The 72,089-nt window shown below is 38.7% G+C and overlaps 1 protein-coding gene across 2 annotated transcripts; it reads right to left on the bottom strand.

The window, feature by feature from the left end:
• Positions 1-2,224: 2,224 nt before the first annotated feature.
• On the bottom strand, positions 2,225-57,736 carry LOC149168760 (TCP-1/cpn60 chaperonin family protein). 2 transcript variants are annotated; one of them, XM_089428416.1, is made up of 11 exons: positions 57,456-57,736; positions 57,243-57,299; positions 56,941-57,006; positions 56,583-56,694; positions 56,282-56,482; positions 55,770-55,841; positions 55,402-55,517; positions 54,962-55,038; positions 30,598-31,083; positions 2,900-3,215; positions 2,225-2,753 (listed from the first exon to the last, which is right to left on the bottom strand). In XM_089428416.1, exons 1-11 carry the CDS (start codon positions 57,459-57,461, stop codon positions 2,607-2,609), a joined length of 1,656 nt encoding a protein of 551 aa, XP_089284542.1. In that variant the 5' UTR covers positions 57,462-57,736; the 3' UTR covers positions 2,225-2,606. The 2 variants fall into 2 exon arrangements, with proteins under 2 accessions (XP_089284542.1, XP_089284543.1); XM_089428417.1 differs by having other exon boundaries at positions 56,354-56,482; positions 57,456-57,735.
• Between the last annotated feature and the right edge of the window lie 14,353 nt (positions 57,737-72,089).

Below are 72,089 nucleotides of genomic sequence, written 5' to 3' on the forward strand. Positions count from 1 at the left end.
CATTGGATTTTCACCTCTTGGACCATGGAATGTGATATTCACCTATGCTCCAAAGGTTTTTTCATAGTTAGATTTGCATCCAGGGAAGTTAGAGACACAATCATCAGTTCTGGGCCTTGGTTCTGGGGAACGTCGGGGCTGTTCATGACTCCATGGTTTCCAGATTTCGATCCAAACAAAATGACGGTATCCAAAGTACTGGTCTGGGTTCGTCTATATAACCTTCCCCTTCACTTCTGGAGTGAACGAGTCTTGGAAGGAATTGGGAACAACATAGGGAAATACATCAAAACAGATCTGGAAAGGATTGACGAAAGAGTTTTTACTTTTGCACGCATTTGTGTGGAAGTAGATCTAAGTAAAGGGCTGCCAGACAACATAAGGCTGATCTACAAGCAACAAAACTGGTTGCAAGCACTAGACTATGAAAACACTGCTTTCAGATGCAGGCTCTGCAGACAGACAGGACACTTGCAAAGCACATGTCCAGAAGCCAAGAAAGCAAACAGTAAAAGAAGGCAAAAAGGGAAGCAGAGGAAAGGATGGCAATTTCCCCCTCCTAACTCAGAGGATGAAGAATCAGAAGCAGAAGAGGAAGATACCCCCATAGAGAATGCCGAGGTATCTCAAGGAACGGGGACCCAGAAGGAAACCACATCAGACAACAGGACCTCACAGCTCTCCCCCAACCAGGCAGAGAAGACAAACGAGGATCAGAGCATGGGCGGGATAAAAAGGCACCACCAATTAGAGACTTCAAATTCAGACAAGGAAATAGGCATGCAGAAAGCAGAAACACAGTTAGTCATATCTTCGATCGAGCCCACCCAAGGAGAGTGGCGCAAGGTTGAAAAGAAAAAGGGAAGAAAAACTTGAAGTGCTATTGAACTTTAGTTTTTCTTGCCTCCTACCTCCTTCTCTCTTTCTCTTTCTTTTTCCTCATTCTGCACGTTAGTTTTGTAACGTTGCGTGGGGTGCGATAGCACCCGGGCCCAATGGGCAGCTTATGGAAATGCTTAATGCATTTGCAATGTGTAACTTTTCATTTTTTAAATAAAAGGTTACCGCTTTTTCTTCGAAAAAAAAAATATGAATATATTATGATAAACTATAAATTAAATGCTGAATTCTAAATAATATAAACTTAATGTATATAAAATATTGAATAAAACAGAGGCATAGTTAAGCAATGGGCATAAACGTTGTTGGATATTTAGCCACGTCTAATCTACATTGACAAATTACTAACAATACCATCAAAGCATTTCCTCAAACTCCAGAGGAAAAAAATTGAAGAAAAACATATAGGTTTATTCAAATCCTTGAAAATGAAACATTAAGATTTCATGAGATATTCAGTATTTTGTGTCGAAAGATAATAATATTCACAGCTTAGGGATGAAAAAATGGGATTCTCAAGAGTTGAATTTTCTTATCATGAACACATTCATTATCAAATACGGAATGCACATTTTTTGAAAGCATGATATATGTCAAATGTTTAAAGACATAATATTCAAAGATTTAAAGGTGTAAAAACTTCTCTCAATGTTCTCCTACAATTCTACCAATAATATGGATAGAATTTTGGATAAGGACCCATAATGAATAGAAATTTTCATCTTCAATGCCCACATTTTAATTAGGCAAGGAATGACATCACCCACTGTCATGAGCCACCGAGTCCCTGCATAAATGATAAAACATGCAAAATGATTACAAATACAGCTTTATATATATGTATCAACCAGCCTCTACCGTAACATCGTTGGGGTTTTTAAACGTGTAGGTTCTAACAGCCAGCTAGATTTGCAATTTGTACTTGTGCTCTTGGGAACAGCTAGAGTTTAAAATAGATATTAGAGTTTATAATACAAATATTAGTGTCATTTTTGTCCACCCTGAATTTATGTCGATTCTGTCTGAAAAAAAATAAACTTTAAATTGCTGGTTCCATTAACATCAATTCAAAATCGTATACTTTCATCGATCTTCACAACGCCCAGGGAAGATAATGAACTTGGTACCCTGGCCCAACATGAAGACCATAGTTTGCAATTTGGTTAAGCAATTTGTAAGCATGCCAGGCATTAAACATTAACAATAGCTATGCAATCAAGCAGGGCAGATCAAGAAAATGCTAACAGCTATCACAAATCTCTTAAAAATACAGGGATTATAGCAGTATATTTGGGGGATTAAATTTTTAGAAATTATACCTAAGTAAACTAGAAAAAGGATCGATGATAACATACCCGCAATGTGTCACACTAGTAGGCCCGTTGACACTTGCACAACATAGCCTTTTGTAATTAAAAAACAATCCACTAGTATATTGACCATTAAAATAGAAACAAAATCTTGGTCGACGGTATCTTCTCTCAGAAGAGAATAAATTAATAATCACCCAACCAATTGCGACGATAAATAAAAGCAATATCCAGGCCATTGGCTCCCAATGGCAATAAAAGCACTAAACTGCATGTGACTAGAATCATCTGCAAGTCAACAAAATGTAAAAACTAGAATCATCCACCCAAATGCTCTTTTTCTACAATTGGTTGCAGCTAAACCATAAACTGACCAAGTGTTGAGCCTCATCAGATTTACATTCTATCCTCTCTTTTCCTTGGAGCACAGCTGATAATTTCATCTACTCTCAAAATCATCTCTGCGGCCTCCGTTGCAGAAAGCAAGACAGCTTGCTTAACTTTGAAAGCCTCGAAAATTCCTAGCTTTTCCATGTTTCCAACCTACATTCAAAAATATTCTAAATCAGAAATGTAAACGAAAAGGTCAAAAATGAAAAACTACATTAATGGTATGATTACAACTGAAGCAACACACATAGCCTTCAAAAATAAGTATAAAAGAACCAAGCCACAAAAACAAAACTTACCGCTCCAGTTATAACATCAATCCCTGTCTTCGTGTCCTCCTCCTCATGAGCAGCACGGAGCTGTGCAACTAAATCTGCACTGTCCAATCCAGCATTGTCTGCTATAATAGTTGGAATTGCTCTGAGTGCATGTGCAAAAGCATCAATTGCAAGAGATTTCTTTCCTGGTGTCCTCCTTGCAAGTTCATCAACTTGCTTTGCCATGAGCATTTCAGGCCATCCACCTCCAAGAATCACTCTGCTGTCTTGTACTGTTTGCGATAACACACATAGTGCATCATGCAAAGACCTCTCAGCTTCATCCAATACATGGAAACTGCAAAATCAATAAATTTTCAAATCAGAAAACTGCATAGAGTAAAGCTAGTAGCAAATCAAACATTTCTGTTAGATGATAGAGATAAGCGCAATAATGTGACTAGAATCACAGAAATGAAACAATGCAACCCAGGAAAACCACATTGTTATGAACCTATGTTCCACCAAGACTCTGGGACAGGGGGACGCAGGTGCAGGGAGATGCACAGTGGGGATGTGTGGAAGTGCCTTCGAATTTTAGGAAAATTTAGGGGGTACAGGAAGATGTCAGGGTATATATATATATATATATATATATATATATATTTCAAATTCGTATTTAATAATGAAAGCATAAACATATTGATCCATGCATTATTGAATTAAATAATGAAATCACTGATCCATATTCATCATTTATACCAATACGCACATCATTCATCATTCTAAAATCTAATTACTCGACAAAATAGATTATAGTAGATAATGAAGTCTGAAGATTAGAATAGTAAATTGATATAACTCAAACTCCAAAGGGGTGTTTTTGGGTGTCCCCATTTTGAAGGGGTGCGCCTAGAAGCACCCCTTTTGGGGAAACACATCTGCCACACTAGGGAAACGTTTAACCATTTCCCAGTCCGGGAAGACGTGGGGAAACATTTCCCCAGGCATCCGCCCAACCCAGATGTGTGGGATGTGTGGGTGCATGCACCCCACCCTAGGGGACGCATCCCTGTGGAACACTGCATATGAACCAACCCAGGTATAGAACACTCGTACACCTAAGCTAGTTAACAAATAATATTTAGTACTGCTTAGTGCATTTTCCAGCATCTTTAAAACTGGGGGCTAAATGGTTGACATACATAGAATACTAGTAGAGCTTGCATTGACTCAGGCCAAGCACAGAATATGGAGGCACATTTATCTGCTTTTTACAATTCAAGAGTCTTGAATCGGTAAATATAAAAGTATTAATTAACCCTACAAATATCAAGCCAGTTAGCAACAAAGCATATCCCAGTTTGAAGGAAATTTTATAAACCACGAAAATCAAGCTGATTAGCAGCAAAGCATATTCTCTATATTTGGAAGAAATTTAAATGCAGATCTCTTATATAATGTAAATCTCACTAACAATGAACGCGTCTTGGCATTAAATGGAAATCAGATTGACCATGTCTTTTCATTAGGAATGTTAATATATTAGATATCTACAGAGAGACACAAACAGTCATTCAATATTGTTATATCTACACCCAGATGCAAACAGAAATATTATTATATTGTTGGAAACAACTGGATGCATAGTTATGTCTGATAACTACCCAGATGGCAAGGGAAGGACCCTCATAAATTTTCTAGTTAATTATCCCAAAAGAACAATGTTTTATTTAATCTGTTAATTTGCACATGTCAAAAATGTGAAGTTTAAGTGAATTGTTTGAAAACTTCGTCCAAGATATAGGGGTGTTGTTTGGAAGTTATTGAGCATCATCGTGAATATGTTACTAAGATAAATCCAAAAATGAATAATCACTACATGATAAATGATAACTGAATACATATAATAATCGTGAGCAAGCACCTTTAAATAAATCAGGAGAAAGCAAGAAACAAGCATCAGAATTTTTATTTATTTTTCCAACCATGGTGAATCTGTAATTCATTGGAGGAATCTGGGCAAGGCCCAAGATCAAACATAGCAGCTGCCACTATAACACCAGGAGTATATACAACAGCCCATAAGCTAGATATACCAGGAATTTATGACTTAGCAAGAGCCAAGACTCCAGAGTCCATGGGGGTGGGGGAGCTACTACTTGAACCTTATCACAACGGGCCAAAAATGTTCTTCTGCGGGATTGAACGCTGTGGAAGGGATAACATCCCATTGTGCCAAGTTCCAACCACTCAGAAGTCCCATGAGGAGACTTTTTTTTTGGTAAGCTAATACTCATAAGAGAATTGAACCGGTGACCTATCACGAGTGTCTTCACAATGCACCCAATCCACCATCAATTCAAAATCCTGTAATTTGAAAATCATCAGAATTATAGTAGTAAAATCCCTACAATGTGTAGGAGAATCATTCATTTTCGAATATGAATCTCTTCAGTAATGTTCAAAACCCCGTTACAATAAGCATCCATGGCTTCTAGTCAATGATTACGGACCTCGTGAGCTCCTCGACATACAAGCTTCAAAAGTATGAATAATCTACACATAATGAATGTAAAATAAAAAATCGAACCTAGGTACCACAAAATATTAAAGCACAAGGAGCCACATAACCACCTTTTTTAAGTGGTCCTAGTTAGTCTAATAATACCTCCAATTACATGTACAACAATGCCACCCCAACGATGACCTAAATTGTTACACGTGCCATCATATTAGACATTGGGGACATTGATGTGCAGTTGGCAAAGATTTTATCGGAAAGGCACCCCATATTGTTTTGAACTTCGTGGCTGCCCAATGCATCATTTTGACGATGGAGGATATAGCGTATTAGCGAGAGTTCTTTATCATGGAGGTGATCAAATGGGATAAGAACATTACCAAAATCATATATAATAATGCTTTGATAATAGATAACATATTAACAAGGAAATGCAAAGGTGTGTCTTGCCATTTACTGCCAGAAACATTTCTTCAACACATCCTCACTTGTAAGTTGGAGTCGAAGACAATGTTTATTTATTATGAGTGGTTATAATAATTCATTTAGCCAGAATCAAGAACGGTAGGCTATTGCTACACTAGTTTACCAAGATTCTTCGTAGGAAGGAGTATAGGAGGTTTCATTCAGTGAGTGAAACCTTTTGGTAAAGGTTCTTCACCTGGATAAGAACCAAAGAATCTATCAAAGCGTTTCATGAGAGAAATCAGATACTAAAAGATGTGGGATTTTATCTAAATCACCAGGTTCATGTTCAAATTCAGTAACAATGAAATTTGAATTATTTTTTTTTGTACAGGATATGTGATAATATTCACCATTATTTTCCAGACATTATAACTTTGTTCCTGATGTTTACGGGCCAAGGATAGTAATAGCAGTCCCCTTTCTCTAGGTATAAGCAGTTGAGAAGCTGTAGGTCAACGTGCAGTATATAAAAGCACTCCCACAAATCTATGTGTGTAACCACAATATTTGTACAACAAGGTGGAACAATAAAAATCCATAAGCTGGAGCAATCATATCTAATGCATATAACTAATAGGCATTTATAATTCTAAATGAAAAACCTACAATTAACTTGTAAATAAATTTGATGTAAAACTAAAAACAATAAAATTCTAGATGATATTTGATTTAGTCTAAAAATAAAATAAAACAAATTAGCGCAGTCGGTTAGCTCGAGCAGTTGAGTGCTGTGAATTACAAACAGAAGGTTACAGAGTCAAGTCCCCGAGCTGGGTGCCTCTGTGGATATTATTGGGCCTCAATTGATGTCTCTGCTACGTTCGGTTGCCAAAACTGCAACCAGAGAGTACCATCCTCAAAATGAGGGTAAGTGCCCGGGGGCTTTCCCACAGATGTGTATTCCGCCAAAAAATAAAATTAACCAAATAGGCTTTCCCACAGGTGTATTCTGTCAAAAAACAAAATTAACCAAATAAAAGTACAATATAATGTTTAAACCTAGGTCCCAGCCTGCGCTTATAAAATATTATCCCATTCAACTCATTGTCTTTTAACCCAAGAAAATTAGTGACTCCAGCTCTGCCACCAAAGCAAATTGTGAGCAACTTTTGTTATCAGTGAGCAAGCTCCAGTGTCCACTGTCATAAGCTTGTTGGATCAGTCACTGTGTCACTACAACACCTGAGCTACCCAAATCGTTAAGAAATTAAGTTGTCGCCAACAAATGGACTCCATTCTCCACTGTCATACCATGTACATTGTCCCTGTACCAACGCTAATCATTGAAAATGAACTCAACAAATGAAGGATATAAATCATTATTGAAGGAACTCATGGTTGTAAAACCAGATTAAAATCATTGAAATTTATGTGGATAAAAACAAAATTGCTGAACTAAAGTAAATTTTATCATCCTCTCATCAAATTCGACAAATTTCAAATGTTATCCATGAAATCTGCTGAACACTGACTCTGGATGTAATTGATGGTAAATGGAACAACATGCTCTCCATCCTCCAATTTGCATTGTGTTTAGTGATCAGTGCCTAATCCATATAACCATGTACCGAAACAGATATGGAGCTGTATATAAGTACTACAGGGTTATTCAGGCTTAAACATGACAATCCGGAAAAGACAAAAACATGAAAACTACAATGCCAAGCAATTTAAATTTTATTTACAAGTTCCATGTTTTTGTTCAATTTCTTTGTTTTCCATTTTTCTTTTTTGGTATGGATGGAAATGTAATTTATTTCTCTTCTTATTTATTGTAGATGCTTGGGAGAGAAACTGTAGTGGAAAGACACCAACTTTACAAAAAATTGTCATTCGTGTGTTGAGACAGACTTGTAGCATTTCAGGTTGCAAATGCAATTAGAGTGTACTTGAAAAAATACACTCGAAAAGGTGCAACTTGGTATATTGACACCTAAATGATAGGGTCCAATCTTTGGTTGTGGGTGAAACAGTGGATGTATGGCCCATTTGTTTGGATGACATTAACCACATGACTAACTCATTGGTAGAGAGTGAGACACCTGTCATGGACAAGTCACCTGGATGGTTAGATGGGGGCAGATGACCAAGAGCAGGACCCTGCACTGACTTAGAAATAACTCACCAAGATTAGAAATCAAGCCTCCATCTCCTTATCACCAAAACAAAGGATGTCCCCAACCAACGAGACAAGACAAGGAGATTTGTGAGAATCAGGAGCAAACCTCAATGCCTACACCCAACATTGGACATGTCAACTACAGGTGCAGGGCCTTCCACCGCTAGAGAATGACCAGTTACCTTCGCCCATAAAAGGGGAAGAGGGAATTTATTGTAGATACACTTATAGTATATATTTAATACATTTTTATTGTGTATTTACGTTTGACTTTAATGGTTAACGTACAATGCATCATTTGACATCTAATGAATTTTATTTATCTATCTTCTTTTCATTTTTACGTGGCAATGTGATTAATTGATGTTGGTTGATATTCAACTTTAAATGAACAAATGCATATATTTTCCTTTTTGCTCGTCAATCATAATGTCAACTTTTTCTTCAGTTTTTAATTCACCAAATTACTCCCCAAGTCTGGGTTTTGCAACAATGATGAGGCTGCGATACAAAGCTCCAACAGCATACCAATCTTTCATTTTCAGAATTTAAAGTTTCATGATAGTTCAGAAAACATTTCAAATTTCAAAAAAAATAATTATCAAAATTGTTGTAAAAAATTTAGACCCAAGTTGCATTCTCAGATAATTCTATATTTATAAATGGTTACACTTGGCATGTTGATATCTTTTTACATAGAGTACAGTTCATAGTTAGGCTTTAGGGGTTACAGAGATGAGTGATAGAAAGATTACTAAAAGCATATCAATAGATTTTATTTATGAAGAACAAAGTGTACTGGCACTCCAACGATTAAATGTACTACTTGAAATTGATTGAAGAAACAATTACCAAAGCGTTCCAATGGCCTCTCTTGACAATAGGAAATATTTTTCCTTGATGAAATAGAATATAACAAAAAGCATAACGAAGCAATAGAGAATCCATCTCTAATGCACCACATTGAAACTTTATCAAAGCTTGACACAAGTACTCTAATCATGTAAACCAAGGAATCCTGCTCTAATCATGTAAACTGAGGTATCCTAGCAACGCTGATCGTGATCTGACTGATGTCAGATAGTCAAAGATCAACAAGAAAGCTTTGATCAAAAGAACAAATGCCATCGTAAAGTCAACAGGGGAGTAGATTGCACAGTGATCAATCAATCAAGGACAACAAACAGTAACCAAGTCCATCATCCATCAAATGGATCATCAATCCAATCGGAATCTTTGAAACCCACAGAAGAATACAAAATGCCAAACTGGAGTCTTGTTTTTGTTATCTAACTTGGCATTAGTCAAGGCATCCAAATGTGCAATTTTTTAACCCAAAGTGATCCTGAATAGTCCCTTCTAAATAAATCTTCCATATAGGAATTCAATGAGGGGAGGAATAATTATTAATTAGTACCAATTGAGTTTATTGCATTCAGATTAGCCATAATGAATAAAAGAAATCAAATGGCTATACAGAAACCCACTGCACCTATGCAGTTCACTTACAACCCAAAATAAAAAAAGCTTGATGAAAAGACAGCACTCATAAAGGTGCCCAGATAACCAAGATACACCCTTTGAAAGTTCAAAACATGAGGATAAGGTAGGTTCAAAGAAAACTCCTATATAGCAGGAAGTAAACATCAATATTCCAGAGACAAACTGCCCCCGTGTATAGAAGAGCACAAACACTCACACTGCAACAGACTGCACTAAACAGACAGACTGTATAACAAAGTTATGCTTGTTTGATAGGGAGACAGATCCTCCAAGAGGTGAACATTACATGCTGACATGGTCAGAGATGTTGTGGTGCCACATGGTAATGTTGGTTGTGAACAAGACAGTCTCTGACAATGACACTTAGCAATGATGTCGGCATGTAACTATGTGGCAAATTGGCAATGCCATGTGTCTCTATTGTGTGTTTTTGGGCTCTACATGTCATTTTGTGTTACTTCTAGCATGCTATGTATTGCCCAAGTGAGGAACCCTCATTGTACAACAACAGAAGGAGTCGTTTGACCTTGGGTGACTGTCCCAAGGGATCTGTCCAAAACATCAAAGCGGGGTGTGTATGGACCTTTGACCAACATAAAGCTCACATGTGAAAGGTGGTATTGCTGCAACAAATAATGATGGCAGAGGGCCTTAGCAGGCGCAGAGCTCCAAAGGACAGGGTTGACAACATTCCAAGAAGAGGCAACACACACACAGAAATGACTGCCAACCATAATTGAAGACCACTGAGGGAGGGCACCTTGAAGCCCACATGACCACATAACTGTTAACAGCACAAAAACACAAAGCCCGAGAACCACTGCACAGTACAAGACCAAAAAAACAGCATGAACCAGGGCTATTAGAAGGGCTGTCTAAAGAAGATTAAAGTCCAATAAAAACTCCAAACAAAACCCACAAAAAGAAGATGGTCGATACAATGGCCTCGAACCTCTGTAAAATTTGGCCACAAAACCACAAAACACATCGGCGAACCACATAAACCAACCAAAACAAATTATTTGGCAGAAGCTTATTAAATGAAATCTATAATAAAACGAAGCCATTTGCCCTTTTTAAAGAGACAACCATGGCAGACTAAGTCAAAATTCCTTCAAGACATACAAATTTCGCTGAAAACAAAACATGAATCTTCAACAACTAAAATCATGGGCTCTGAAGGTTCAATTTCAAAATCAAAAGAAGGGTTTTGAAGTTCCTGAAGTACTCAACACAAGTACCACCAGATCTGGTCATATAAAAGGCAAACAAGTCACTGAAATTTTTTAAAGATGTATAGATGTCACCAATGTTATCAGAACTGGACCAGACCAGACCGAACCGGTTGTTCCAACCATTTCCTGAGGGAAAACTGATCTGAACTGGTTGCACAGACCAGGAAAGGACAGTTTGGTACCGAACCAGCCCTTCTTCACTGAACCAGCCAGTTTTATACAATTCTACCAAGGACCCTTTGAACGTAATTATTTAAACAAAAAAACAATAATTTATGGGGGAAAGCCTAGTATTTGACCATATTGCCTTACTAAATGAATAGTAATGTTAAATTCTTAAAGTAAAAGTAATACTTACATTTTGAACATTACCATTAATTGACTCAGCTTGTTTGAGAGTGTTTCCAACCTCTCATTGGATTTCATATAAAGAAAGTAGAATTTTAGATCCTACTCAAAATCCAGCAGACTTGACAGTTTCTCATGATTTTAGAATTGGGGGGCTTGCAACATTTCCATTGGATTTTGTCATGTACGAGTGTATGGAACTAGCATTTAATCAAGAGCACCAAGCCTTCTTTGTACCTTAATGTTAGTAGCATCGATTGTTTAACTCCTCTATCGTGATCCTACTAAATATGTACCCATCCCTCAAACAAAATCTTGAATTGAAATCTAAGCATTTCTATCTTATTTTAAAGCTTAGAAGGTGATATTGATGACAAAGATCCCAATATAGGCAATGATTTTGATGATATGTAGGTATTTGTTCTAGCATGATTTTTTAGGATATTAGATCCCATCTAGGGCCTGTTTGTTGATGCACACCTTTACATTCTATATAAATGAGTGTCTCCTCACATGTACCTCTACTTATATAGAGCTCTAATGTTGAATACACCCACAAGAAATCCATTCACTTATTGAGCCTACATTACAACTCAGCATTAGACTAGAATTGTTTATTCCACTAGTGGGTGAAAACTGCCATTAAATAAACAAATCAACCATGCTCTATAAAAAATAGATCACGTCATCTTGGAGCGGGCAATGTGAGTACTTTAGAGGGTGATATTGATGACAAAGACCCCAATATAGGCAATGATTTTGATGATATGTAGGTATTTGTTCTAGCGTGATTTTTTTGGATATTAGAGGCCATCTAGGGCTTGTTTGTTTATATGCACCTTTACATTCTATATAAATGAGTGTCTCCTCACATGCACATCTTCTTATTGTTGATCTAGGTTGTCATTGATGTCAATATGGCAATATTCTGGACAGTAAACAATGATGTGAAGCCAATTAGAGCAGATACATGAAGCAACATGAGTATGTCAATATGGCACTACTCTAAGATACTAAATGATGATATGAAGCCAAGGAGAAGTAGAGCAAACTTGTGAAGAACAGGAGCAAAGCCACTGGAAAGAGGATTGCATTAGCGAAGGTACATAAATAGAGTCATCGGAAGTCACAAAGAGATATGTCCAAGGGAAAGCGCTATTGGAAGAACAAAGAGCAACAAAGCATCAGAGGAGTTAACAAAGGAGCGGCAGAAATCAAGACAATGCAGAATATCAGAACAGAAGCAGTCAAAGAAAAGCCAGAGGAAGAAGTTCAACGGAAGAAACAAAGAGGAACACGTAGCAAAGAAGCATAAACAACGGTATCAAAAGCCACAGGAAAGCCAAGTAAGTGTGGGAGCGGGAGATTGAGGAGGAGCCATATCGGGATCCAAAGAAGTCAGCAGAGGAGCCAAAAGAGCGGAGGAGTATATAATATAGGCAGAAATCAAGAATACAGATGAAGAGTGAATGCACGTGGTTATATCCCAAAAAGTAGGTTTGAAATAGTGACAGTGGTTTTCGGGCAGACTCAAGGCTGTAAGTGGTATTTAGGGCTAATCACCCGATACCATTCATCGACTAATGCATGGCAGGAGAAGGAGAGAGAAATCCGCTTTATCGGGCGGGTAATCCTCGTGCATGTAGCTCACCCGATATCATTGTCGAGCATTGGATCAAATGCATTTTGATCTACGGTACAAGATCACCGAGCAGCTTTGTTGGTCAGGTGTAATATCAACCGTCGGATGGGATGGTAAGATCTACGATGGAGGATTGATCCGAAAAAGGCAAACATCGGAAAATGTGCATGTGCAGACCCAACGATATATATGTTCGGGTGTATAAATAGTTTAGGTCCGGCTAAGTGTTTCGGAGCAAGGTTTTCACTGTATTTCATATGTATCCTTCTATTTCGGCTTTGAGCCTTGCCACATTAAAATATGCGATTGTGATTGATATATATATATATATATATATATGGACCCACAGGACCATTACGATATGATGTATTGTTATATCGCATCCACCTATTGAAACTCTCATAACGCAAGTTATGAAGGGTTGTCACCCCCGAAACCCCCAACTGCGATATACAGTTGCGGACCCGATGGTCCTATTATATCGCGCCCTAATGGTATATCGTGTCCATCATATTGGGAGTTATGTATCGTAGCGTTTAAAGCCCTTGTCACGTTAAAACTGCGATTGCGATAATAACACGGACCCGACTACACCATTGCAATATGATTTAATATATTATCACATCTGTCGCATATCACATATATTGTAAAGCCTTGCCACACTATAAAGCGCTGATTGCGATATATACATATGGACCCGATGGATTCATTAAAAACAGTTCATTGAATGTCGCATCCGTCCCATCGGCAGAAGGGGAATTGGCTATGTTATGTGCAAATCTGTTGATTGCGATAAAGTTGTGGAGGAGCGGACCCGATGAAGTTATAGATGCGGGCATAATGCATTTGAAGTCCGGCCTTATGTGTTCGGAGGGTGTATTTCCGTGTATTCCTATGGTTCTGATAAATGTGTTGCCCGGGGCTTAAAGTTAAATTAACGCTTCTGATAGTTTAGTGGGCCTGAACCGTTGCGATTGCGATTGCGAGATTACTATCGTATATTGTATGAATATTATTAAATAAAAAGGGCCTCTCTGATATTTTTTAATATGCAACACTATTGTATTTCGGCCTCTCTTCCTCCTGAACGTGTCTTGTGAGTATTGGAACACTCGAATACACAAAGGAAGCCATGGATCGGGAAGCCGAAGTGTCAAGCGAGCATAGATGGTTAAGCGAGCACAGAGGAAGCTAAAGCGACCGAAGGAGGAAAGCCAGAAGGTCAAGCAAGCGTTGAGGAAGCCGAAGCTCAAGTGAGCGAAAGGGAAGACAAAGGTCAGGCGTAGCAAGATAAGAAAACAGAGAATTGTCTTTATAAGTGGTTGTTGGCAAACAGGTCCAGCAGGACAAAAGGAAGCCAAAGGTCCAGCAGGACAGAAGGAAGACGAAGGTCCAGCAGGACAAGAGGTAGTCGAAGGACGAGACACACTAAAGCTATGTGGAGACATTATTAGAGATCATGATGCCTACTTGATATCATCATGAGATAACTTTTGCAGACTCTGTGTGGACAACATGAAGAGTCGTAAAGACTTCTTCATATGAAGATTGGTTGCCATTGATGTTGTAGCATGGAGACTACAGTGAAGCTGTAAATAGACAGAACTCAGTAAAGAAGAGTTCTGGGAGCAGAACATTACTATAAAACATGCCTTGGCAAGAGGGTTGGAGCCCTTGGGGTTGGTGCCTCAAAAGTTTGAAGGATTGGTGTCCTTGGAGTTGGTGCTCCTATATCCAAGGTTGGTGCCTTGACAAAACAGATCCAAACAGTTTGCAACAGAGGGTTGGAGCCCTTGAGGTTGGTGCCTCAGAACTAGAAGGATTGGTGTCCTGGGAGTTGGTGCTTCTAAGTCCAAGGTTGGTGCCTTGACAAAACAAAGTTGGTGCTCTGGAGGTTGGAGCCTCACAAAATCCAAGTTGGTGCTTGGCAACAAATTGGAATCACACACACACACATATATAATTGCAAAGATTATATTAATAAAAGCATTTATTCTTGTTGTTCATCTTGTGTTCTGAATATAAATGTTTTAACTGGTAAAATAACAATTAAAAAGAAATATTGATTCACCCCCCCTCTCAGTATTTCCAACAATTGGTATCAAAGCCAGTACCTTCATTCAAAGCCTAACAGTATATATATATATATATATATATTTTATTGCAAAGATTATATTAATAAAAGCATTTATTCTTGTTGTTCATCTTGTGTTCTGAATATAAATGTTTTAATTGGTAAAATAACAATTGAAAAGAAATATTGATTCACCCCCCCCCCCTCAGTATTTCCAACAATTGGTATCAAAGCCAGTACCTTCATTCAAAGCCTAACAGCTTGAAGGTTGATCTTTAGAACACAAATGGCGAAGTCAAGGAAGAAAGTCTCCAATCCTCCTAAGGATGTGTCTCCCTCTACCACTAAAATAGAAGACAATCAATTTGAGGAAGCTCCATGGTTCAATGGGAACTTTAATATATGGGAAGCAATAATGAGGAATTTCTTAAAGACTCAAGGCATTGAAATCTGGAAATCAGTTATTGTTGATAGCATGATGGATGGAGAATCCAAGGAGTACAATGAAAAAGCTATGAAGGCAATCTTGAATGGGCTACCTGATTCTATAAAGAACAATTTAGGAAAATGTTCGTCAGCAAAGCGTATATGGGACAAACTTCATGACCTTCACTCAAAAGGAGCATTGACCATGACCATCAGTCAAGAAGATGATGGAAATCAAGAAGAAAATCCAGAACCCATCATAGAAGCTGACAATGAGAATGATGACATCAAGGCTAAAGAAGATCTAGAAGATGAAGAGGATGAAAAACATTTTGTAGAAGATCTCCTCACCCAACTTACAACTGCCATGGAAGAGATTATCAATTTGTAAAAGGAAAACAAGGAACTTAAGAAGAAAGCACTAGTTGGTGACCAAGACCAAACAAGGGAGAAAGTTGACCTTGTCCACCTTCAAATACAGGAAAGGGATGGAGAGTTTGCCAAGCTTAAGAAGGAATTTCATCAAAGCAAAAGTAAGCATCATGAAAAAGTCATATCCATGACAAATCAACTGGATAAAGCAAAGAAACGGGAAGATACCTTGTCAAGTCAACTTGAACAAAGGCACAAGAGCTTGAACAAACTTGAAGAAGAGATTGGTCAATACAAGGTAGAGGTCTCCTCTCTCAAATATCAACTACAAGAAGTAAGAAAGGTAGACCAAGGAGCTGATAAGACAATGGAAGCATTGGCAATCATAGAAGAATAGGTTGATTTAGCAGAAAAGGAGAGAAACACCATGATATGTCAACTAAAAGCAAAGGATGAAGAAATCTTCAAATTAAAATCTAACATCAAACTTCGCAAGGCCGAAACATGTAAAGCTACAAGGATCAAGGAAGAAATGGAGAGCAGTCTAGCTAAGGAAAATGAAGTCAGAGATCATCTCCCTTAAAATAGAAGCAAATGAAGCTGCTCATATCAAGGAAGAAACTAAGAAACAACTTGCTAAGAAAAATAACGAGTGTGAAAGATTGGAAGAAGAGATTGTCTTCCTCAAGAAAAAGGTTGAAGGGATGAACAAAACCTTGAAGAGCTCTCAAGCCTTGGATGACATGCTCAGCCATCAAAGATGTCCATTTGATAAATCAGGGCTCGGGTATGCGGGTGAACCCTCAAACAAGAATGATAATGCTTCAAACAAGAAGGATGTGAAGAAGCCAGAAAGAAATGGTGATGCTCCCAGTTCCAGCAAAGGCAAGGAGAAAAATCAAGGCAACAATGGAAGAAATCCTGCTCCAAGAAGAAATGTAGATAATGTCCAGGATGCAAGAAGCAATAGTTATCATCAAAGGATCTCAACACAGAAAGGCTTCAGAAGTACATCAAGGAAATCTCCATCTCCCAGGTACCGAAGTTTATTTCTTGGTTATAGTTATTCTTGTACAAACTTTGGACACATGGCAAAAGATTGTAAAGCATATTATAAAAATAGATGTTATGGTCCCCAACCATATCATGAAGATAAATATTATGGTCCCCAACAATCTCCAAAGAACAATTTTGCAGGAAGAAATCATGAATTCTTATTCATGAACAATGTAGAATGCTTCAAGTGTCATAACATTGGTCATATGGCACATGATTGTAACTTAACTTGGGCTCTTACACAAGCTAGAACCATGCAAAAGAAGAAAGTTACACAAGTATGGAGAAGGAAGCAAATACAATCCGAAAGTCCCTTGAACTCTCCAGCCAACAACACACGTTATTGGCCTGATTTTTGACAACCTAAGCATTTGTTGGGAAGACCCTGCCAAAAGAGATGATGCATATAGTTAGGGGGAGCCTGTGATTCTTGATCATTATTGCAGAAGCTATTCGTGAAAGGGTCCTTATGAAATCCTTATTGAGTTATATTAACAACCATTCTTTGATAAAGATCATCTCTCAAGAGCACTCCATTGAATAATTGATCTCTTAACTATTCTTTGAACTGTTGTTGAAGAGGTTTTCCACTTGATCACTAAGTAGTAATTGGAGCAACAGAGAAGGTCATCTAATACTAGAGAAATAGGGCAAATAACTATGGTGTTGATATTACAGATGTTAAATGTTTCGACTCAGGGATTTGACGTGAGAACAGGTAGATTACGGACACAAATAGAGGCAACCTTCAAACAAACAGATATATCTGGGAATGAAGCATGAAGCAAGAGCAGTTGGCAGCATCTAACCAAACTAAAGCATTGCAAAAAGATGCCAATCAGTACAAATAATTTGAAAGGCAGTCACAAATTGGATATCAAAATCTGCTTGTGGAGATAACTTGCAGAGATCTCTTTTTCAAGAACACAAGGAAAAGATGGTTCATCAAAAAGACTATAGAAAGGAGAATGTTGTGTAGTGGAATATAGCTCAGTAACTTAAGAAGAAGCATAGAGATACAAAGAAACTTGGCTTTGAAGAAAGATAGCAATTTCAATGGCAATTTTTTCTCTTGATCGGACTATGAAGTCCCCTTAATTCTAACTGTGGAAGACAACAAAATATGGATTAAAGCATAAACACTAGGACTTTATAAATTTTATAATATATAGTTTATATATATTTGTAAAATGTAGTTGTTATATAAAATAATTAATATATTCCATTAATAAGCTTAGAATTAATATATTATTTATGTATTAAATAGTAAGTATTCATACAAATTAGATAGTTTATAAATAAGGTAAAACATAATAATAACTATTATAAAAGTTATTATTAATATTATTATTATAAATTACCTATTATAAAAAAATATTTATTTATTATAAATTAAATTAAAGAATAAAACATTTAGATTCATTTATAACGTGAATTGGATTAGAAATTTAATAAGATAAAGTATCGGAGATCAAACACTTCGGAGCTGGGAATTTAAATAAATGAATTGGATTAGAAATTTAATAAGATAAAGTATCGGAGATCAAACACTTGGAAGCTGGGAATTTAAAATCCACATTAAGTTTTTTTAGGGCAAAATAAACTTATGTGGGCCCTGGAGACTAACAATCGCATGACGCACATATGTTCTAACAGACATTTATCAATGTTAAATAATATGTTAAATGTCCATTTGAATAATCGTATGACCAAGGTTCAAATCTTGTGAGGGTTGTTGGAACCACTTAAGGTTGTCGTGGGAGCCCCTAGAATTAGTGGTCAAACATGTGAGGCTTGCATTGCACTCCCCACACACAAGTATATCAAATCCCATCCGCTTGTCCTACTTAAAAACCATCCATTTATACTATGTCAACTTGCTGTCTAGCAACAAGTTGGAACACTTGTCATGACAATGACCCAACTTCAAATCCTACCAACCAAGCTTCAGTAAACAATTTCCCACATTTGAGATGGAGTGGAAGCCCCAACAACCTTGATAGCACACAAATGTGGGAACGAAAAGTCAAAGCAATAAAGAAGCTAAGAAACAATGGTGATGCAAGATTTTGCTAGTTGATCACAGGTAGACACGGTTGGAAGGAGGTCAATAGGCCATTATCAGCAGTGATTTGAGCAGGCCAACTGCCAAGAAACTCTGTGAAGAAACACTGGAGCATCGACGGTTCCTAATAGAACCTACGACGGAGCGATGAAGAGATACAAGCAACTTGGGCCTTGGTTGAAGAGTGAAGTAACACAGGCAAACACAAAGACAACTCAAGAATAATAGTGGCAGCAACGGCCATATTCCAATGAGTCGCGGATCGGGGCCCCTTCGGGCAAAAAAGCAGCCCCACAAGTTTGGTTGTCACCAAGCAAGTCAGGGAGGAGCAAAAAAAGGGGATCTAAGCCGAGGGTCAAGCAGTGGATGAGTCACTGTAGAAGTGTGTCGCAGCGCAGATAACCCAAACCAAGATGCACAAAGCGAAGGCAAAGCGCAATGGTATTGGGGAGCCCATGAGGACGGGTAGAGACAACCATCGACAAGTTGCATAGACTCAGTTGAACAAAAGTTGCACAAGCAGTAGGGCAATCAATTACAAAGGCAAACTACACAAATAGGTGGACAAGACACATGTTAGGTCAGGGATAGAGTCCAAGAGAGCACGCAGAGTGTCATTAAGGGTTAATAGCCCTAGGCCAAAAAAAGCATAGTTCCATGGAGGCAGAGTCACGGGTGTGTGACGTGAAGAGTCGCGAGAGTGCTGCCTTTCATTTTAACAAGCGAGCATGGGATCACAAGGGGTGTGATGGGAGGAGGTCAGTCACCCAAGAAGCAAACAATCCTTCCGAGAATCGTGATGTTGGCAGAACATTGCGCTAGGCATAATTAAGGAGCTACGAGATGCAATGGCAAGCAAGCAACTGCTATGTTGGGAATCTCCTGTGACAAAGCATGGGTGAACAGTTATTCGTTGAACTAGTAGTAGCCAACAACAGGTATAGAGGATAGTACCAGCATCCAACAAGGTTGGCGGAGGTCAACCCTCAAGGGGAGAGAGGGAGACCATACAAGTGGGAGAATTAGCAGCAAAGTTCATGGGTGTCTCAAAGGACCGAGACAAGCCCACAATCGTGCTAGAAGGACTTAGCATAGGAGCAATGGCAAGAGGCACTACAGTGACAAAGAACAAGGAGTTGAAGGCTCCATAGGTTGAGCACCTCATAGGGAGTCAACCTTCAAGTTCAGGTAGGGAGGAAAAGTTGACAAGTTCCTCCAAGTTTGTTAAGGTGGTCTCTTAGTACGAGATGACCTTACAAGACGTTCAAGAGAAAATGGTTCTAGGACAACGTCGAGGGGAGTTTGACTTGGACGATCTTTCCACACCAAATGGTAGAGAAGTCTTCTAGTTCAGAAGGAACAACCATGGTAGTAGCTGCAAGTCCAAGATCTAAGTTAATCCCCAGTGGCAGAAGTACCTCCCTCACTAAGAGGGACTGTTGATGTTTGTAGCTCAGGTGGTTACTTCTGCACAGGCCTTGTGTCTAGGCGTGCAGAAGTCACCCACATTATCCTTCGAACTCTTGCTCAAGTGTGAGCTAGTTGCTAATGCAACTTAGCCTAAGTCTTAGGAAAAGGCATATATTAGTATGTTGGCTTATTGAGCTAAAGAAAAATAAGTAATTTACTTTAGTGATTTTGTTTTAATCTCGGCGATTGATCTCAAGTGAGACTAGATCTAATCCCAATCGTCAATCACTTTTGAGATTAGGGTAAGGGATTTAGCTCAATGTAAATTTATAAAAGAAATACTATGCAGAGGTAGAAGACAAACCATGCAGTGGCACTAGCCTCAAGAGGGGTGTAATACTCTAGAGCGTCGGGTCCAAGGAAGTACAGGAGGGAGCTTGGAAATCCAAATCTACCAAGGAGATTGAGCACTGATATAGTGCAGATTTTTTGGATTAGATCCAAGGCATTTGTAGTTTTTTAGTTGGGCCATTTTCCCAGGACAAGAGCCCAAGTAAGTTCCGAAGCTATTTTGATGAAGAACTGTGATTGGGCAGAAATTTGTTGTGTCAATGTGATTGAGATCAGTATATTTGCTTCCAATGAATTTTATTGTGTTAAGAACCTAGTTGTGCATTTAAATCAATAGATCAATTTTTCTGCTAGGAATTTAAGTGTTTGGTGCTAGGTTTGCAAAAATCTAACAGGTGAAGTAATAAATAAGTGGTAATGTGAGTAGTATTGCCACATACAATATCCCATTGTTCTTGAATCAAAAAATTATAATCTTGTATAAAATAATAGATAAAATGTAGATATTGTGTGTACATCCTCTTGGGCATTACAAGTCCTAGACTATGCACATGGGAATCAAAATGCTTGGCTATCAAGTTTGCATCCCCCAACTATGAGGTATACAAACCTTGTATTTGTGATTTTGATAAAATAAAGATTAAGTTGAAGGACTTATTAAACTCTTATTGATACCATCAAGCAAAAATCATCATAGATTACAAGATAATTGGATAAATATGCTTGGATTAAAGACAATTTTCTCAAAAAGCATCAACTACTACAACAACAACAACAACAACAAAATAGTTTGCTAGATCAATTTCAATATTCCAACCTTAAATTTCTCTGTCTTTGGGCCACCATCATTTGTTTTCAAATTCTTAAGTTTCAAAATATCCTCGCTTTCTCCCAATTAACATAAATATAAATGTAAACATAGATCTGAATATGCCTTTGGCATGGCTCACCCATTCTCTAAAAGTTCATTGCTTGAAATAAAAATGAAAAAAAACAAATAAAACCTAATAGCAACTAGCAACCCCAACCATTTTGTACACTTTTCCAAGTATTAATCTCAAGAGGGCATGCTCCACTAGTTGTGCATTTAAATCAATAGATCAATTTTTCTGCTAGGAATTTAAGTGTTTGGTGCTAGGTTTGCAAAAATCTAACAGGTGAAGTAATAAATAAGTGGTAATGTGAGTAGTATTGCCACATACAATATCCCATTGTTCTTGAATCAAAAATTATAATCTTGTATAAAATAATAGATAAAATGTAGATATTGTGTGTACATCCTCTTGGGCATTACAAGTCCTAGACTATGCACATGGAATCAAAATGCTTGGCTATCAAGTTTGCATCCCCCAACTATGAGGTATACAAACCTTGTATTTGTGATTTTGATAAAATAAAGATTAAGTTGAAGGACTTATTAAACTCTTATTGATACCATCAAGCAAAAATCATCATAGATTACAAGATAATTGGATAAATATGCTTGGATTAAAGACAATTTTCTCAAAAAGCATCAACTACTACAACAACAAAATAGTTTGCTAGATCAATTTCAATATTCCAACCTTAAATTTCTCTGTCTTTGGGCCACCATCATTTGTTTTCAAATTCTTAAGTTTCAAAATATCCTCGCTTTCTCCCAATTAACATAAATATAAATGTAAACATAGATCTGAATATGCCTTTGGCATGGCTCACCCATTCTCTAAAAGTTCATTGCTTGAAATAAAAATGAAAAAAAACAAATAAAACCTAATAGCAACTAGCAACCCCAACCATTTTGTACACTTTTCCAAGTATTAATCTCAAGAGGGCATGCTCCACATTGGCTTAAGTATCTACAATACAACCTAGAAAAACAATTCCAGGGCAAGTTTTGATCCCAACTAAGGTAGATTTAAGGCAAGTATGACTGATTCTAATTTTAAAATACAACTGATTAGAATTTAAGGCTAAACAACGATTATATTATATGTCTCCAAAGTTGGATTAGAAAATTAGGTATTGATTGGAATAGTTTTATCAAATACAGATTGATCTAAAATGTGTTCAATGCTTCCTATTTATAATATTATTCCTTGGTAACATGTCCAAAACACATATTTGTTACTCGGACCATAACAAGAGCAATGAAACATTCATACATCCAAGAAGTCCACACAAATCCTCTACAATGTATAATCTGAATGCATATATTGCTTTTCTATCTTGGCATAAATGATTGTATTTGAAGATAGCTATGTTACCGGATCCATCAAGCCTGATGGCTGGATACGCGGATCCCCGAATCAGAGACGGATTCGGATCCGGATCTGTAGAGATCCGCCCATCTTCTCTCCATTTGTAAAATACCGTATGTCAGCAAAAATTTCTCTCCGTGGGTAAAAAACTGTAATTCAGCACAAAATTTCTAAACAGAAATATCAACACAAGTCAATTTGGAATGTTAAGAAATGGGTTAAAAATCCCTTCGCGAAAATAAACTAGGGAGTTGTTGGACGTCATAAAACTCTCGTGGGTAAAAAACTGTAATTCAGTATTAGAATATTCCTATTTAGTATTTAATGCTCATTCCTTTTAGTCGTTGCTATTTGTATTCTTTTAGCAGTTTCTTAGATGAAACTGAGTGTTTCTATATTCTACATAGAAACCTGATGTTTCTATTATTGTAAATATCTTTGTATTATGATTGAGCTTTGCTCATTCGAAATTAATTCATTCAACATTCTTTTATGGTATCAGAGCAAGGTTAAGAGATTTCTTGAACAGTTATTCTCTCTGCATCTTAATCTCTTGAGTCCTTTCTAAGGTCGAGCCCTCTGTAAGCCAGGTAGCCTTCACTGAGTCTTAGCCTCGGCTTTGCTCGCTGTGATAAAAGCTTACAGTCGTCCATCTCGATACAGAAATGGATTCTTCCCCTGCATGATCATTTTTCTAAGGAATTAACTTTGTGGCGGTGACTGTTTCGTGGGAGCGGAATTTTTTTTGGCTGGCCAGTTTGCTTGGAATCGTGAAAGTCATTTTTCCGGTTTGGAATCGTGCATTGAATCCGGCTATTTTCTTCTTCGCCTCGCAGCTACTCGAACTCAACACGTATCCACGGATATTCACGTGGACTACTTTTCTTCGGCAAACGTGACCCAGGTGTTTTCTCTCATTCAAAACTCATTTGCTTTTGAAAATCGGAGTCGTGGTCTGAAAATACGCTCTGCGGGCAACAGTCTATTTGTTTTTTATTTGAAACCCTGTCACCTCATCGTGGCTCTTGTAATTAAAGACCGATTCAAATCACGAGTTCGAGCCTCTAACGCTGCTGGTTAAATCCGTAGTTCTCTGTCTCAAAATCCGTAGTAAACAGGAACCGGCCTCGATACGCGTGTGTTGGTTAATTATATTTCAAACCCGTGGATATTTGAAGGGTTATATTTCAAACCCGTGGATACGCTGAGACATGAAGCTGAGACGTGAAGCTTTGACGGCTCACGTGGGTCAACTGTTGTTAAAACTACGTATTTGCTTTATCATCAACGGTCCTGTTTGCCGGCAATGTTTTCCCAATCAGCGGATTTTTTTTCATCGTGATCATGACAGCCTCCATTACAACTCACCTATTGTAGCTCGGATTATGGTGCAGTTCCACGGACCTGAGCATACCTGTGACATCTGTTTATAGCTCGGACATTGCAGCAGTATACACTTGTGGTAGACTTGCATTCTCAGACCTGTGGGAGACTGTATTCTCAGACCTGTGCTTATCTTAGGACAAAACTCAGATCTGGACAGAGAAAGGAACCTCAATCTTTACCTTATGATTTGGACCTGTCACATTTATTAAAGCTCTGTCCTGTGTTTTTTTTGCCTAACTAAAAGAAGGGGACAGTTGCAGCAGTATTGCTATTGTTTTAGACTGGAGAGATATTTTTGCTGAGTAAATATATTTTCTAGCAGAACAAAGTCTGTTTTTTAATTCACACCAGGATAAACAGGCAGCTACAATTTTTTTGTGTGTCAGACTTCTGTATTTTCTTTGGGAAAATGGCCACGCTCACCAATCTGATGTTAGAAGGAAATCAACGATTTAATGGCAGCAGCTATAACATTTTGAAACAAAGAATGTTGACCATTTTTAAATACAGGCGTCTTGATCAGCTCATTTTGGGCAAAGAGCTTCGTCCCGGTACAGCTGGGACCGATCAAGATAAATTTGATGATCGAAATCGAGAAGCTGTTATGCTTCTCAAGCTCTCTGTCGCTGATGATCAGTTACCACAGATTCCTTCTGGCAAGACAGCTGCCGAAATCTGGCAACAGTTGAAAGAACTGCATGAGACATCTGACAAAAGCAAAGCTTTTTTTCTCAAAAATCAGTTGTTCTCCATCATGATGGACGAACATATGTCTTTACAGGAACATCTCAACAAAATTAAAGACATTCGAGATCAGCGCGAAGCCATTGGTCGGACCATGGAGGAAGAAGATATGGTAGTCATTACTTTGAAAAGTCTACCGAAATCGTATGAACACTTCATAGAAACACTCAACATTACCACCACAAATGTTGATCTGAAGTTTCCAGATTTATGTACCAAACTTCTGCAGCAGGATCGGTGGAAACAGCAGTTTGGTAGTAGTGCTTCATCAGTGTCCTCGGAAAATGCATTTTCTGCAAAATATCAGTCCTCTCAGTCCTTTCAGCAGAAAGGCTCCTCTCAGCCTTTTGATCCTACTAGGAAGAAAAGTGTGCAGTGTAATTACTGTCACAGGTTCGGTCACATGAAGAAAGATTGCCGACAGAGGATTGCTTCTGAACAGAGGAAACAGGGAGGGCCACATCAGACAGCAAATGTTGCAGAACATTCCGAGCAGACATAGTCTGCCTTTTACGCCTTTATGGCTAAAAGGTCTTCAGATCCTGTTCCTTCCTCTGCATGGTACATTGATTCTGGCGCATCACGTCATTTCTCTCACAGGCGTGACTGGTTTATTGACTTCTCACCTTTCAGTGATTCCGTGGTATTTGGCGGAGGTGAAAAGTACACAGTAGCTGGCAGAGGTACAGTTCAAATTCAGTCTGGTGGGCACACACTTATATTTCTGAATGTATACTATGTTTCTGGTATGGAAATTAATCTGCTATCTGTCAGCCAGATTATGAGGAATTCTCCTCAACTTGATGTAGTGTTCAGTACCCACAAGTGCTCCATTATTGACAGGGAGACTAGTTTAACAGTTGTTGTTGGCCTAGAGGACCATGGTCTATACAGGCTACTTGACACCGGTGACTCTCCAGAAGTGGCTCTAGCAGCACGTATCTCTCCTATCAGCACTCTATGGCATCAGCGATATGGGCATCTCAATATGCAGTATCTCTCTCAGCTCTCTCGGGAGGGACTTGTGTCTGGATTACCTGATATTCAGACTCAGCAGTTGGGGGTATGCAGCGCCTGTCAAGCGGAAAAGCAACATCGGTCTTCATTCAAAAATGGAGAATCTTGGCGCGCATCTAAGGCACTTCAGTTACTTCATGCTGATATTTGCGGTCCTATCAATACAGCTTCTATCACTGCTTGCAAATATTTTTTACTTATTGTAGATGATTTCAGTAGAAAGATGTGGGTATATTTTTTAAAAAATAAATCTGATGCTCTTAGTACCTTTCAGAAGTTTAAAACCTTAGTGGAAAAAGAATCTGGTTGTAACATCATGACCCTTAGGACCGACAATGGGGGGAATTTTGTTCTTCAGCGTTTGCCAACTTCTGTGATATTCATGGCATCAAACGTCAATTAACCACTCCTTACACTCCTCAGCAAAACAGTGTTGTCGAGCGTCGCAATCGCACAGTTGTTGAAATGGCTCGTTCCATGCTACAACACAGGAGTGTTCCAAACAAATTCTGGGCTGAAGCAGTATTTACTGCTGTTTATCTTCTTAACAGATCACCCACTCAGGCTGTTACAGGGAAGACTCCTGAAGAGGTTTGGTCTGGCCGTAAGCCTAAGATCAGTCATCTCAAAGTATTTGGCTCAGTTGCATATGTTTGGATTCCAGCTGCTAAGCGCTCTAAGTTGGATTCCAAAAGCCAGAAACTCATGATGACAGGGTACAGTGATCATCACAAGGCCTATAGGCTGATAGATATAGCCACTGGTCGTCTTAGCTTCAGTCGGGATGTAGTATTTGATGAAGACAAAGGATTCTTTCAGTCTTCTTCTTCTGAGCAGTGTTCTGAGGATCAGCCTCACAGTGTTCTTCTTCCGGTCGGTCCACCTGATGGGAGGGATGATGTAGCATCAGTATTTGATAATACTCTATCTGAGCTTCCTCCCGAAAATAACCCTCCTCTTGCGGCCCCTATTGCTCTTGAGTCTTCTCCACCTCCTCCTGATATTGGTTCCTCTACTCTTGCTATTGCTTCTTCTACTCTTCGGCCAAAATGGTGGGCTAAAACCATTGGTGATCTCAGGGATGATGAGCTCCTTGAAGGCAGAACTTCTAGACATAAGAACAGACAACAGTCTACAGTCAATTTTGCTCTTATGGCTAACCTACACAGTACTTTTGAGCCTCAAACCTATTCAGAGGCTAAGGGTACATCTGAGTGGGAACAGGCTATGGAAGCCGAATTCCAGAGCCTTCAGAAGAATCACACATGGACACTTTCTGATCTTCCTGCAGAAAAAAAAACCCATAGGTTGCAAATGGGTGTATAAAGTGAAATACAAAGCTGATGGAACCATAGACAAGTATAAAGCTCGTCTTGTGGCTCGAGGGTTCTCACAGAAGGAAGGCATTGACTATGAGGAGACTTTTGCTCCTACAGCCAAGATGAGTACCATAAGGCTTATGCTTGCCCTAGCAGCTCAGTTCAATTGGAAAGTTCATCAGATGGATGTAAAGAGTGCTTTCCTAAATGGTGATCTCCAAGAAGAAGTCTACATGACGCAGCCTCCAGGATTCAAGGTTGCTGGTCAAGAACAGAAAGTGTGTCGGTTAGCTAAAGCAATCTATGGATTGAAACAAGCTCCTCGGACTTGGTACATGAAAATTGATCAGTACCTGACAGATCAGGGTTTTCAGCGGAGTCCATCTGATGCAAATCTGTATATCAAGCATACTGGTGATGATATCTTGTTTGTGGTATGACCTTATCATTACTGGCAGTTCTGCACATTTGATCCATGGGATCAAACAAGATTTATGCAGAACTTTTGAGATGACCGACTTGGGACTTCTTCATTACTGTCTGGGGGTTGAAGTTTGGCAGAGTGAAAATCAGATCTTTCTCTCTCTGTCCAAGTATGCCAAAAATCTTGTGGACAGGTTCAGAATGCAGGATTGCAAACCGGCCACGACTCCTATGGAACCAGGGCTCAAACTTTCAGCACAGTCATCCTCTCCCCTTGTGGATGAAACTTTATTCAGGCAATTAATGGGCAGTCTCATCTACCTTACTGCTACCAGACCTGACATCAGTTTTGCAGTAAGCTACATTTCCCGTTTTATGTCAGCTCCTAAAGCTGATCATTGGCAAGCAGCAAAGCGTGTGCTACGATATGTGCGTGGCACTTCTGATTATGGTCTCCTATACACTCGAAGTTCCAAACCTATACTCCATGGTTACACTGATTCTAACTGGGCCGGTTCGGTTGATGACCGTAAATCTACAGCTGGGTATGTGTTTAATCTAGGATCCGGTGCTGTTACTTGGACTAGTAAGAAGCAACAGGCAGTGGCTCTCTCCTCAACAGAAGCAGAGTATCGGGGAGCAATTAAGGCATCCTGTGAGGCAGTTTGGCTTTGACGTATGCTTGCAGATATGCATGTTTCCCAGACAGGGCCTACTTCTTTGTTTTGTGATAATCAGGGAGTGCTCAAACTTGCCAAGAATCCAGTCTTTCATGAACGAACAAAGCATGTGGAAACTCATTGCCACTACATTCGCCAGCTTGTTGAAGACGGCTCAGTTCAGTTACAATATGTTCTCACAACAGAGCAGCCCGCCGACATTTTCACCAAGCCTCTTGGTCCTGATAAATTTGTAAAATTCAGAGGGTCCATTGGTGTTGTAAATAGATTGAGCATTAAGGGAGGGTATTAGAATATTCCTATTTAGTATTTAATGCTCATTCCTTTTAGCTGTTGCTATTTGTATTCTTTTAGCAGTTTCTTAGATGAAACTGAGTGTTTCTATATTCTACATAGAAACCTGATGTTTCTATTATTGTAAATATCTCTGTACTATGATTGAGCTTTGCTCATTCGAAATTAATTCATTCAACATTCTTTTATTCAGCACAAAATTTCTAAAACAGAAATATCAACGCAAGTCAATTTCCAATGTTAAGAAATGGATTAAAAATCCATCCGTGAAAATAAACTAGGGAATTGTTGGACGTCATAAAATTTATTATTTTTAGGTTGAAATGTATTATTTTTAATACAATATATTATAAACTTTAATTCAAGTGAATGAATCTAATGATAAGAACGAGCGCATATGAAGTCCGAGAGGGAGTTGGCCGGCCACAATTTATTATTTATATTTCTATGTCGACGGCATTATAAACTTTAATACAAAGATATATTATAAACTTTATATTATTTAATACAAATACATATTATAAACTTTACTACATGTGCCGTCAAGATTATAATCTACTCGTATTTATTTAGAAGATATTTTATTTAAAGTTTAAAAAGTAAGTTTATATTTTAATAAATTTTAAAGTTTATTAAGTTTAAAAATAGTTTTTCTAAAATAAGTTTAATAATTTGCTTAATATAAATAATTATAACTAATAATTAATGTTTAAATATTTATAAAGGATGCATTAATTATATTATGATTAACTTAATAATTATTTTTAAAATATTATATTAAATTTATATATTTAAAAATTTTCATATGTTTTTTTATTTTTGTATAAATTTAATTAATATTTATAAATGATACCTTAGGAATTACTTATAAAATAATTATTTATTGTATATAAAAATAAATATTGAAGAATTAACATATGTTTTTATTTTTATATTTATATAAATTTTAATTTTAAAAATTATAAAATATATTATATTTGTTTGTACTTGCCGTTTCCGGATCCTGGCTTTTCAAAAAACTGGCGGATCCGTATCCAAATCTGGATCTGTATCCGTATCCGAATCAGGATCCTGGTAACTTAGGAAGATAGTGATTGTATTTGAAGATAGTCTTACCAACTTGTGACCTACCTTTTGCATGATTTTATAGGGATTTGTTGCTTCAGTGTCCAAACCCAATATTATTACAACTCTTACAAACTATGGTCAAGAGGATAAAAAAGGATACTTTCAGAGCATTATTAAACGAACAGACATAATGATAATACTTATTTTCGTCTAAAACTAGGCAGACGATAGGCAGAAAATATAGTTATTCATTCGATACACTCACTCCCTACCAATGTTCAATGCCCGCCCTTCAATTCAAACAGTGCAACTTTTATGTTAACACATTATTTTATGTTACTGTGTTTAAATAAATATATTTAATCAGTGCACATAATTTATTCTATACAATGAAGAGCAGATGAAACTTCATATGCCTCCAGAGTTCATCTCACAATGATTTAACACTAGCAACAATTACACTTATAGGGAAAAAGCAGGCAACAAACAGACGTTTGCATTATCATTGTAAAGGTGTTCTGATGTTTGAAAAGTGTTTCTCTGCAGCAGCTATTTGCAACCTACAAATGCAGACAAAGGTTCAGGCAATACTCTAAGATAGTTTTATGACAAAAAATATGATTAGTTTGAATTAGAACAATGCAACAAACGATTTTAAAACAAGGAATGCTATGTCATTTTTATCATCCTTTTGTCGGCGCTCTTCTTGTCTGACCATAGATTCTTATTTACAGGTCTTCAAGAACATCAAACACCATATGTTGAAATTTTATAACATTTTTTCACCTAAATTTAATCAAAAAATATAACAATATAACTGTAAGATGACATGTATTAACTGAGATTTTCAAATGGAAAGGAAATCTTCAAAACAGCATCAGATGGAATATAGGTGCAAAATCAATTATTAAACAAAACAATATAAAAAGCAGTGTAAGTTAAAGAACAAAGAAAAGAGACCAGAAGAAATAATTACCTTGCTCCTCTCAGGACTATAGTACAAGCTTGCCCCATCTCAACTCCTGAAAAGTGAATTAACTTGTCCTCCCCGATCATGATTTCCTCAATAAGTTTGCAATGCCCAAGTTTAACCGATTCCGGGTTGTCAAAGGTTGAAGCAATTTCTCCCCCAGTTACAAGAGCTAAGCGTTCAATTCCATCAAAATCAGCATGCTCAATGGCAAGTATTCCAGAATCAGCAAACAGCTCTTCCGGAAAATTATAGATTAACTGTCTGTTTACAAAACAATTAATTCCATGTGCAATAATCTTCTGAACCTTCTTCCTCATTTTGTCTTTCTCTGCTGTCTCAATCTCTGCTACTTTTGCCATCGAATCTACCCGTACACGAGCTCCATAAATTTTGATCTTATCAGTATCCATGGCAGAATTTGCCACCAAAATTTTTGCATTCTCGATGCGCCTTGGCTGGCCAACACCAATTTTCTTGTCCAAAATAAACCTGCATCATCAAGTGCACAAGATTCTTGACAACCAACACGATGAAATCCATCTACAGTGAGAAAACAAGCTCTAAATTTCTCCACTATCTAATCAGAATCTGTGTCTAGGAAAAATAAATCAATAAATAAATAAAGATCCAGCCTAAACCTGTTGAATTTTTACATTATCTTAAATGTATATCATTGCACCAACATCTTAGGCCTTTGTAATGGGAAAAAGGCATTCATGTATAATGGAAGGATTATTTTTAAGTATGGCATCATCCCTCTTCACCTTTCACAGAGAGGTATTCATCATTGATGAACTTCTTTCACATTTTAGAGTGCATACACACAATTAAGATGCATAAAGCCAGATTCCCAGAAAGAAGAAATGAGGCCACCACCATGCTGGTACTTGATCCATATCAATGTTGAAAAATTGTAACTAGTTTCAGTCTTCATAATTGTCATGCGTCTTATGTCATGATGTAACTTTTATGTATGTAAAAGAAAAAGAAAAAATTGTTCATAAAACATGGGTTTCATGCTTATGTCATTTGGTCAAAAGGTCAAGCATCTATTGTATGCTTCTAGGTTTTTGTTATGAGTCGAGATCATTGTAACATTGTAAAGACCCTATTGAGCACTTATAAGAAAGGAAGAAATATTATTTTTGATGTATAAGTGTCTAGGTAAGCTCCCAAAGTACAAGTCAGCCAGCCAGTGGAAGTCGGCCTAGAAAGGGTTATGGATCCACCTTGGAAGACTATAAAAGGAAGACTCGTCCTCCATTTGTGAACAAGAAATCAAACTCACATATCTTAGTATTCTGGTCTGTGATTTGAAGAGGCATGCGAAGGATATTAGGAGGCTAGAAGAGCCTTATAAAGATGGAAGTTTGAAGTCTTTTTTTTATGTGATGTCCCTAGATTCTGCTAGGGTTTCCACAGAAGTAACGAAGTTGTATATGTAGACGAAATTGCAGAATTGAGGAAGTGAAGAAGACCTGATTGACTGGCTGGTTGACTTGTACCTTGATGGAAGCTAAAGGTCTTAGGTTTGGTCTTGGAAGTCTCCTTTGAAAGTTGATAAGAAAGAGAAGTTTTGATGGGTTTTCCCCTTTGGAGGGGTTTTGCCCTGGCATGGAGCCTATATCCTGTGTTCATTGTGTTTGGCATTTATTTCATAAGAACATCAGCATAATTAAGTTAAAGAAGAACCTAAATCACAAGTAAATGTCAAAGAAGGAAAATGCTAAGTTAAATATGCTGCCCTAATCAATTTTCCAACAATCAACCCATAAATGCACGTGGCATCCTATTCTTTAGTTTCATCTGCTACGCTGGGTTATTTAATATTTTCATTTCCTTCCCATGAATAAATTCTTGAAACAAGTACTTCCTTGGAAAAAATTATTCTAAACAAGTATTTATTTCCTAGATTGTGATGTTATATTGTCCTTGTACTTTCATGGGTGACATTCTTATCAAAAATCTGTCTCGCAACAAAAAAGAATAGACCTTTCAAAATTAGAAATATTTTAGACAAAACTTAGTATAAACAGTGAAAATAGGCCAGGTGTATTAGGGCAATGCCAACCAGCATATATGTATAAAAATGAGATATTTCAAGCAAATTCAACAGAAATGCCATACAATGTCAAAATCCCAATTGAGGATTATAAACTAAAAACAAAAGTTCAGAGAGAATAAAACAGAGAAAAATAAATATAGTTCTAATGATTCAAATATTTTCAACTACCAACTCCAAAACTCCATTAGTTCCCAGACAGAATACATATCAACAAAATGGGTACATTCCATTCAATTATTTTCAATGCTTTGATTAAGACATGGTGACTAACCTAAAACAAGGCATAGTTTTTACAGCATAGCGCCAATGAATTTCCACAAGTGAAATCACCCATCAATTTTTAGACAATAAACAATATTATCTTATCCATTAATCTCATTGGCAAATATCCTGTATATGACCGTCGACATAAATGCAAAGTTATCAAACCAATGCCAAGGTTCTCTTCACTCTTTTCACTATATTACTTTCCATTGTGTTAGCAGCATTTGAAACATTTTATAAAGCTTCTGTTATACGTTAAATGACAGCTTGCTAATCTTGAAACAGAAAGGTCGCACCACATTTCAACACTTTGGCTGTTTCCAGTTATTCTACAGTTTTCTTCATTTTATTTGACCTCTTTTTTCACTAGTATAGTAGTATTTGGTGCAGGCAACAGGTATTTTTCCAAGCATAAGCAGGCTTCTGTTGGCACAGCACTAGAGGGTAATAGACTGCAAGACTGAAGAGGTCACCTACTCATCTTTCTAGGTCAAAAATTTAGTCATCCTACTAACACAGAAAAATAAGTGATAACTCACCTGGCCTCCTGTTTTCCTGCTAAAGCCTGTGCCTTTAACAGCTAACACAGGTAACCTTCTAAAGTCAACTCTAACATGTTGGTTCCTGGACACCTGGCTCTCAATACATACTACAACAGAATGGGTTTAGCAAAATTGGAAAACCCTTAATGGTTTAGAGAATCCTCTGCCAGAGATTATGTTACGGTTTTCTTCCCCAACCCTAGCAACAAGGCACAAGTCTCAGATGATTGGAAAGCATGCCTCTTCAAGAAGAAATGAGCAGTGGGGTTTGAACCTTTTGGAAACACGCCCTAACCAGTCCCAGTGTAGATAAATTTCCAGACCTTCCCATGATGTTCTGCTTTAAATCTCATTTGGAAAAATAGGGAATGATTTAGATTCCTACTTGCTGCCTTAAATCTTTACAGCAGAACACATTAACCTTTCTTACACAACAATGTGTATGGATTTGGACATTGACAACTCATTAGCAGCTTCATCAAATCTAACGCTTTTGGATTCCATTTAAGCACAACCGCTGGAATATGAAAAAAATTACACCAATTATAGGGTCTCCTAGAGCCTGGCCACCTTCCACACAAAAAATTGGCATGGAGGCCACTCAAAAAATCTCAAACAAGATAGCTGGGACATAAAGCCCCTGTACTCAGCCCAATAATAATATGAAATGGCAGTTGCTCAAAATAAGTCCTCGAGAAGTTACTTCAGGAACAAAGTGCTACAGACGTTGATACTTGCCAAACACTATAGGTTTTCAAGCATGCTATATCTAAGCTTGAGTAAGTTAGAAAGGAATCCATCCTTGCAGCAGAAAATACACACAAACCAAAGCAAGTAGAGGCGGAGTTTAGATGTTTCTACTTCTCAAAAGTTGTATGCAATGAAATAGGGCTTGATCCCACTTGCAAAAGCTTTGTTGGCTCTGCCTGCTGGCCTAAACGCAGAATAAATAGATTTTGAAATGAAATAATCAACTCTTGACAACAGAGTCATCACAATCTCGGAGGCCTGGAACCTCATTTCTAGACCCTTCAAGCATCCCAGATTAAAAAATCAAAAGTGATCTCCCTGAAATTTTAGACTGTCATCCATCATAATTCTGTAAGTTTTTTCGAGCTTGTATGCTTGGCCTTGCTGCTGAGCACTGCACTCCGGAAAAGTTCTTCAAGATTGACATCTATTTTCCTTGTTTAGCACAATGTAACCTTGAGCTAAGAAGCATATATATATATCTTCAGACCAGTTTTGGTTCACTTGAGGGAGGAGCCTTAGATCACCCTTCCACACACACCCCAATCCCCGACCCACTAGTTTTGTACCATGCATTTTTTTTCTTTTTGGGTAATATAAAACCTCATGACTACCACAAAACAGATAATGCTGTTAAGGACAAGCTCAGACAACCCTCACTGCATCTGGTAGTTTGGAATTGCCAATAGACTTGACAGGTGATGTGAACTTGTACAAAAAAAAACTACTTTGGCAATGTTTTCCAATTAGTCCTTTTGTAGGAAATAAATAGCCTGGTCAACATTTCAAGTAATTTAAACTTAAAATAGATGAATAAACCTTATTACAGCATCCTTTCTGCAACAAATTTTCCTTCAATTAAAGGGGAGATGCTATGAACCTTTCAATGATCTAATCTTGCATGATGAAGTGAGTCTTAGCCATCACCTGCCTCCAAGGTGCTAAAATGTAATGGTAACCGTATAGCAAATGTTTGTATGTCTAGGGTATGCCCACCATGAAGAGTCCACCATTCTTTTGAATCCTTGCAGATATCCCAACCATATAAAACCTCAACTGTGCTAAAATCACCTCACCTATATGAGGGTAACTCATTTTGGGTGATGGATGCCTTCTCTCCTCTACCATAAATTTTCTTCACTACTCACTAGTATTAAATCCCTTTTGTCATTGAAAGGATCTCTCTTCCTTGTTTCTTTATCATCATTCCATTTTGAAATGAGGACATAAGATGCAACATGAGGAGTGTTCAACTTGTTCCACCACTCATTTGTATACCTATATAGCTCTATTTACAGATAACGATACAATTTCTCTAATTTGTGATAGATTCAATCATCTTACACAAGAATCAGGTTCAATATATCGCTTTAAATTGCAGGCTGTTTGACTCTGCACAGCAGATCATATCACATGCTAGCTCATATAAATCAGCCACTAAATATCCCAAAATTGTCATAATGAATCTTGTGCTTCACCTAAAAGGCAATGTCTGATATAGAATGCCTCCACAATGCCCATGTGTTACGAACAACACAGGATATAAAGTCTGTTTCACCTCCCATAGTCACCGAGAAATAAAAAGTAATATGAAGTAAATCCTAACTCCACTTTAATAAATGCCTTATCATTGCTGATTATTCGCAAAAAAATCTCTAGATTTCTCACCCATATTCAATTACCTTTGCCAATCTAATCCATTCAGCCAATGTCCTTTAATGCATGCATACAGCACAACTTGGAATATATTTGCACTGTTTTGCACCATAACCTTGTGGTTTGATAAATGGAAGCTGCATCAGTGATAACTTGCATGACAATACATGGCCCAATCTCATCAATGACCTCTAATAACCAGTCCTTTGAGAAGAAAAAGTTTTTTCTCTTGAATTGAACAATCACGAACCCTAAAAGATCGGGACAATACATTGAGGGTACCATGACGTTGAAAACTGGAAAATTTATGGCATTCATCACACCATCCACACCAAGGAACATCCATTTACACTCTCTGACACCTTCGACAGGGACATGATATTCTCGCTAAGGGTCTTCTCTCTCTCAACTTAGACCGTGCAGAGCTTCTCATCGCTAAGTGCCTATTAACCTGTAAGATAAAAACACTCCTGTAGCTTTGATATCCAACATATAAACAAATGCACCTATCAAAAGTTTCTCCTTACAGGGTAATTTCTGGTGTAGGGAACTTGAAAGCCCAAAGAAAAACTCTCAACAAAAATATTCTCACCATTACAAATATCTTAGGTTAGAATAAAAGTTGGACTTCCCACTGTTGATTCATAAAGGTGGACATGGGGTTGGATATAATAAGCCTTCATCCCATTGTTTTTAAAATATCTTCTTGTGGAATAGCCCACATTCCCAGTATTTTGACTCGACTTCAATTAAAATGAACATAAACCATTATGTAACTCCCACTCCAAAACAGACAACACAAATATCAAACAAATTTTGCTGTAGGTGGGGGGTGGTCGGATATAATATGCCTTCAGTACTTTACAATTAATTCATTGTCTAACCTATCTTCTTCTGGACTACAGCACGTTCCCACTCCTTTGACTGGAATTTAATGAAAATGGGCATACACCTTATGTAACTCCCACTCCAAGATAGACAGCACAAATATCAAACAAATTTTGTCATCTCACCTGAACCCTTGCCATCCTTTTGTTGAATTTTCTAGTGCAATCAAGACTAGTACAATTTTTCAAATTGATAACTACTTCCAATGATACAATTAGTCTTCTTATAGCATTCCAATCATTAAGCAGTTATACATGAAAAATTTCAACCATTCACTTTCTTCAATAGAGCAATAGAGATCACAGTAAACAGTAAAACAAGAGACAAGAGACACCAATATTTAGGCTAGCAGCCAGGGCAAAACCCACAAGGGGAAAACCCAACAAGTCTTTCCTTATGAGAGAGAATTCAGTTCATCAAAAGTACATCAGAATATTCCAAACAAGATTCCAAATTCTGACCTCAATATATCCAAGTCAAACCAGTCAATGGAGAGAGAAAATAGTTAACTCTGTTCAAAGTCCAAATCTGTAGCAGAAGGGCTGAAATTCAGTCAAACCTCCGTCAAACAAACCACTGTAATTCTCAGTCAAAGGCAGAGTTGACCTGTGCTCAATGGCCCAGAAACAGAACAGAACTTCGGTCAAACAAGGATCAACGAACCACAAATAAATTCAGTCTTCCAAATCAGTCATAGTCTCAATCAAACAGAAGCAAACTCCCCCAAGTCAACACTGATAAAACAGAAGAATAGATGGCTGTTCAACACAGAAAAGAAATTCTTCTTGTCTCCTTCAAACGTGTGGACTTTTTGTGATTTCAGATCGAATAATGTGAGTCGATGTGATGCCAAATGAGCTCCAACAAGCTTCTATTTATATGTGGTTTAGGAGGAGGGTTTTGACCTTCGGGTCAAACCCATTCATCATGTGGAACTGACTTGTGCACTTTAGGCCGACTTGTTCAACAGTCAAAATACATAATTTCTCTTTTAATTTGCCAATGAAAATACCGACCATTGCTACCAATTTTCAATACTCCCTCTGAGCTAGGGAGGTACTTTTCATTCTCTCTCAAGATCTATCTCCCCGACCAATCCATAGGTCTCTTACCAACTGCCCAAGGGAGAGATCAGATGTACAAGTCTCTCTCCTTCGCACATGTGGACTTCTTGTGATTTCATATTGAATAATGTGAGTCGATGTGATGCCAAATGAGCTTCAACAAGCTTCTATTGATATGTAGATTAGAAGGAGGGTTTTGATCTTTGGGTCAAACCCATGCATCATGTCGATGCTGACTTGTGCACTTTAAGGACGACTTGGTCAACATTCAAAATACATACTCTATTTTAATTTGCCAATGAAAATACCGACCATAGCTACCAATTTTCAACACGCCCTCTTAGCTAGGGAGGTACTTTTCATTCTCTCTCAAGATCAATCTCCCTGACCAATCCATAGGTCTCTTAGCAACTGCCCAAGGGAGAGATCAGATGTACAAGTCTCTCTCTCTCTCAAGATCAATCTCCCTGACCAATCCATAGGTCTCTTAGCAACTGCCCAAGGGAGAGATCACAAGTCTCATCATAAGGAAAGATACATATCATCAAAACACATCCCATAAGCCAAAACCCAATGGCATCTAAGTCAATGCCCAACTGACCAATGGGATCAATCAATGAGGCCAAACTCTCCAACCACATGCAATGATTACACAGGGTCCATCTCCCCAACTATAAACAAAGTCTCTTGGTCCACGACCCAAGGGAGGAATCCTTATCTCAATCCCTGACTATGTAGTCTCTCAGTCAAATGACCTAAGGTAGAGAATCTCAAATTCAGTGTCCTCAACCGATCTAGTCTCTCTGTCATCATGACCCAAGGGATCACCTTATGCCTCAGAACCAAGCTCCCCGACCAGACTCACTGCTCTCGGTCCACTGGCCTAAGGGAGGGGCAATCTATCCGACCATAATCTATGGCCTCTCAGCTACAACCCAAGGAAGATAGTCAATCACATGAAGCTATACAATTAGTGCTCCCTCGCTCCCAAAGAGGGATTTTCAACAACTCCAAGTTGTTCTCTGAAATAAGCAAACTTCATTAGGGACAATGGCTTTGTCAAAACATCAACAACCTATTGATCAGTAGGGACATATTCAAGCCTCATAGCCCCCCTCTGGACAATATTCTAAATGTAATGATACTTGATCTCAATGTACTTCAACCTGTCACGAAAAACTAGGTTCTCAAATAGCTTCACACGGCTTTGATTATCACAAATATATACTGGTTGATTCTAGCACTTGATCGAAAAACCAACAAACAACTTTCAAAGCCACACAGCTTCACAACATGTTGAACATGCAGTTATATACTCAACTTTAGCCATACTCAAGGCAACAGAAGTTTGATTTCTACTAGACCATGAAATCATAGCAAAGGTCAAGATAAAACAGAACCCAAAAGTGTTATTTCTATCAACAGAGCTTCTAGCCCAATCAACATCTCAATGAAACCATGCAGCTGCCATTCTCCATTAGAAACATATCTCAAACCATATTCAATGGTGCCACACAAACATCTCAATATATGTTTCGCTGCAACCCAATGCACATGCTAGGGCTCAACCAAGAATAGGCTCAACGTGTTCACAGCGTAGAAAATATCAGGTCTAGTGTTCACAAGATAGTTCAACAAGCTAATTAATTTGCAATACATAGAGGGATCAATCAATTCAGAATCACCGTGATGTATCTTCTTCAAATTTGTCACCATCGGTGTGTCCATGGAATTGCAGTCCAACATGCCAAATTTCTGAAGGATCTTGATAGTGTACCTGCAGTGGCCAACATAGATTCCATTAGGCTTTTGCCAAATTTCCAATCCCAAATGGTAATGCATCAGACCAAAATCCTTCATCTCAAATTCAGAAATCACCTCCCTCTTGCACTTGACAATGAGAACTTTAGCCCTTGTTACAAAAAAATCATCTACATATAGCAACAAAATCAAGGGCTCGCCTTCAACAACTTTGAAGTACGAAAATTCGGATCAACATTGCTCTTTTTGAAACCAAGACTCAACAAATAACCATCAATATGGGAGTATCACGCATGAGGAGCCTACTTCAGCCCGCTATTTCAATTTGCAAACATGTGTCTCTCTATCATGAACATCAAATCCTTGAGGTTGCTCAATATAGACTTCCTCTTCAATGACTTTGTTCAGAAAAGTAGTCTTGACATCATTTGATGCAATTTCCAACCGGGAATAGAAACAAGAGCAATGACAAATCTAATAGAAGCATACTTGGCAATGGGAGCAAAAATGTCCTCATAATCCTCTCCCTCTTTCTGGGAGAATCCTCGGAACACATCTTGCCTTGTATTTCTTAACACTTCCATCAGTTGCATGCTTGATTTCCCTTTAGGCCTTTGCACAATTTCCCATACATCATTCTTCAATATGGATTGGTACTCTTCAATCATTACATCTTTCCAAACTTGATGCTCAACTGCTTCTTCATAGGAGGATGGCTCGAACTCAATGATCTTACACATCATTGTTGCATAACCATAATATTTCTTTGGCCTCATGCTTTCCTTGAAGGTCCCACATGGTGCAACATGTCCTTTAGCTTCCCTTAAAGTTCTTTCAAGCCAAGCCTCTTTCTAGTCCCTAGTAGAGTGACTCTTGGTGAGTTAACAAATTCATGATCATTGGATTCTTCACCAACCTAGATCCATCTTAACCCTAGATCTATCAAGCGCTGAGAAGGATCAAATCTCTTTTCATAGTAAAAAGGTTTGTATCTCAAGAGATTTGATCCCTCTCGACGCTTGATAGATCCAAGATTAAAATGGATCTAGGCTTGTGTTAATATTAATCTTTTCCTTTTAAAGATTCATTTTACAAATATTTAATTAAAAGAAATATTAAAATATTTTGGAGCAGGATTTTCGATTCTTTGTGTTGAATTGTATTGTATTTTTTTTATCTATATGGTTATTTTCATTTTTGTTTTGGGCCGACATTAATTTTTATTATTATTTTATTGGAGACATGACATACTTACACATCACCTACATATTGGGTTGTAGAATGCACCTCTTGGCGCAAAGAGGATCTCATTCCATAGGCTTATGTTCTTTAGATTTTGATTCCACATTCTTTGGAGCCACTTAAATCTCATCAACAAAGTCAAAGTGTGAACCCTTTGACTTCCAGAAAGTAGCATTTCAATCAAAGATAACATCTCTGCAAGTTTCAATACCACGCTGTCCTGGAACATAGACCCTAAAGGCCTTTGAATTTTCATTGTCCCCAATAAAAGTTCCTTTCTTCCTGAAAGTTTCCAACTTTGCCCTTTTCTCCTTGGGCACTATTACCGCTCAAACTAGCAGGGGACTTAAAGGGCAAATGCTAGGCTAAGGGCAACAAATGGAGTCTTAGCCCACTTTCACCTTAACTAAGGCTCCCTTCTATTTACGGACTTTCACCGATGGGAGGAGAACTGGTATATTATGGAGTCACCGATGAAGGATAAGTCAATGAAATGATGTGGAGTGACCCTAATAATCCCCTTCTTGGAAGAGTTAGAAAGATAAGACTTGCTTGCTTTCTAAGCAAGGTACAATGTCTTCTAGGGAAAGGAAGGGAGGATTTAAGGGTTAAGTTTATGGTATATGACTTATGAAGAAATATCCCAATCCCTAAAATCCTTATTGTAATTGGTATCCCGGATGGTTCTTGAAGAATTGTCTTTTCAAAGAAACGGGACCACACGGACCAAGTGGACTCGGTCTAGGATAAGAGGAATGAGTATGGCAACCAATGATGTTCTTACCCTAGACAAGGTGGGGAAAGGATCAAAGAAAGAATTTTCACTTGAAGATGTTGATTTGATCCTATGAGGCACTAGCCTTGGGGATGCTAAGGCAAAGTTTGATCCAGGAACTAGGGCTTGGCTTTTCTCCCAACTCCATCGTCAGAATGGTTTCAAAATTGGAGGAAACCTTGAGGAAAAACTAGCAGAGAAGACCTTAAGATATCAAGCCTTTTTGCGGGCTAGCTTGTCAAGAAATTGATGCCCTAGGTGACCCAACTTGGTTAGACCTGAATGAAGGTGAAAGGATGTGATTTTTGGTGACCACCTCTTAGTAGATCAATGCCTTAGTCTTGGGAGAATGGAGTCTATGATGAAATATGAGTAGGATCTTGATTCTTAGTCAAGGAGGCTTCAAGGCCACTTCGCTAGCCTTCTAAGTCAAAGTGAAGCAATCTTGTAGCTTTTATACATCGATGTGCAAAAGAGATGGCTTATCAAGGTCAAATTCTTCGATAGAATTACGCCTAGGAGATTTCGTTCACATTACATGGCCCATACATTGAAAGATGTTATAATAGAGACAAAATTCCACAATTTTAAGCAATAATTGCATGTAGCAATTAGCCCTAGAAATAGTGAAAATCCAAGTCCAATGTATATGAAAAAGTAAAACAAGAACAACATTAAAAGGATGTACATCCAACCATCCACAATTGACAAAAGACAAGCTCCAAGATAAAATAGAGCAATATCCACACATCAAAATTCATCCATAAAGCTCCAATTCATCCTCTAGAAAAGGTGTGAAATTCTTAAGAGAGAGAAGAGATCCAATCCAAAGTGATGATGAACAAATGGACTCATCTCACTTGTATTTATACACAAATTAGGAGTTCGAATTAGCCTCCTTGGCCTACATAAGCCCCAAAAATAAAATAATGTTCTAATAATTCAACTTTTGGTGACAAGCCCACCAAACAAGCTCATAAATGAAAGAGTAAGCCTCTCAACAGGTCAAATAATAATCTATGCATGTTGTAGGGCCCTCTAAGAGGCCAAAAGAAGTCCATGGGTGCCACAATGAAGAATAAGACCCTCAAGAGTCAAAAGCAATGGACAAGGGGTTGGCCCCTTGTAATAACTTCTTATGCTCCAAACGACATGTGGGGGCATACAAGGGTCTTCACGGGTCTCCAAGCAAATCAAAGATCCCTGCAAGGGCTAGGATGATGGTGTAGGTGATGCCACATCATCTTGGAAGTCTTAGATCATCTACCAAGTGTATGGTGCAGATTTGGGCCAGCTGGGCATGATAGATCAGGTGCATCTTCCTCATCCAATAAATGAACCACAGGCAATCTCTGAATGGTTGTAGGGATCCATGGAGTGTTGTTTGTTGCTTGGAGATCCATGGCTCTCAACGCACACCTTACATGTGCCAATATAGCCCTCTGGGGGATTGGGACCCCATATAGAGAGACCAAACCCAAAATGGAGACCATCTACAATCCTGCATAAGATCCAATGTGTCCCCTGGCCTTCCAATACAACAAGTTGTTAGAGAAATCAAGTAAATGAGCTTACCAATCATGGATCACGAGTGGGGACTTCATAATGGTCTGCCCTTCCATAATGGGCTTCGAGATGTGCCAATGTCTCCTGAACTCCAAATGGGGTTAACCAATAATCCTATTAGGTGGTTTATACTTCTAAAGGGGATAATATAGACAAGGTACATCCCTCAAAAGGTGGTGCCATGTGACAGATGGGTGAATAAAGTAGGGGATGAGAAGGGGCAGCCTTAGGTCACATGTAAGGGTACAAGGGTAGCTAATAAGAGGGAAGCCCACACTCGGGTTTATAATGCAATGGAGGGAGCAATCGTGGTACATGAGGTGCCTCAACCTTGATTTTTCCACCCTTATTTATACGTCTTTTGCCTTTTTATGATTTTCTTTGATTAACTGCTCTGGGCTCAAGGGGTAAGAGCATGATGTATAAGATATAACAGTGAAAAACCCTTTTTTATGCGGGGTGGTTCATTACCCACCAGGGGTTGGGGCAATCATGGGTTCCTATATGAAGAAGAAGTTTCAAAGAACTTGTAGGAACCAGGGTGATGGCCATGATGATGGGGTAGAGCTCATGTATTGGCTTTTGCCCACGTGCTAAATGTGTTTGTCCCAACCATCTTTTGCATTTTGTGGTACATTTTCCTGTTGAATGTGGCCATATATGCTTTTATCTTTCTTTTTAGTTGCATCAACCTCTGGGCTTCATTTCAGGCCATGACCCAAGGTGTGGGCAAAGGGGAAGGGACATGCTAACCCTATGTGGACCCAGGTGGGAGAAATGGTGAATGGGGTAATAATGAACAGAAAGAGGATAATATAAGCAGATAAAAGAGCAAGACCACGCAACCTAAATCGAGGTTTCCCATAAAATACCATCCCTAGAGCCAAATGGTCAGTAAAAAAGATCCCACGGGGCTAGAATCCAAGGTTAATACCTAAAAGGGGTCTAGGGGACAAGAGCACAAACCAAGACCATTCTTTCTGTCGAATCCCCCCATTAATCCACGCCCAGAAGTGTCCATGACAAGCAAACTACAATACTCAATTTCCAAATGACAAGGCATACCTTTAGGTCCGGGAAGGCCCACCTTCAAACATACGATCATGGCAAATGGGCAAGGGACCACATGGCTGGCTTAGGTGGCAGAGAAATGGCACAAAGAACTCGCTGGCGGCAGCAAGGGGTTGTTGGCTGCCAACTGAGGACCATCTTGGAGAAAAAATTTCTCCTAGGGATTACCCATAAAATGGTGGGTAACATCTGGCTCCAACTAGGACGTGATCTCTCGAAGAAATGGGCGAAGCTACTTGAACAGGAGGTCACAAGAACTCTAGTAATCTCTTAGTTACTGTAGCCTTGTCACCTGCACATATAATAGGTGGAAAAACACAGGGCAACATGCTTTTGCAACAGCTCATGATCACACATGCTATATGTTAGGCCATAAAATCAACAGAGAATAAAATACGCAAATATGCATCTATCTACCATGCAAAATATCATATGATGTTATGTCTAATGCAGAAATCAGCATGCAATGCATCCTACTCTACCATGCATATGATACAATGTCAAATCTCAAGATAATACTCACGGGAAGGGGAACGGACTCTCCATACAGAGTTTCTAAATGATATGAGTTCACCCCTACCACATTACTTATCCTGAATGGACCTACACAAAGGTTGTCCCACTTCTTGTGCATACCGAGTTTTTCTCTTATTTTATCCCACAAGAGCACTAGGTCACCGAGTTTGAAGGCTTTGTGCCAACTATATTGGAAGGAGATTTTCATTTTATCATGACTACAACTGATCTGATCAAGAGCTTTCCTTCTATTTTCGTCACTTTCAATTGTTTCATCGATCCAGGATTGTATGGCATTTTGTTGATCAAGGAAAGTTTCAGGCATTCAGGGATGGGTAACTACATTTTGATATGCAACTTGGCCTCAGAACCATAAACCAATTGGAATGAGCTAAAACCAGTGAAAGCCTTCAAAGTTGTTCGGTCAACCCATAGGGCATACTTGATCTTGCTATCCCACCCCTTTTTATTATCACCAATGGTTCTTTTAATGATTTTTATGAGGTTCTTATTACTTGACTCAGCCTGCCCATTTCCTTGAGGGTAGTAGTTGGAGGAATGTGATACAATTATGCCATACTTATTACACAGGGATGTCAGAGCCGTGGAAAAGCTTTGGTGTTATCAGTGACAATTTTGGCGAGAACACCAAACCTAGTAATAACTTTGTCCTCAAGGAAATCCATAACCACCTAGTCACTTGCCCACTTGGTTGGTATCACTTCAACCCACTTGGTGAACTAGTCAGTTGTTGTGAGGATCCATCTATGCCCATTACTAGAATTGTCCTTGAATTCACCAATAAAATCTAGGCCCCATTGTTGGAAAGGTGCGTCGATAGCAACGTTTTTCAATGGCATTTCCATAAGGTGTTGCTTCCCAGTGAATAGTTGGCAAGGTTGGCATCGTTTTACAAATTTAAGGGTGTCAGCAAAAAAGGTGCGCCACTAGTAACCTACTTTGAAAATCTTATGAATCGTGGTTGGGGCAGCATAATGTCCACCACATAAACCAGCATGGAATTCGTTCATCATATGCATATATCTTGTTGTACCCTACATAGGCTCTAAAGAACTTAAGGGATTTGACAAGAGCGTAAGCTTGCTTTTCAGTGATGGTGTATCTTGTCTCGACATCCTTGAGGGGCTTGCTCATGAATGCCATCAGACTTTCCCCTCCTTCATCCTTTTGCATGAGAATACCAGCGATAGTGTTCTTGGTCGTATTCTTGGATTTTGGATACCCATTTGCCCCTAGATCCGAGACAATCAAAATTGTGACAACACATCCTTCACAACAAGGTAAGGGACATATGCATATATCTTGTTGTACCCTACATAGGCTCTAAAGAACTTAAGAGATTTGACAAGAGCGTACGCTTGCTTTTCAGTGATGGTGTATCTTGTCTCGACATCCTTGAGGGGATTGCTCGTGAATGCCATCAATCTTTGCCCTCCTTCTTCATCCTTTTGCATGAGAATACCAGTGATAGTGTTCTTTGTCGTATTCTTAGATTTTGGATACCCATTTGCCCCTAGATCCGAGACAATCAAAATTGTGACAACACATCCTTCACAACAGGGTAAGGGACATATGCATATATCTTGTTGTACCCTACATAGGCTCTAAAGAACTTAAGGGATTTGACAAGAGCGTAAGCTTGCTTTTCAGTGATGGTGTATCTTGTCTCAGCATCCTTGAGGGGCTTGCTCATGAATGCCATCAGTCTTTCCCCTCCTTCATCCTTTTGCATGAGAATACCAACAATAGTGTTCTTCGATGTGAAGGAATATATATAAAGTCCTTGGTGTAGTTGGGGCTAATAAGGACAAGAGCAGAGGCAATTCTTTCTTTAATTTCTTCAAAGGCCTCGTTTGTGGTTTGGTTCCACAAGTAGGGAGTATCTTTCTTTACGTGGTTTGGTTAAACAAGTAGGGAGTATCTTTCTTTAGGAGGTCATTCATAAGCTTGACAATTTTAGCAAAATTTGGCACAAATCTTCTCACGAAATTTATTTTGTCAAAAAAGGATCGTAAGGCACTTTGATCTTTAGGAGGGAGAATGCTTTTGATGGATTGATATCTTTCAAGGTCAATGCTAATCTCATCCTTAGAGAACACGTCCCCTTACATTTTACCCTTGTCAACACTGAATATTGATTTCTTAGGATTCAGGGAGATGTTGTAATTCCTACATTTCCCAAATAGCTTTCTCAAGTGTTTGCAATGATCATGTCTTTGTTTAGAGGCAACAGTCAAATCGTCTTGGTAGATCTGCATGATCTTCCCAATGAGGTCTCAAAAGGCAAAATCCATGGCCCTTTGGAATGTGGATCCAGCATTGAGGAGGCCTAACAACATTTTAAGGTACATGTATGTTCCCCATGGTGTTGTGAAGGCAATTTTCAAGCGATCCTCTTCCCTTACAATGACTTGGTTATACCCTGAAAAACCATCAAGGAATGACATCATTTGGAAACCCATTATTCTTTGCAGGAGATTTTCCATATTGGGCAAGGGGTAATTGTCTTTTAGACACACACGATTGAGATCCCTAAAGTCAATACACATCCTAACATTACCAGTCTTTTTACGAGTGATCATAGGGTTAGAGATCCAGGATGAGTGTCGTATAGGGGCTATTATCCCCTCATCGACCATCCTTTGGAGCTCTTCCTTGACCAAAGGTGCAAGCTTGGGGTTTATTCTTCTCAATTTTTGCTTAACAAGCTTGGCACCCTCCTTGAAAGGAATAGTATGTTGGATGACCTCAGGGCTATAGGCTTTCAAATCGTCATAAGACCAAGCAAACACATCCTTGAATTCCCTCAATAATTTCTCGAGCTCCTCCCTTTCTTCTTTAGACAAGTTCTTCCCGATTGTGACTGTTTGAGGAGAGGTTTCAGATCCAAGGTTGAGATCAATGCATTAGTCGATTGTTGATCATCATTTTTAGTGGTAGTAATGTCATTCCTATCAAAGTGTTGTCCATTTATTAAGTCTTTACCTTTCCTATCGAGATCTTCATGATCTTGAAGGAAGTTTCCTATACCTTGATCATCTTCAAAAACAGGCAAGTGTTCCTCATAGTTAGGGGCAGAGGGTCGATGAATTGTGTCAACTATACACTTTCCTTCTTTAGCGATATCACTGTGAATGATTGAGGTCATGGATGCAGCTATGGCTAGGGCATTGGCCATGTCATTAAGACATCAATCCAAAGCCAAGAATTGTAGCTCTTTGAACCCCTTGATCTTGCTAGTGATTCTTTCTCTATATGGTTTCAATTCTTCATCCTTTGTTTAGAAAGTCACCCTTATTTGTGAGATGACAAGGTCAGAATCTCCAATTATGATTAGCTGTTGGATCTCCCTTGATCGGGCCAACTCAAGTCCTAGTAGGAGGGCCTCATACTCAGTTATGTTATTGGTGCAAGTAAATTGGAGTCTTAAAGAGAATAACAAGTACTCCTCAGAAGGGGATATAATGACAATGCCAACCCTTGATCCAGTCTTAGAGTGAGCCCCATCAAAATACATAACCATCGCCTAAGGAGAAGGGGAGTCTTGATGTGTTCACCTTTGAAAATACTCTATTCCTTGAGTTTATTATCTTCTTCTAAGTCATCATCAGATTCTTGAGAGGTGCAATCATTGGGGCAGAGAATTCCTGCCTAGGGATGGACACATAGGAGTTTTCTTTCCACGAGAGATATATAGTGGAACTATCTTCACTGATGGATAGGTTAAGGTTTTCAATGAATTATTTTGATAGAATCATACCCCATGTTGGATTTGTTTTGATAATGAGAATGTTTATGGAGAATTATTTCTCAGGATATGTATGGAAAAAGATCTTTCTACCTTCTACCAGCCCAAATACCCTGAATTGTTCACAATTTAGAATCACCTTGCCCCAACATTTCTTTGAAAAAGTAATCCCAAGCATTTTCATAATACTCAAAGGCATGATATGGATAGGGCTCCCTGAATTTAGGATGCAATTCTTCAAAGTATGCTCGTTTATTCCCAAAGTCACATAGAAAGGGCCAGTCAAGCTTAAAATCAATCTTAGGGGAATTCTTGTAGTGGGGTCAAGAGGTTCCTTTGCCTTGTTGTTGATTTATTGTGACATAATTTCTTCATAATGGGGAATACTTTTACTTGAGGGGGGAGGCTCATCTTCAATTTCTAGCATGTTCATTGAATTATGCCTCATGGCTTCATCAAGGTCAATCATCATGTTTTGAGCTTGGAAGAGACTAGAGGGGTTTTTGTTTCGAACATTGAATACCAACTTCCCTTTTAAGGCATTAAGGTAAGAAACCATAGCTACATCCTATGGGGGAGACATTTCTTGAGGGATATAATGGATAACCATATTAAATCGTTGGTTAAACTCAGCAATGGTCTCATTCTCTCTTCTTTCACTAGACAAAAGCCCTCTGTATATTTGGACCACATCCTTGTTGGGGAACCATCTTCTTCAAAAGATTGGACAAATCATTCCCATGTAGAGATGGAAGATGATGGAAGGTTGAAATACCAATCCCAGGCATCTCCTATCATGGTTGTAGCAAAGGCAATCATTCAGCTATACTCATTATATAGTTTGTCACATGTCCAATATTCAAATTTTAAGAAATGTTTCTGGGGTCCTCTTCCCCTATGAACATAGGCCTTTTGGGGTCTCCAGGTACTGCACAAAAGAGAGCCCTGTTCATGGAGGAAAGGTCTAAAGGTCTAAAGATCTTGTGTTTCTTCCTTAATTTATTAACCTTTTTATTAAAGAAAGGAATATGGGGTTCGTTTATGACTTCTTTTTGCTGGGAGACTCATTAACCTCATTTTTTTATTAGAGTACATATTTTTTCTTTAATGTGGCAAAAAAAACCCAGTGGCAACAAGTAATTTTTATAATTCGTTATGATATGAATTTCAAATTGGTTTTAACTTTTTATTGTTTAGTAAGGTCTATCCGTGACACGTTGGAGTCTAGAAAATTATTTTATTGACAAGTTCTTAAAGACCTTGACCTGATAGCTTGTTTAAAAGTACCCAGACATAATTTGCATTTTCAAAAGCATTGATAGATGATTTGAGGGTTTTTGTCATTTTATTCAATTTGTGAAAGTAAAATTAGGATGTTATTGATTATTGACAATTGTGAATTTTTTTTTTTTAAGTTTATTTCCATTTTAAAGGATTAACATGAATCACAATTGATTATTGACATGTCAATTTCAATAATTTTGAAAAAAATCATTGCAAATTAAATATTAGTATTATTATTCTCTGTCATATATGTACATTTTAAAATCTAGTTCTCTATTCTACTTCTAGTTTTTTTGTATTTTAATGTCAATTTTTAGTATTGATACCTTGGATAGAGGGTTTGGCAATGAATGTGGTGACAACAACAGCAAGATGAGACCCCCATTACCTCCACAAACTTCACAAGTTCAAGAACATAATGCAAAGTCAACAATAACTACCCAGAACCAATCAAACAACATTTCCAAGAAGCCCTTAATGAAGTTCATGAAAACGATAACACAAAACAAGACAAAAAATAGTGGGGGATGTGAGGAGTGGAAATGCCAGTGTTGTCGGGGAGCGCCCCTACCCCCCTTGATCCCGCTCCCAAACCGCGCTCCGAGCGGGAGCGACTCGGGAGCGGGTTGGGAGCACGCTCCCTAAAAAAAATACACTCTGCCTTTTCAGGACCATTTTGCCTTTTTTGCAAAAAAAAATTGCAATGATGTTCCAAATGCAATTTTTTCAAAGAAACAAATAAGTTTTGAGTGGGGCAGCTTAATGATCAAGTCTATAGCCCTAGTATTGATATTCATGGTAATGTTAAATTCTTAAAGTAAAAGTGTGATTCCGGGAGCGCGCCCTAGTATTGATATTCATGGTAATGTTAAATTCTTGAAGTAAAAGTGCGATTCCGGGAGCGCGCTCCCTAAAAAAAAATGCTCCCTGCCTTTTCGGGAGCGTTTTGCCTTTTTTGCAATGATGTTCCAAATGCAATTTTTTTTCAAAGAAACAAATAAGTTTTGAGTGGGGCAGCTTAATGATCAAGTCTATGGCCCTAGTATTGATATGTGATTCATGGTAATGTTAAATTCTTAAAGTAAAAGTGACATTCTCCTTAATCTTCAATTTCATCCTTTTACTTAAATTTTTAACATTACCATGAAATGACTTGGGATGTTTGAGAGTGGTTCCGACCTCATTGGATTTCATATGAAGAAAGTAGAATTTTAGATTTCATTCAATATCCAACAGACTTATCAGTTTTTCAGGATTTCAAGATTGCAATGTTTCCATTGAATTTTGTCATGTATTAGGGTATGGAACTTCTATTTAATCAAGAGCACCAATTCCTCTATGTACCTTGATGTTAGTGACATTGGTTGTCGAACTCCTCTATCATGACCCTCCTAAAAATGTACGCATCACTCAAACAAAATCTTGACTTGACATGCTATGATTTTTCTATCTTATCTTAATGCTTAGAGGGTGATATTAATGACAAAGATCCTTATACAGATACAGAGGTAATGACAAAGATACCTGTGGATATTAATGCTTAAAGGGTGATATTAATGACAAAGATCCTGATTTTCCAACAAGACTAAAAAATTACACATTTCTCGTGGTGGCAAGAGTCCCAAGCATAAGCAATAGATAATAGATTTACTTGTCTTTTCTAGTTTCTAGTAGTTTTTATAACTATTGACTCTTTCATATTTATTATGATATTTTTTTTAAACAATATATGACAAATTAAGTTGAAGTTGGCAATTATAACTCATTAGTAATGAATTATGAATATAATGCTTCATGAAAGTTGAAAGTTGTTTCATTTCATTTTATAACATTTCATTTCATGTTAGATATTATTTATTGTAATGGTTACACTTAGCTTACAAGTACAACTTTGGTGATCAATGCTGATAAATGTTATATATTGAATTTTGAAAGCTTGAAACTTTAAGATTGATGAATCATGAGACTCAATATGTTGTATGTTACTATGTTTCTAACTTGTGGACGTGGTTAATGAAGATTATAGCTTTTAGATGATTGTTGTTATATGGTTAAATCTATGTTTTTTTATGTTTTTTATATCTAATTCATCATTCTACATGTTTTTGTTAACATATATGTATCAAAATATAAAAATATATATATTATATAAAAAATGCTCTAGGATTTGCTCCCAAACCGAGAGCTTCTGAAAATGCCGCTCCCGCACTCGTTTTCGCTCCCGCTCCCAAGTAACACTGGGAAATGCACTTTGTGTGATCATGGCTTTAAGGGTAGCTATACAAGAGTATGGCATCATCCTTTGCGCATACCTGTGTTAGGAGTGAAGGGTTGCACATGCAACCTTGAACAAAGAATGGAGATGACTAAGCTTCACATGAAAGCCAATGGAAGCAATGAATGTGATAGTAGCATTATATCTCCTAGTAAGAGAGATAAACATGAAGATTCATCCCAACGTATGAATGAACAAAATCACATCCAAATTGAGACTACTCAAGGGGGTTCTAGTCCTAGGAGGGCTAATGTAAGTGAATCCATTCAAAATATGTACTATGTCATGCAAAGGGATGAACCAAATGATGCCATAGCAGATTTTTTTATGTCAAATGGAATTTCATTTAATGCCACTCGCTCACCATACTATAAAGAAATGGTGAGAAAAATCATAGTTGCACAGATGGGATATGCACCTCTAGGTTACAACAAAATGAGGACTACATTGTTAGATAGAGGGGTGACAAGAATGCATGGACTTATGGAGGACCTCAAACAATCTTGGGTTCAATCAAGTTGTTCAATTGACATGGATGGTTGGACAAAATATTGAACAAAGACCTTTGTTGAATGTTATTGTCACATCACCAGCATGGCCTTATTTTTTTAAATCAAATGATTGTAGTGGAAAAACTAAGGATACTACTTTCATGTTTGAAATGTTGAAGGATGCAATTGATGAGGTTGGTCTTTCAAATGTGGTACATGTCATCACAGATGCAGCGCCTGTTTGTAGAGCAATGGGATTGATGATCCAAAGTCGATAAAAGCATATATTTGGACTCCTTGTTGTGTACATGCCCTTAACAATTTTTTAAATGACATTGGTAAAATAATGTGGATTGCAAAAATCATTTCAGATGCAAGGGAGGCACAAATGTTCATTTCCAACCACCATGCTTCCTTGGCAATTTACAAGATGTATTCAAAGATGTGGAAACAAGATAGGCCACATACTTCATTTTGCTTGAGCACATGGTTGAGGTCTATGCATCTTTTACAAGCCATTGTTGTTTCTTCAGAGTGGAATGCATGGAACGAGTCTAAGTCACCTCAAGCGAAGAAGATAAGAGAGATGCTTCTTAATGAGGATTGGTGGGCTGATTATAGATATGTTGTCTCTTTCATAGCTCCAATTGTGGAGTTGATCGTTGATTCAGATTTGCCTGCTCTTGGAGAAATATATGAATGTATCGATATCATGGTGGGCAAGGTAAAGCACATCATTCGCTAAAGAAACCCTTCTTTGGAGTTTTTAAAAGAAATCTACAAGATGATAGAGAAAAGATGGATTAAACTCAATACCTCCCTTCACATGGTTGCATATTTCCTTAATCCAAAGTGGTACATGGAAAGACCAAATAGAATTCTTCTTGTTGATGATGATGAGGTAAAACAAGGGTTTCTTGATGCTATAGCTAAAATATGTATATTGTTGAAGAAGCAAGTGTGATATGGGAGCAATTTATTGATTTTGGTACATTAAGCCCTCCTGCATTCACCCAAGATGCAAAGAGGGATGTCAAGCATTATGCTCAGAAGAAACCCCTTGGATGGTGGAGAATGTATGGGGGCCATGTCCCAGAGCTCCAAAAGCTTGCTTCACGTTTGTTATCTCAGGTTTGCTAGTTCCTTAGCTGATGAAAGGAATTGGTCCACTTATAGCTTCATACACTCTGTTAAGAGGAATAGACTTACCTCTAAGAGAGCGGAGAAACTTGTTTAAGTGCATAGTAGTCTTTGACTTTGTTCAAGGAAGCTACCTCAATATTTAGGACTTTTTGCACGATGGGATGTGAATGTTGAAGATGCTACCCAAATTGACAATGATGATGACAATCCTTTACCAAATGCAGGATTGTTGGCATACCTTTAGATGACATTGTTGCATCTGATGCTAATGATGATGATGATGATGATGATGATGTTGATCCAGTACCTAGTGAGGCTCAAACCTATATGGATCTCCTTGATGTTGAAGATCGTACTCTATGATCATCTTAAGCTTTGTATTTTTGTTGCTATATTTTGGCTCTTGGGTATTTTGAATTATGTACTACTTTAGGCTTTTGCCTTTTTTCTAGTATGAACATCAATATGATTTGGGTGGCTTTTAGTTTTGGTTTTAACTTTTTACAATTGTCTCTTAAATCATTTAAAAATTCAATTTAGTATGTACATTTAATCTTTACACTTTATTTAAAAAAATATATACTAATAATAATAATAATATATATTTAATTTTAATTTTTTATATATTATATTATTGCCGCTCACAACTTGACGTTTCCTGTAAATTTAGGCAAAACTTCTACTCGTACCGAATACTCGTTCCCACGTACCCAAAGTACCCACGTACAGGAAACTCGTGCAATAGCATCTAAGTAATACAAACAGACTAAAATGCCAATGTGTACCATCAGAGAAAGTGTAAAAGTGAACACGCATTGAATTTTTAAATAACCTAAAATCAAATGCACCTTCTTGTCACCAAGGGATTCACTGGTTAGTCAAGAAGGCTTGGTGATCCAAGATACTCACCCCACCAGGGTTCAATTCCCCACCGAGCAAAGTGAGATGTTTAACATCCTCATTGAGGTGGGTCATCCAGGCTGGTTGTGGTGATGGATAGAGATCCTATCCCCTAGAGTTGTCAAGTTTCCACTAATCATGGTATTTATTAGGTGGCACTTACAAAATAATATGACTCATTTTAACAGTTTCCTTGTCTTGCAGAATTAGATCTTCAAGCTTCTGCCATGGAATACGTTTTACAAGCCTAGCAGCATGCAATAATACACAACAATGCAAGTACTATTTATTCATCCCATAGCTTCTTAATGAATTCAGACAAAGGAATATGATGAATCACATTACCCTTCATCCAGAAAAGAGTCCTTTAAAGACCCTCCTGCTTTTTTGATGATTTGTATTGATTCCAAGTTTGTACTCCCCTGAAGAACAATGAAAAAATATATTATTTTGTGCAAGGGATGCACAACATAAACTACTGGATTACAAGAAACTTGTAAATTAGATCAAATTGCGTAGGCAGAATCTCAACTGTTAACAGCTAAACAACAAAATCAGGAACAAGCCTAACATGAGCCCAAGTGCCTAAAGATTTATACAGTGTTAGAATTAATACATGTTGAAACCTAGTTTCTAGTATCCTGCAGATGTAGAAAGACGCTAGCTACTACAGAACAACATTGACAACTATGCCTACTGTTGCCTATCCCCCCGACAAGCAAATTGGCCTTTCCATTCCAAAGCACACCTCCAACCAAAGAAGAGACCCCCAAACTTGTGATTACCTTCAGCCGCATCACTGCATCAACAGCCAATGATGCAAAATGCTGTTTGTCTTGTGCAAGGATTTTGGAACTGAGTGTGGTCATTGCAATATTCATCAGGTCGGACCGGAAGGATTCTGTATCAGGCATAATTTGTCAAAGAATTTAGTCAATCAAGCAACAAAAGTTAATGCCAAATCTTATAAGGCCCATTACACACATTACCAATCACTAACAAATAATGCACTCATTTACAAAACTTTTAAAAAGTTCCTTCTTCCCCCTGTATTGACACTGAATGCACTTATTTATATTACAATCATCGTTATATTTTGATTAAAACATTAGTTTCAATTCTATAAATGGAAATTAAAGGCATGCTTTATTACCTGAATTTGCCTTATTGTCCCAAACCCGCTGTTCTAAAGCATTGCGAGCACACTCAGCAGCCATTCTATAACCTGCAGCCAATTCATAAATCAAATGATTAAAAATATATGCCGCTATAACAATTGGACTTGCACTAAAAAGTTGTCTTACACTGAAAAAATATATCATAATATTCCAAAAGCTTTAAAATATAAAGTTAGACTAAACAAGGCATAGTGCCAATGCTCCTTGTCTAAACTCATCGGACATCTTGCGACTGGAAATTGGCCTTCAAACATACACAATTAATTCTAGTGCATCCACCTCAACAGCTTTATTAACAGAAAGATACATACAGCTCTAATCAATTAGTTGTTCATGCTAGATATCTTCTATTACTTTCGTATACCCATACCCAAAGTTAAACCAACCTAATCAATCAAATGTCATGCACTGATCCTCTGACCTAAAAATAAATCAGCAGAAAGCTATCACCGTGATCCACTACGATGCCTGGGATCCCGAGACTTACCAGAGATAATTGTCATAGGGTGAATCTTCAACTTACCAGAGATAATTGTCATAGGGTGAATCTTCAACTTACCAGAGATAATTGTCATAGGGTGAATCTTCATTGCTACTAGTTTTTCTGCCTCTCGCAAGAGCTCGCCAGCCAAAACAACTACTGAAGTGGTTCCATCTCCTACCTCATCATCTTGGACTTTCGAGATGTCTTGTCGATTATAAGGTTAAGTAAACTAGAAGAAAAGTTATAATGATAGACATTGTCTATCATTGAATTCTAAATCTGGGGACTTTTAAAACAAGGATACCGACCATTACTTTGGCAGCGGGATTATCTATGTGAAGCGATTTCAATATAGTAGCGCCATCATTTGTAACGGTGACACTATGTCCCCTGCCTGTGGATTGCAAAATTTTGTCCTGCACGGCCCGCAAGAATATAGAAAAAGCATCAAATATCATTCCACGCACCCTACAGATGCTGTATTTAAAATAATAATCCGAAAGGCTCGTGCAGCAGAAATGTTTAGCATGTGAAATCTTATATTTACAGTAATGTCTTTCACATAAATCTCGGTTTCACCTATATCTTTCATGGTATGGAGATTGCATTTTCAAAGCATCAAAAGGTGCAACATTGGAAAAGGGAAAATCATAAAGCATTACCATCCCTTTAGGTCCTAGAGTCGTCTTTACAAGGTCGGCTATTGCCATGCCACCAACAAACGAAGCCTGCATCAACAAGCATCACATAGCCACTTATCAATACGCATCAGTCTTCGCATCAATGGCCTTCAGAAGTTATAGTGGGAAATGCCCATTTTTGTTTTCGACGTCAACAATAAGAACAACAAACTTATATCATACAAAGATAACTTCTTTGACATCCTGAAATGGATTCCATGAGTATCGAGCTGACCATCACACGAAAAAAGGAACAAAAACCGGCAATCAGAGGAGATACTTACCATCCTGGCCCGTTCACCCTTCTCGTCCCTGGCATCGTCTTTAAATAACCTTTCAGTCTGCATCAAAGCACAAAATAAATTATAAACCCTAACCCTTAATTGTAGAACCCTGTCAATGATGCAAGTCCAGATACTGCAAAATGGGGATCAAAAGGGGTGCTGTTAACTTCAGAAGATCGGCATGAATGTAAGCAAGGGAACGTGGGAACTTACTGCCATGTCTGAGAGCAGGAAACGTTAACTGTAGAATCGATCGCCTCCTTTCTTCCGAAGGCTTCTGTCCGCCGGGAAGGAAAATATTTGATTGCAGAGGGAAGTAAAGTCTTGAGCGTAAAAGCGAGGGTTGGATTAAAACACCAAAGGAAAAACAAAAAGTTTCAAAGCCGGGGGTGAACACATGAATGAGCTGGGGCTGAGTGCTCTCTACCACCTTCATCCAGATGACTTACGGTCGCATGGGAATGTTCTCCATATGACGTCTTTTAGGTTGGATTAAGGCTGGGCGGAAAAAGAGAAATGAGATATGGGGGAGCCGCCGGCGATTGCAGGTAGAATGGCAAAGGAAGTCGACACCTGCCGGTCCTGCATTCAATCCTATTTGACCTAAAAAATCAAAAATTAAATATTTGTTGATCATGAAGGTATTGCAACAAGGATTGATTTGAGGATTCGAGATCCATGTCAGACATTCCCACCTCCATCATGTCTTTTAAACATTGGGTTTTAGAAACCTTATTCCACATCCGGTAGTGGTCCCACCTAAAGTAAACCAAGTGTTTCTTGCAGCTTTTAAGTATAGTTCAACGTGCCCCTCAGGCTAGCAAATTTTAGTGGAGGTCCGTATGTTGTATTTAATTATATTATATGATTTTTTTAATTATAATTTTGTAAGTTTTTTATTTATTATTTTTATGGTTAAAAATGAATTTCACAGCTTCAAATGCAGTAGACGAAAGTTTTTCGGATTAATCACATCATTAAGATTTGGTCGATGTTTCGAATCAACTAATGTGGTTCATCCTCAAGACAAAGTGTGGTTCATCCTCAGTTTCAAATACCTCTATTACAGTTAAATTGTGTAATGTTAATAATTGATATTGTGATGTTATCAATTTAAAATATTTTTATCGGATTTTAAATTAAAAATGTTGATTTTACTTCTCATTATTGAGTGATTGGAAAATGGTCAATTTGTAATGTGTATATGCTATGACACTAAGTCGTTTAATTTGTAATGTGTATATTCTATGACACTAGGTCGTTTAATTTGTAATGTGTATACGCTATGACACTAAGTCTATGCTTTGTTGAAATTTGGTACCGGAGGACAGGTGGTTCCCTTAGGCTTTGATCTTTGGCCTAGGAAAAAGTGTCCAAAAGAATTTAATTTTTCTCCTAAAGTGACTTTATAATTTTATAAAGTTAAATCTAATTTAAAAGTGACTTTAAGTGATAAAGTTACTAAGTCTAATTTTAAAGTGACTTTTATAAAGTCAATGAAAAATTAGAAAGGAAAAGTGACTTTGGAAATAAATGACTAAGTGGGTCTTTATTAAAGTGGGTGAATTAAAAAATAAAAAGTGAGATTTAAATGAGCATTTAATCTCAGCCATTGATCTAAATCTATTTCAGCCATTGGATTTAGAGATCACCCAAAAGTCACTTGGAGTTATATTAAAGGAGGAAAAGGTCATTCATTCTTTCATGAGCAGATTGGGAGAAGGAGAGCAAGAGAGATTTCTGAGCAGGGAGGAGAAGGAGACAGCAGCTTGGCATACATTCCAAGGCAGCAGTTGAGCAGATTTGTACAGCTGATTCAGCACATAGTGAAAGGCAGATTTTTGCACAAAAATCGAAGAGCAGTTTGCTGATTTTTCTGCACACAAAACGGAGGCCGTACAGCATTTATTGCTGTCATGTTTGCTGTAATTTCCAGATTGCTGTGAGGCACGGGAAAGGAGATAAGTTGTAAATTTGCTTGCTGATTTTTTGCTGAATAATTCTCACTGTAAAAAGACAATTTTCAGAAATAAAGAAGAGCTCTCAAACTGGTTTTCCCCAAGAGTTGTAGGGGGTTTTTCCAGGGTCAAGTTGACCAAAAATATCAGTGTTTTAATGTGTTTTAATGGCTGTTTTTGATTGCTGATTTTTAATTCTGCAATTTCCAGCATTCTGAAAAATTTCCAGAATTTGTGTTTTCAGCAATATTTATTTTTTTCAGTCTATTAAATGTATGGTTATGGGAATGGGCATTTAACTACATGGGAGAAATAAGGAGAAACTGAAAACCGGGGTGGGAAAACAGAGATTTCTACATGGTATCAGAGCTTGAGTGCTGAAGGGCAGTTTGGGACAGCAAAAAGAAAAATTACAGTTGTTGATTTTTCACTCAGAAAATTCCAGCACGCTGATTTTTTCATAAACAGCAGTTTTATCTTTACCACAGCAGTGTTATTTTTCAGTTTTTAGGGCAGCAAGATGTCATTGGGATTGAGGGTGGAGGATAGGTTGGATGGGCATATAAATTACAGCGTTTGGAAGAAGAGAATGCAGAGTATCTTTGAGGAGGCAGAAGTCTGGGATATCATGGTGCATACCGCACAGAACCCTGTTGTTGTGCCCACTGATGTTACTCAGTTGGCTGAGTATAAAAAGAAGAACAATAAGGGTAAGAGGCTGATTCTAGACGGAATCAAAGACCATTGCATTCCTCATGTGAGAGGAAAGAGCAATGCCCATGAGATGTGGACAGCATTGTCCAATCTCTACCAGAGTACCAATGAGAACCGGAAGATGGTCCTGAAGGAGAAGCTGAAGAACATTAAGATGGGTAATGATAGTGCAGCTGGATATCTCACAAAGATTACTAATGTGAGAGATGAGTTGGCAGCGATTGGAGAGGCCATTCCACCCACTGAGTTGGTGCGGATTGCAGTGAATGGCCTCCCCCGTTCATGGTTGAACTTTGCTGATGGGGTTTGTGCACGTGAGACCCTTCCCACATGGGAGAGGTTTTGGGATGATTGTATTCAGACAGAGATCAGGAAAGGACAGCTTGGGGCAGCCAAGCCAGTTGAGCAGGATGAGGATGTAGCACTGGTGGCAGGAGGCAAGAAAGACAAAGGGAAGAAGCAGGCTTCCACAAGCAGTGGTGGGGGCAAAGGCAAAGGTAAAGGTAAACAGGGGAACACACAGAAGGACTATTCCAAGGTGAAGTGTTGGAATTGTCAAAAGATGGGACACTATGCAGTTGTGTGTCTGGAGAAGAAGAAGAAGAAGGGGAAGAACCAGGACGTGGCAGCTTCAGCAGAGATTGAGGACTTTGCAGGTCGTTTTGACCGGGAGTTTGCGTTCACTACGTGTGAGTCCTCTAGTGCAGGATCACCTGCCACACAGGTTCAGAGGGAGCATGCTTTTCCCTCGATTAGCGGAGCATCTTCAGGTATCTGGTATGTGGACAGTGGGGCTTCACGTCACATGACAGGAGTCCGTGAGTACTTCTCAGAGCTTTCAGAGAGTGGCACTGATATTGAGGTAGTACTCGGTGATGACAGAGTTGTTAGAGCAGTCGGGGTGGGGATAGTGACATTTCAGAGGGAGTCCAAACCTCCCTTGAAGGTGTCAGAGGTTCTTTATGTGCCAGGGATGAGGAAGTACCTCATATCCGTCTCAGCTTTGGAGGACAGAGGATATGAGGTACTGTTCAGGGGAGGACAGGTGTTGATGTATCCCAGGGGCACTCCAGCTGATTCAGCTAGAGTGATAGGGGTACGCCATGCAAAGGTGTACAAGTTTGCATTCCAACCCCTTTTGGCATTGAGCAGTAGTACCGACAGCAGAGCTAGCAGTTCTGAGCTGTGTGAGATTTGGCACCGCAGGATGGGACATATGTATCATGGAGCCTTGAGGACATTGCGGGAGATCACTACAGGTGTGCCAGATTTCAGTACTGATCACTTTGATACTTGCAGAGGTTGTGCGATGGGCAAATTTGCCAAATCCCCTTTTCCCAGCAGTGAAAGCAGAGCGACGGGGATACTTGATTTGATTCATTCCGATGTGAGCGGTCGGATGTCTCGTGTTTCCTTGAGTGGATATGAGTACTATGTGTTATTCATTGATGATCACTCCGGGAGGACCTGGATTTATTTTTTGAAGACCAAGAGTGAGGTCTTCAAGCGGTTTCAGGAGTTCAGAGCTCTTGTGGAGACTCAGACAGGTCGAAAGATCAAGTCCCTGAGGTCGGACAATGGAGGAGAGTACACCCTTGGAGAGTTTGTTGATTATTGTGCGGAGGCAGGCATTAGGAGGGAGTTCACTGTTCCTTACAACCCCCAGCAGAACGGGGTTGCGGAGAGGAAGAACAGATCCATCATAGGGGCTGCCAAAGCCATGATACATGATCAGGGGTTGCCATTGTTCTTGTGGGCAGAGGCCTGCAACACAGTTGTTTACTTGCAGAACAGGAGTCTGCATCGTGCCTTGGGGCACATGACTCCGGAGGAGGCTTTCTCTGGGAAGAAGCCTGATCTTGGTCATCTTCATATCTTTGGATGCGTTACATACTCCTATATACCCAAGGAGAAGAGGACCAAACTAGAGCCCACCGCAGAGAAGGGTATCTTTGTGGGCTACAGTGAGACCTCAAAGGCCTTTCGGATTTACATTCCTGCACAGAGGAGAGTTGTTGTCAGACGGGATGTGAAGTTCGAGGAGGACAGGGCCTTTAGGAGGTCACGGGAGTTAGAGTATCTGGATGAGCCAGACCCTCAGCAGCAGTTGAGTCAGTCGCAGGGATCCAGTGGGCAGGGATCAGGACGATCCGGAGGTACATCTATGAGGATGTCAGGTCCGTCAGTGAGCAGTGGCTCGCCGAGCCAGAGGGGTGGTGCTCCGGGCAGCAGCCAGAGCAGTTCACTAGGGAGTCCATTGATGGATAGTTCACACGGTACCTCAGCTTCTACAGGTTCAGGTGCAGGCAGGAGGACAGCAGACAGACAGTCAGGAGTTCAGGCTACTGATGATGATGAGGAGGAGGAGTTTCATTCTCCGGTGGGAGAAGTGCGCTCAGGGAAGAGGAAGCCCAAGTGGCTTCAGGACACCTTGAGAGATGCCACATCTGTTGCTGAGCCGAAGAGGCCGGTCAGAGAGAGTAGACCACCTGAGAGGTTTTGTAGCTATATGGCGATGGTTACCAGCATCCTTGACTCTGAGCCTTCTAGCTATGAGGAGGCAGCTAGCCAGCAAGTCTGGAGAGAGGCCATGCAGGAGGAGTATTCTTCTATCATGAAGAATGATGTTTGGGAGGTGGTGCCGAGGCCTAAGGGCAAATCCGTGGTTACTTCCAGATGGCTTTACAAGGTAAAGCATGCTGCAGATGGCAGCATTGAGAAATTCAAAGCGAGGTTTGTGGCTAGAGGGTTCTCCCAGGTAGAGGGAGTTGATTATGAGGAGACCTTCGCTCCCATGGCTCGATATACTTCGATCCGCTCCATTATATCGATAGCAGCAGAGATGGGTTGGAAGATCCACCAGATGGATGTGAAGACCGCATTTCTCAATGGCTTCATACAGGAGGAGGTGTACATTGAGCAGCCACAGGGCTTTGAGGTGCATGGGAAGGAGTCCCATGTGTGCAGATTGAAGAAGGCCCTTTATGGCCTGAAGCAAGCTCCCAGAGCTTGGTACTCCAGGATAGATGCATACTTGCAGGGGATGGGTTTCACAAAGAGTGAGGCAGATTCGAACCTTTACTTTATTGTGATTGGTGAGGAGCCTCTCATTCTGGTGCTGTATGTGGATGACTTGATCATTACAGGTGCAGAGAGACTCATAGAGCACTGCAAGAGAGATCTTGCGACGGAGTTTGAGATGAAGGACATCGGCTTGATGCATTACTTTTTGGGTTTGGAGGTGTGGCAGGAGGAGGGGCATTTATTCCTGGGGCAGGGGAAGTATATTGTGGACATCCTTAGCAGATTCCACATGGAGGATTGTAGACCCATGTCGACACCGATGATCACCAACTGGAAGAAGCTTCATGCTTCGGATTCCGAGTTGGTGGATCCCACATTGTACAAGCAGCTGATTGGTTCCTTGATGTATTTGGTCAACACTAGACCAGATATCTGTTTTGCAGTCAACACGATGAGTCAGTTTATGTGTGAGCCTAGGAAGGTTCACTGGGTGGCTGCAAAACACATTTTGCGGTACTTGCAGGGGACAGTGGATTATGGTCTGGACTACAGGCAGGGAGATGGAGTGAGATTGGCAGGATACACTGATTCTGATTGGGCAGGTTGTGCTTCTGATAGGAAGAGCACTTCAGGGTGCTGTTTTGGGTTGGGTTCAGCAGTAGTGTCATGGTTCAGCCGGAAGCAGCAGTCAGTAGCACTGAGTTCAGCGGAAGCAGAGTATATGGCAGCCAGTCTAGCTAGTTGTGAGGCTATCTGGCTTCGCAAGATGTTGTTTGGCTTATTTGGTCAGCCGTTGAGACCTTTAGTGATTTACTGCGATAATCAGAGTTGCATTAAACTCACGGAGAATCCAGTATTTCATGACAGGTCAAAGCATATCGGGATCAGATATCATTTCATCAGAGACTATGTTCAGAAGGGAGTTGTGAAGCTTGAGTATATTTCCACTGATGAGCAGGTTGCAGATATCCTTACCAAAGCCTTACCACGGGGCAAGCATGTCTACTTCAGGGACAACATGGGTGTGGTGAGGAACACCTTCCTCGGTAAGAGGGAGTGTTGAAATTTGGTACCGGAGGACAGGTGGTTCCCTTAGGCTTTGATCTTTGGCCTAGGGAAAAGTGTCCAAAAGAATTTAATTTTTCTCCTAAAGTGACTTTATAATTTTATAAAGTTAAATCTAATTTAAAAGTGACTTTAAGTGATAAAGTTACTAAGTCTAATTTTAAAGTGACTTTTATAAAGTCAATGAAAAATTAGAAAGGAAAAGTGACTTTGGAAATAAATGACTAAGTGGGTCTTTATTAAAGTGGGGTGAATTAAAAAATAAAAAGTGAGATTTAAATGAGCATTTAATCTCAGCCATTGATCTAAATCTATTTCAGCCATTGGATTTAGAGATCACCCAAAAGTCACTTGGATCACCCAAAAGTCACTTGGAGTTATATTAAAGGAGGAAAAGGAGGAAAAGGTCATTCATTCTTTCATGAGCAGATTGGGAGAAGGAGAGCAAGAGAGATTTCTGAGCAGGGAGGAGAAGGAGACAACAGCTTGGCATACATTCCAAGGCAGCAGTTGAGCAGATTTGTACAGCTGATTCAGCACATAGTGAAAGGCAGATTTTTGCACAAAAATCGAGGAGCAGTTTGTTGATTTTTCTGCACACAAAACGGAGGCCGTACAGCATTTATTGCTGTCCTGTTTGCTGTAATTTCCAGATTGCTGTGAGGCACGGAAAAGGAGATAAGTTGTAAATTTGCTTGCTGATTTTTTGCTGAATAATTCTCACTGTAAAAAGACAATTTTCAGAAATAAAGAAGAGCTCTCAAACTGGTTTTCCCCAAGAGTTGTAGGGGGTTTTTCCAGGGTCAAGTTGACCAAAAATATCAGTGTTTTAATGTGTTTTAAAGGCTGTTTTTGATTGCTGATTTTTAATTCTGCAATTTCCAGCATTCTGAAAAATTTCCAGAATTTGTGTTTTCAGCAATATTTATTTTTTTCAGTCTGTTAAATGTATGGTTATGGGAATGGGCATTTAACTACATGGGAGAAATAAGGAGAAACTGAAAACCGGGGTGGGAAAACAGAGATTTCTACATGCTTTGCAGAGGCTATGTGAAATAACTCTAACGCACTGCATGAAACTTGTTTGTACTACTCTATCAATATCATTCCTCTCCTCACTTGGATGGAGTTTTGCACGTTGGGACTAAGATACCCCCTATGTGCTTGGAGAAGCATATAGTGCATCTTGAAACTTGTTCATGTCATGACAAGCTGGGAATGGTGAAGGACAGACGTGATTAATGTACTGTGTCTACCCTATAATTATAGGCATAAATTAGGAAGGGAGTTGGTGTCGTGTACCAACATGGAATAAACATGGACTGGGCTTTTTATGACTACTTCCAATTACAAAGGCACACGGTTCTTACCATCAAATGAAAATTTAATGTGCAACAATGGTGGTGGCCTCCCTCTTAAGGTTGGCTCCCACAACTCAACTTTGATTTTGTTTGGAAATGTTTCAATTTTACAGTTCTTGCTTTATGTTTCAACCCTTTTTAGTTTTATTACTCTATATTATTTTTTGAAACAAGTTGATTCTGGAAGTTGGAGACCAATTTATTTGGAGAACTGAGCGAATTCATCATAAGTTTTCATTCCCTCGTCTTAGGTGTCCAACCCACCCTCTAGCCCTTCACTCCATCACTTCCCTCAAATGCAGTCTTTTGCGGCCTCTATTTCTAATACCTCATCACTTGCGACCCCAAACATCTAAGATCCTTATCCTCCTATGTCACTTGACTCGATTAAAGCTTACTTGTCTTTTTAGATATGGCTCTTTTATCTTCCAACTTTGACCCCTTTTAATGTTTGGGAACGTGCCTAGCCTTTGGCTATCCATGGAAGAATAAAGGCGTAAATTGAGGCTCCCTTGGCTCCTAGCCTAGGAAGGGTGGCCTTCACTACTACCATTATTCAATACCTCCAAACCTCATGCACCCTAGCTCCTCCTCTTCATATTCAACCCTCTATATTTTATGTCAATTACAAACACACTTTTGTGAAGATTGTCGATAATGGACCTGGCCTTTAATCTAACAAGCATGGGTTCAATAAAGGTTCTTCCTCCTTTATCAATCATTTTTCTCTCCAACAAATACCCCGGTGTATCACCAAAGCCCAATATGAGGCCTTAAGAAATGTCACAACTTTCCTCTACAAATTCTTTATGGAAACCAAAGTTGAGGTTGCACATATGGAGTGAGTTTGTTGGGTATTGTGGTCGAGAGGATCGCATCACTCTTGAGTTCTCACAAATGCCTTTAACTGTTAATCCCATGCCCAATTTGAGGGTTAGTGTTATAGTTTCAATTGATGTTGCAGAACATTCTTTAAATATTGATGACATCCCACTAGCATTTGATCTTGGTGTCTCGAAGGCTCTAGGAGGTTGTCTTTACCATTGTGATATGATGGAGGATATGGACTTATCAACATTTCAACTAGCTCAACTTAGCTTGATTTGGGATTCCCTTGTTAATTTGATCGTATATTTAGGTAAGGAATGCAATTATTTTCCTTCTCTTGTTTCTTTGGCTTCTAAGGTTTCTAAGGTGAGACTTTCTATAATGGGTAAAGGCTCAGATTCTCTTCATGAGGAAAATGTCAAGGGTGGGGAGGGGGGCATCGTTTAGATATTTCTGATCTTAAGGTTCATGCAAGCGCAATGTTGATTTCTAGAGATTCCTCCTCTTGTTTGAGCCATGATAACCCTCCATCTTTTCCTTCTTTGTCTTTGGTCAAGACCCTTATTGTCTTAGGCCTCATCTATTTTCAAGGGGCTCATGTGGATTAGGTTTTGATCTTCTTAGCGGTTAGGGTCCTTTGAAATATTGTAGGTGTTAGTTTTTTTGGTAGCAACAAATGAGTGTTCCAATCTCCATGGTGTCTAAGAGGCTAAGGAACACGAAATCTCCCAAACCCATAAAGGTTTCGTGAGAAAAAACTTAGAAACACCTCAATTAGATTAATTAGCCAATAATTAAATATTTCATAAATCTAACTTAGGAAAACTGATTAATTAAATCAGATTAATTGAGGGAGATCAATTTTTCTTTAGATACTTCTGTAAAATTTAATTGACAGATTCAAAATGATCATAGCCATCGATTGAGATGTGATCATGGCCATTGGTTGCCCAACATAAGATTATGAGAGCAGGGTCAATGGGGTTAGAAAAGATAGAATTTATTGGGTGATCAGTTCAACTACCCAGTTGCAATGATTCAATAAGGGCATAATTGAAGCTATGGAGACACCAGTAGTGAGGTATTCAACAGAGGTTTGGGAGGAAATTTTCTAGAGAAAAATCCTATAGTTATTTACAATTTCCAAAGGCAAGAAGGGGATTGATTTATTTGTAAAGGAGGTTGCATCAGCGAATACGAATAGCCAGTTTTCCCAGCGCGAGTTGCTAAAGAAACCACGTTTTAGTGGCCAATGGCTGGATCTATTTCCCGGAGGTAGAGTGAGTGGGTCTAGGAGGTAGAGGGAGGCAATACAACTTGTTGGGAAGTGATCCTAGTGCTTGAGCAAATTTGTAGAGCCAGTAATGCACATTTTTTGGCAAGAGTGCGAGCGTTAAGAAGGAGAGTGAATTGGCTAAAGGAAGGCAGATCAATTGCAGAGGGAGACAAAGAGTCTCCAATTATTCTTGTCAGTGGAGATTATCAGTTACCAAAGGCTTGCCATTGTATGGAAACTAGTTGTAATTTCTCAAATTGTTGAATAATAATAAAACCCTCATATGTTATAATGGTTTTCCCTTCAAGGTTTTTCTAGTAACATTTGTCCAAAAATAACGGTGTCAAAAGTATTGTGTGTGTGCATATTTCTCAAATCCACTATTTTATTTCCTGAACCATTTTTATTTGTGAAGATTACAGTAGTGGATTATTCGTTTTTTGTCGTTAATAAAATAAATAGAAGACAAATAAACTACATAAGTTAGGAGAATAGTACCTAGTCACCACAATCGTGGAAATTTCACATGGTATCAGAGCAAATCGGATCAGAGAGGCTCTAACTAGGTTTGTGTAATTTAGAGGGAGATCTGAAGCACTAAATTTCAAATGTAGCAATTTGATTTCCAGACTACAGAAGTGATTCGAAGGAAGTCTAAGTTGTCTCAAGGAGCAGTAGTAAACATTAAGGTTGTCAGAAAGGGTTTCTGGAGGCAAATCAAATTTCACAAAGTAGATCTAGCACAAAGGGTTTGCAGCATAAGGGTTTTGCAGTAGAAGATCGGTGCAGGGAAAGGAAGAGAATCACGCAAGGGTTTCAAAACTTAGTTTATTAATTTCTCTAGTTTTTTAGTTTGTAGAATTTCCAGAGATGGCCACAATAGGATTAGGAGATCATGACAGTTTGGATAGAGCCTCCAACTTTGGTATCTAGAAGGCTAAGATGTTGTTTCTATTGGACGGGCATGGTCTTAAGGAGTTTGCTACATGAGTAATAGTTGTACCATGTAAGGGCACAATAATAACAATAGTGGGCTTCTATGGGGCACAATAGTAACAATATGGGCACTACATGGGTACATCAATATAATAAGTGGGTTATAATAATAACAATAAGGGGTTACATTAGTAGTATAGGGGCCTAACATGCCCCTCTCCTTGAAAAAGCGTTGTCCTCAACGCTTGAGTAGTTCTTGATGCTTCTGTATAAAATTCTTGTCCTCCCATGTGGAATATTCAGTGGGTAAGTTCTTCCACTTGATGAGATACTCTGAAATTGATCGATTTCGTAGCTGTCGGGTTCTTGTTTCTGTGACTGCTCCAGGTTCCAATATGATTTTTGCTTCCTCTTCAATTTCTGGCAATATTGTTTGAATTGGGATCTTTTGCAACTTTTGAATAAGTAGCCATACTTCTTCGTCCTTCTTCCATTCATCCCTTGCTTCATTTATCCAATCTGGTTGGATAATATAAATAGCACAAAACAATGCTTCCACATCCTCATCCTTGAAGAGTCTTCCCATTCGGTAAGGTCGCCATTTTTTAAGTGCATGTAGTATTGCCAACATTTCCTTCTCATAAATAGCTTGCTTGAGATGTAGCAGTAAAAATACCCAATCACCTACATCAAAACATTTTTCACTACGATGTTGATCTACCAGTTGTTTCGTTTGATTTTGCACGAAAGTGGCGTTATCCTTTAAAAGTTGGAGAACTTGTTGTTGATGCTCGATGTGACCTTTCACTGCTTGAACCTTTTTCTTCTTGATATGTCCTTCTATCTCTAGAGTTTGAGGAGTGGTAATTTCTTCCAATCCTTTACAAGATATGGTCGGATTCATTTATTGATGCTCGATGTGATCTTTCACTTCTTGAACATTTTTCTTCTTTATATGTCCTTCTATCTTGATAGTTTGAGGAGTGGTAATTTCGAACAATGAATTACAAGATATGGTTGGATTCATTTCTTCTTTCTCGATGTGATCTTTCACTTCTTGCACCTTTTTCTTCTTGATATGTCCTTCTATCTTGAGAGTTTGAGGAGTGGTAATTCTTGCCAATGCTTTACAAGATATGGTCTGATTCATTTCTTCTTTCTCTGGGGTGGGGTCCTAGCATATATCTTCTTCTTTTGATGTTTCTTGATCCTTTTCTTCCTCCTCTTCATATTCTATGTAAAATAATTTCTTCTCAGCACACTTATGACCTTTAGTGCATTTGCTATCACAATTGTAACAAAGCCTTTTTTCTCTTTTTTCTTCCAATTGTTGTGGTGTAACCCTTGTAGGTTGTGGAAAGCTAGGAGAAACAACACTTCCATCTTTATAGTTGTGAGGGGTACACTTCCTAGTTTCCATAATTTTGCTTTCCACTATGTCACAAAGCCCTTTTACTCTTTCCAATTGTTTTGGTGTTGCTCTAAAGAAGGTGTTACTCTTTGTATCCTCATAATGTGCTATCATTTCCTCCGTGAAAATTGACCACGTAACAAGTTGTTTACGAGAACAAAGCCCTTCGTACCATAAAAATTGATCTAGTTCTAAATACGAAGATGAAAACATACCTTTTGTAACAGTTGTACACCATGTAGATCAAAATATTGCTCCATCTGAAGTATCCAATTTACTGGATCCTTGCCATCAAACTTCCTCATCTTGCGTTTTCTTAATTTTAGGAGCTCGACCTTGAAACGATTGTAACTCTGTACTTTCGGATCTTTAAGTTCTGAGATTGTGACCTATAGTAGCCCTCTGTGTCCTCTTTCCAATGCCACCAGTCTTATCCAAATTGGATTCTCTAAGAAAGAGTTATGCACAATCTCCCAAGATGACCTGATTATAGACCTTTCCAGAAGGTTGAAATTGTATGAAGTGCCACGTGTCACTGTTTCAACCTTTGGATCTGAAAATCTCATACAAGAAACTACCGTTTGTCCTCTTTTTGCACCTTCTTACGAAATTTCAATTTGATCCCCAGAGAGAAAGTTATGACGATTTTCCCCAGGTCACCTGTTTTGAGTGTAATTCAAGAGTCTGCAAAAAGACCAACTTCCTCAGATCATATCTCCGCAAATATCGACGAAAAGCTCTGAAATTCGGACCCAAGGTTCAGCGAGATTTCTTCTCAAATGGGTTTTTTTTGCGACTTCTGAAACGTCACAGAAAAAAAGTTATAACGAAAATGCCACGATGACCTATTTGGAGCAGCGAAACCCTAGAATCCAAAGCTTTGATACCAAATGTTATGAAACCAGCTCAAGAAAAGATAGAAAAGAGAGATCAACACCTTAGAATTTAGCCTCTTCGAGGGGGCAACCTCCTTTACATTACATAAATGAACAATTCTTCGATGATACAAATGAAAAGACCTCATTTCTATATATAGGAGTCTAAGGGGTCATAACATAATCAGAGCCGACATAACAATAATAATGTAAGGGCACAATAATAACAATAGTGGGCTTCTATGGGGCACAATAGTAACAATATGGGCACTACATGGGTACATCAATATAATAAGTGGGTTATAATAATAACAATAAGGGGTTACATTAGTAGTATAGGGGCCTAACATACCAACAAATCCCATCCAGTTTCATGACTACATGAGGGATAACACCAAGGCAAAGAGGATGTTTCTTGATGGTCTTTGAGATTATATCATTTTGTGTATCGTAGAGAAGACTACAAAAAAGGACATGTGGGATGCCATAGTCAAGTTGTACCAAGATCCATTAGAGAATTGGAATATGATCCTCAAAGAGAATTTGAGGATGGTCAAGATGAAAAAGGGTGAAGATGTTACCACGTATCTCACCAATATTCAAGGTGTCAGAGATGAACTCTTTGTAGCAGGAGAGAATCCAACAAATGATGAGCTAGTGTGTATAGCACTCAACAGGTTTACGAAGGAATGGTGTACAGTTGTCCAAGTGGTTTATGGGTGTAATAAGGTTCCAGACTGGGAACGCTTATGGAGTGATTTCACTCAGGAGGAGCTGAGGATCAACTTGGTCGAGGACACTACCAATAGTGGTGAGAAGACAAAGAAGGTGAAGGAGGAGGAGAACATTTCCCTTGCAGGAAAAGGAAAAGTGAAGAATGGTCCTATCTAGGGACAAGAGTCTAGATGAGAAAAGAAGAAGAAAGATTTCTCGAAGGTCAAGTGATTTTGTTGTGGTGACTTTGGTCACTATGTCAGCTAGTGTGAGAAGAGGAAGAAGGACAAGAAGTGGAACTAGACAACAACTTTGATAGGATTTGTCTTCCAAACTGAAGAATGAATTCGCACTTATAGCAATTGTACAATTGTTCCTCCGGGTGGGGAAGGAGTATGACATTCTAGTATGTCAGATCGAGCAAGGAGTAGCAAGGAGATCTAGATCATAGCCAAGGAGGGATTGATTGGTGGATCAGATCTAGTTGTTGAGTATGTGATTCCTAAGTTGGACCATTACCTTTGCTACGAGAGCCCAAGTATCAAAGTAGCAAGAAGATAAAAAGGTCAGTAAAGGCGCAGTCAGATGCTCGGGAGAGAGTGCGCGGCTAGTTGCAGTGGAAGCAAAGTGCAGTCAAACATTTGAGAGACATTTGTAGTGACTTAATATATTAGTGTGAGATCAA

This window comes from Pinus tabuliformis, chromosome 4_2 (assembly GCF_031772625.1).
Source record: "Pinus tabuliformis cultivar Carrire ecotype Pingquan chromosome 4_2, CPIR1, whole genome shotgun sequence".
NCBI classification, from domain to species: Eukaryota; Viridiplantae; Streptophyta; class Pinopsida; order Pinales; family Pinaceae; genus Pinus; species Pinus tabuliformis.

Excerpts from the sequence above, each read along its gene's own strand:
- LOC149168760 (XM_089428416.1), bottom strand. Across the intron at positions 56,695-56,940 it reads CTCTAGGACCTAAAGGGATG|GACAAAATTTTGCAATCCAC; the intron begins GTAATGCTTTAT and ends CGGGCCGTGCAG. Across the intron at positions 3,216-30,597 it reads ATAGTCCTGAGAGGAGCAAG|TTTCCATGTATTGGATGAAG; the intron begins GTAATTATTTCT and ends TTGATTTTGCAG.